Genomic DNA, 72,089 nt, shown 5'->3' with positions numbered 1-72,089 from the left:
AGATTTTCTTGGCAAGGCTAGTGCAAAGGGTGTGGGGAAGGATGTCCCAGTGTGTTTATGTACTGACAAGAGACAGATTCTCTGCAGGGTTGCAGAGGTTGGCTGTCACGTATGTGAAAACAAATGGCAACTATTTGAACTTATCAGTGCAAGTATCTCCAAGCGTTAATGGAGAGTATATAAAGTTGATGCATAACCTCTGTGCAGCCTTGTCACATCCAGAATTCACTTCCTGCAGTAGTGATGATTGCTGTCTATACCCCTTATCACTCATGGAAGGAACACAGTCCCTTCTACTGCACACATTTGGTTTGAGGTGACAAAGACGGTGAGAGCTTCAGTATGTTACAGCTAAGAAAAGTTAGCATTCCTAAAACAGCAGCAGCAACAAAATAATGAAATGACAAGGCTTCAGGATTTGGGATGAATAATAGGGTTATGAGTTTGAGGGAAGCAGGCTGTATGCCAAGACCTTTCTAATTCCTGGATCTAGCAAGAGTTATCTTCCTGATGAGGTGATTGTTTGGGTGATGGGCCATTAAGGGGAACAAAGGAAGCGGATCTCTGTGAGATGGCAAATGGGTGTTTCCGCCCTTGCTCAACTTGCTGCTAGTTAGAAAAATACAAAGGAGAGAGTTGAGAGTCAGTGATGTGAGCTAGAAGTAAAGCAGCAAGCTGGAGAGAGTCAGAGCAATTTTTGAGAGCAATGTTTGATTTCTCTTTGAATCTACGTCAGCAGCCATGGGAGAAACAAGGCCCATTTGAGGTGTTGATAGTGTGAACTCCATCATAGACTCAGCTTGTATATATGTGTAAATAAACCATATATCATAAAGACACCTCAGTCTCCACTGTACCTCATTTCCAAAGAAAATATGAATCCTGGGTAGGCACCTGGAACCCCTGAAAACTTGTTCCACATGGGGATTGGGGTGATGTGTAACAACAGAATCATAGTATAATACAATTGGAAGGGACCTTGAGGGTCATCTACCCAAACCCCCTGAAATGCAAGGATCTCAACTAAAGCATCCATGGCAGGTGGCCATCCAACCTCTGCTTTAAAAGCTCTCATGATGTAGAGTCCACCACCTTCAAAGGAAGACTGTTGCACTGTCAAACAGCTCTTACCATTAGAAAGTTCTACGTAATGTTAAATCTTCTTCAGGTTAAACATGCCTGATTTTTCCAACTATTCCTCATAACTCATCCAGAGAACTGACCCTGGTCTGATACTCCATTCAGTTTAGTATCATCTGGAAATCCGAAGAACAGCCCCTCTATTACTTCATCCAAGTCATTTATAAAGATCTGAAACCACTCTGGGTCCAGGTCAGAAACAGTCAGCACCCCACATATCACTTCATCCTGGTCAACCACAGATGAACACTCTTCCGATATAGCCCATCAGTCACCTGCAGCACTATTACTGACTTGCCCATATTTTACCACTTTCCCAACAAGAATATCATGGGAGACAATGCACAAAAAGCCTCCCTCAAGTCAAGATATACCACATCCACATGTCACTACGTTCAGTGTCTGTGCCCAGAGATGAACTCCTAATTTCATTTCATTTTTTTTAAGAGCATTTCCATTCTACTTAACGTACTTTGATTCATCTCATCAAAGAGCAGTGGCAGCTTTTTTAAAAGGAAAAAACTCACTGTGGAAATGTCATAAAATATAGAATTCCTGTTTCGTGCCATAATTTTGTATGCATTCTTGGTGTCCATTTACACAACAACATCTTTTTTCATGATAGTTTATCCTATGGTTGTGAGAAAGCCCCTGGAGATATTTCTGTCTTCTCTTCTGAGGATCACTCTGTGGATAGGTGTCAGTTCCTTTCATTGTCAAATGTCCCTTTGGGGGATGAGGTTGTAGCACTCTTCTTCTTAACTCCATCCTTCCCCCAATTTAAGCAAACTTCCTTTCAACCTTCACTGCCTCCAGTACCAAAGTCAACAAGGACATGATTGCATTGCCTTAAGTCCAATAGCAAACAAACCCAGATCGGTGATGTTGTTGATGGACAATCAGAGAGGTGGGAGGCATAGATGGATCAGGAGGAAGCTAGCACGAGGATTCAGGGGGTATCAGAGCAGAACAAGGCAAAGGCAGCCAGAATCAGCTCTATCATTAGACAGAGTGAGGTAACCACCTCAGGCAGCTGATATTGAGGTAGTGATGGGCAAAAGTGGACCCCTGCTTTCTCATTCTGAAACCCCCAGCTGTTTTTCTCTGTTGGAATACAGAGCTGTGTATGTCATGCAGCCCCATCCTTGTGCCTCCAGAACTAGCCTGCTGCCCTCAGGTGTGGTAGAAGACACAATCTTTTTGCCGTGTTTTGAAGTGCAATTCTGTTGCCAGCCCATGAGGCTTCTGTTTGTGGAATCTTATCCTTTTGCCTCTCATGCATGTGAGTATGTACACACATAAAAACATCTGACTTTTGCATGCCTACTGTACTGTGAATCTATGAGAAGAGACAGATATATTACCCCACCCACTTTCCCCCTCTCGTCACAGCTTCTCTGTGTTGCTTCTGGTCCTACCCTCCACTGACACACACCCTCACAAGGTTGCTCATGAGCAAATGAGCTGACCTTGGGCTGCAATCATTCCAGAGGGAGAGAGAGAGGATATAATGCAGGTGAACATCAGGAAATAGAACACATAAAAGGTCCATCAGTTCCACCATCTACCATCCCACAGTTACCAGATGCCCCTGGGAAACTCATAAGTGACTTTTGAAGGCAATAGAGTTCTTCCTCTACCTTCTCCAATCAAGTGGTATCCAGAACTACCTCTGAACCTGGGTATCATAGAAGCAGCCAGCAACTTTCCCCCCATGAATTTGTCTAATCCCCCAAATGGTGCCATAAAGTATAGCTACATTATATAGCCTGTCTAATCCCCATTTTGAGACAACTAAGCCTTTCAACATCACAACGTTTTGCTGCAGTGGTTTCTTACAAAGGCTGAATTGGCAGGACCCAGGCCAGGCTTACGCCAGGCCCACATTGAGCTAAAAGCATCTCCCCCACAAAAAACAACAACAGTGTATTATGGCTGCTATGTGTTTGCAGACTCCCTGTATTGGGGTTGTTGTTTCTTTGCTGCACCAGGTAGCAAAATACAAAAACAGGGGCTTCACTGAGCACCTGGTCGGTGGCCATAAATGGATAGTGGGTTGAGTTTGGCTTGGTGGATCATATGTCATGCAGTCCTGAGCTAGACTGAAGCTGCTTCCTTAAGGGTGTAAAGCAGTACCCATAACAAATGAGTATCTGAACAGCAGGTATATTCAGCCTGTGTCGGCAGTGTCTGAAAATCATTACCGACAGATGGCTGTTCAGTGGCCTGTGTGGAAAGTGCTCTTTTGGTCTCGGTCCAGGGGCTGGTGAACAGGTATCTGCATTGCACTTGGCACTTCCTAGCACTTCTATTGACAGCCTCTGTGGAGAGGCCAAAGAATAAATGGCTTGCCGAGTAGAAACTGTCCTCTTAATGCACTAGGAAAGGGTTGAGGCATCTTGGCAGGTTGGAATGAGAATGTCTGTTCAGCTGCTTGCCTGAACTGTGTATTCATGAAACCTCAACAGCTTGGTCCTAATACCCACCAAACTATCAAGAGCAAAGACGTATTTCGTTCTTGCTGGAGTGGTAAACCTGCACAAGTAGCGCACTGCTCCGTATGACAGATACAGGTTCATATGATGGAATCGCCCAAGAGAATACTGGAGACTGCTGCATTAGGGTGAATGGCACACTTCCCCCAGACCCTTCCAGTGTCCCTATTTTTTAGGGACAGTCCCAGATTTACAAAAGCTATCCTGGTTTCTGATTTGATCCTGGAATGCCCTGCTTTTCCTTAGGATGTCCCTATTTCCACTGGACAAATGTTGGAAGGTATGGAGTTATGCAACCCCCCAAGCCAAGGAGACAAGTAACTATGCAAACTTTAGAATACATCTGAAGGCAGCCCTGCATAGGGAAGGTTTTTTTAATGTTTAATGTTTTTAATGTTTTACTGTGTTTTTATATATGTTGGAAGCCACCCAGAGTGGCTGGGGCAATCATCCCCTTAAATACTAAGATGATGATGATGATGATGGGGAGGAGGGGGAGGAGATGGGTGGAATAGGACATCTCTATTTTCATCGGAGAAATGTGGGAGGGTATGTTCCCCACCAACCTCAGCTTGCCTTCAGCCAGGCACTACCTGCTTTTCTTACTTACATGCAGTCCAGAGAATGCCACTGGCTGCCAACTTCCTCCTTAGTCTAAGTGTTGTCCTTGTAGAACTCAGCAGGGAGAAGGATGGGGACAAAACTAGAATTAGTGGGCTCCCGCTGTCATTGGCTGTTGTGCCATCTACTATTGGTCCCACCAGTCCCAATGGGCACCAGCCACCACTGAAAGAGAAGGCTAGGTTACGGCTCTTTCTGCAGGCATATGGTGTGACATCCAATTGCTCCAGCCCCTAGCGCAAGAGCCACTGTGACAAGCTCTCTTCTTAATGTCATGCAACAGCTAAACCGAGTAGCTGGCTTCGGTGAGCAGAAGCATTGCTCAGCGTTAACCTAACACCCACTGTTTTGCATTGTTAAGCTACATGTTATGTATACTGTATGTGGACGGTGATTAATGAATAACAGCAGTGATAATGTGATAAATCACGAAGCTCATATGTAATCATTCTAACCAAAAATCATTTAAAATTAATTAACATGGTGGCAGAATGGAAGGGAAGGTTGGGGACTTGGTGGGTCTACTGTCTCTCATGGAAGTTGCCTAATATTTGTGTTCTGCCTATTGAGAAAGAACGCCCCCCCCCCCCCCAAGTCTGAAGAAAATGTGTTGAAAACCACTTGCATGGAATAATGCAGATCTGCTAGAATTTAAGAGAGCTAGCAATACCACACACTACATGCAAAGATTACTGTCGGCTGAACTGTGAATGAGAGACAAGTTGTAAATGTTTCTTCCATGAAGCTAAATCACATTCCAGACCCTGTTGCCCTAAATACTGCTTTCCACATAGAGCATTGTGCTAAAACCTGCCTTCGGGAAATGCAGTGTTTCTTTCTTAAATGAGCCATCCTCTCACCAACAGCGGGGTTGCAGGTCAGAGGAGTATCAACGCAGAAGTACTATCCATAACGCTTCTCTCTCCCGTCTTCTCCTTCTGACATGAAGGGCACAAAATCAATGCGTCTGAGAATTGCACTAAGCCCACATTGCATTCACGGCGCAAGCCTGCACCTTCTAGATTAAGAAAATAATGTGTAGAGGTGGGGGTGGGGTTGAGAGAAAATTGGGAGGCTTATTACTATTTTTCACCCTCCTCCTAAGCACTTTGATGACTTGGGAAGGACCGGCTCTCCCTCTGCACAAAAGTATCTTTTGCTGGAGAAAGAGAAAGGAGATTGATTTTCTTTCTCAAAGCGAAATGGAGAAAAACACAAAGAAAGTGACTCTAATAAGTGCCTTCCTGGGTAATCTGAAGGCAATCAGGAGTGCCTGTTATTGTAACTATATGTTCAGGGTGAGATGCATTCTCCCGTTCCTTTGAGCATGTTTAAAATTAGGAGTGTAAAAGTCATCTGAAGTTGCATAGTACACCTACTAACCACTCCACAAGAATAAGCATTTGAGCTTCTTCATCTGGGGTTCAGAGGAATTACACATCACAAAATTAAAAATATGAGGTCCCCACCTCTATTCTGCCCCCACCCCAAAGGATGACTAGCAAAGCTTAAGCTGTTTTTTGTATTGTTCCATACAAAGTTGTATGAATTGATTTTTTATATATATTCACTGGTAGATATTATGATTATTTCTAATTGATTTTCCATTGACCACCATTGCTGTTTTTTCAGGGGAATGGCATACAAATAAACAGACGGTGATGTTGATTTTTATTTAAATTAAAAAAGGTAAAAGGTAAAGGACCCCTGGACGGTTAAGTCCAGTCAAAGGCGACTATGGGGTTGTGGGCGCTCATCTCATTTTCAGGCTGAGGGAACCAGCGTTTCTCCACAGACAGCTTTCCGGGTCATGTGGCCAGCATGATTTAACTGCTTCTGGCACAACAGGACACTGTGATAAAAACCAGAGTGCACAAAAACGCCGTTTACCTTCCTGCCGCAGCAGTACCCATTTATCTATTTGCATTGGCATACTTTTGAACTGCTAGATTGGCAGGGGCGGGGCAGGGTGATGGGAGCTCACCCCATCATGGGGATTCGAACCGTCGACCTTCTGATCAGCAAGCCCAAGAGCCTCAGTGGTATGGACCACAGCACCACCTGCGTCCCCTTTACCTTTATTTAAATATAAGCTGCCAACACATAAAATAAATCATGGCAGTGTACAAGAAAATCATTAAATATCATAAAATGTGGACCAAATGACCAAACGATGATGAACTTTACAAGGACTGGGTGCCTAAGTTCCATACACAGTTGCTAGGGGCCAAATCCCACCGACCTCAATATCTTGCAAGAAAATGTTTTTTGTCGGTCTGTTGTATTTAATTCCTATAACTATGGATGGCCTAATGAGAAATACTGTTGCTACCAGCTCAACAGCAATCAGGTGATTCAGGTGACCAGTAGAGGTCCACCTCACCTGGCACCATAAAGGCATAGACTTTGGCTCAGTTCCTTAGTGTGATCATTGTGGAGGCTCATACTGATAGCTTCTTCCTGTTACCTACCTCCATGCTTCCCAGTTGTTTCCAGGCAGATACCCCCGACACCCACTGGGAATGTCTCAGCGCATTAATGCCACCAGATTAAATGAGCCCAGATTTTCCACAGCAACACATTCCATCAGGAGCCCCTGCTATGATGAAAATAGCTTTTCATGCACTGCTGAATGAACAGCAAGGCATCAGCCAGTGTTTGAAACCAAGCTGGAGTGATTCCCCACCCGCACCCCCTTGGCTGCAGCTAAGATGCCTGTCTGGATGTTTGCTATCAATGTACTTTTTTGTTTCCTGAATCTCTAGTTTTTGGAATGAAGGGGGTGGGAAGGTTCTCAACCCCATTCCAAGAAAAGAACCCTACCCATTGAAGAATATCTCAATTTCAGTGCCCTGAAGGTCAAAAGAAGGGGGGCGCACCTGCTTTTTTGATTAAAACTCTCCAAATCTCCACATTGGTTGCCAACTTGTGCTTGAAGCACACACAGATTCCAATTTCTCCAAATTGCCTCCAAAATGCAACAGTACAGTGGAACCTCGGTTGTCGAACATAATCCATTCCAGCAGACCATTCGACTTCCGAAACGTTCAACAACCAAGGTGCAATGGGTGCTGTCAGGGAACTGACATCGGAGCTAGAGGCGGAGGGGAGGCGCTCAAGTGATGCTGGAGAAGGGCCCAGCAGGGAGAGAGGCAGCTCAGCAGATGGGGAAGCAAATCAGCGCAACACCAGAGATAAAGGGGGGCAGATGGGGGAATCGGCGAGAGGGCTCCAGGACTCTTCACCGGACACCAGCTGGGAGAGCACGGGTCCTCCGCTACCCACGCCCTCCCTGCGCAGAAGCCTTCTGCGCAGGGAGAGTAGGAGGAGACTTGGCGTCAAACAACTTTTATGTTGGAAAAGGTTTAAGAAACGCCCACTGACGGATTCTGCTAGCGACTGAGGCAGCCACAAAGTGAAGGGCTGTCCAGACAGAAAGGTTTAAAGAAGGCAACATAGCCAGGAGAGGCGGCAACTTACGCACGAGCAACCCATACTCATTACAGGTGCTCAGCAATTTCAATTGAGAAAATGGAGAAACGCTCCTTGGAAGCCGTTTGACTTCCGAGGCGCGTTCAAAAATGGAAGCATTTTCAGCGTTTGGGTTCAGAATAGTTCGGCCTCCAAGGCACTCAAAAACTGAGGTTCCACTGAATTTTTCATTAGGCCATCAATAGTTATAGGAATGAAACACATTTGCGTAGTTTTTGAACATTTTGAATTCATCTTCTGGCAGCTGCACTGATACATGGTTTATTTCTGTGGATCGTGGTAAGAAGTCCAGACTGGCACCCATCATTACACAAGTACCATCACCTGTCACTTCTAGATAAGTGTGAACAACCCTCCCTTGGAGATGCTTAATTCCTAATTGCTGGCTGGAGCCTTCAAAGCTTTATGACAGGGTGAGGTGGGGATCCTAGGATCACTTAAACAGGAAATGACACTTCTGCTTTTTAATTAAAGTTTCCACTTAAACCTTAGGGTATATACACATGGGTTGGTCATTCCTTAGGCAACTGAGAAACCTCCAGTCCAATTATTACATTTCGCTAATAAGGTGGATTTGAGAAATAAAAATCTTTGTGCTGTCTTGTCACTTCTTATTATTGCTAACAAACATTTACATTCAAGTGCCAAATTCATGACCTGCATTAAAAGTGCCTCGTCAGATGTTTTCAAATGAGGAGACAAAGATGAAGGAAATGAGTGGCTTGTTTGGCACACATGGACCAGTGCAAATTGGATTGTGCTTTTGTGTACATCACTGCTGTGCTCACAAGCATATATTGGTCTTTCTACAGTTGGTGGTGAGGTGATATACTTGCCAGACCGCTTTGATTGGGAAAGTACCAACCACAAACCCACATATCAGAAACAAAAAAAAGTACTACAAATATCTACTATGATCTTCCACCCACCATGAAAGAAGGATTCACTGGAAACAAAAGTGACCCTGTTCAAATAGCGAGTAAATACTGAAGGCTACAAGTTATCATGGGGGACACGGGTGGCACTGTGGGTTAAACCACAGAGCCTAGGACTTGCCAATCAGAAGGTCGGCGGTTTGAATCCCTGTGACAGGGTGAGCTCCCGTTGCTCAGTCCCTGCTCCTGCCAACCTAGCAGTTTGAAAGCACGTCAAAGTGCAAGTAGATAAAAAGGTACCGCTCCGGCAGGAAGGTAAACGGCATTTCCATGCGCTGCTCTGGTTCGCCAGAAGTGGCTTAGTCATGCTGGCCACATGACCCGGAAGCTGTACGCCGGCTCCCTCAGCCAATAAAGTGAGATGAGCGCTGCAACCCCAGAGTTGGCCACGACTGGACCTAATGGTCAGGGGTCCCTTTACCTTTACCTTTACATGTCATCATGGTTCTGCTCTATCTGTTGTATCAAAGGTGGCATGCCTCTGAATACCAATTGCCAAGGGGTAAAAGTTGGGAAAGTCCCAACTTTCACTCAGGTCTGGCTGGTGGGCTTCCATATGCATCTTGCTAGGCATTGTGAGAGCAGGATGCTGGACTAAATGGGCCTTTGGCCTTTTCCAGCGGATATCTTCTTATGTTCTTATTCACAAAGCATCCTCAAGATGATGACAAAAATAATCAGATGGAGTGATTAGCAGCAAATCACTCATTTGACTTCAGTGTTTTAGATGGAGCTGCAAGGCACTTTCTGTCCCATAGATCACACAAACAGCTCCAAATTGACTTGAGATCTCTTTTCAGCTGGAGAGATTGATTTAATAGTACTGTTGTCATGGAAGATAACACTAGAAGTATTAAATTACATTTCTATCCAATCACTTTTATTTGGTTTAGAAGTACACACAGATTTGTTACTTCATTTCGTCTTTCCAAATGGGAACATCATGTGTTCATCTTCACCTCTGTTCCCCCTTGCTTCCACCTGACTAAATAAATAAATAAATAAATAAATAAATGTGTGCGCATTTGTACAAACCACTGAGCTTGGGCTTGCCAATTGGAAGGTCGGCAGTTTAGATCCGCACAACAGTGGTGAGCTCCTATTGCTCTGTCCCAGCTTCTGCCAGCCTAGCAGTTTGAAAGCACACCAATGCAAATAAATAAACAGGTATTGCTGTGTTGGGAAAGTAAATGGCATTTCTGTGTGCTTTGGCTTTTGTTATGGTGTCCCATTGTGTCAGAAGCCACATGACCTGGAAGGCTTTCTGTGGGGGGGCCACAGGGTTCTGTCTTGGGTCCATTGTTGTTCAACGTCTTTATAGATGACTTGGATGAGGGAATTGAGGAGATGCTCATCCAATTTGCAGATGACACCAAACTGGGTTAGTTAATGCTGCAGAAGACAGAATCAAAATTCAAATTGATTGGAGAACTGGACCCCCAAACACATGTAAGAGGGGATGTGAGAATGGTAGCTAGAGGGATTACAGTTGGTAAAAAAAGTTGATAAAATCCCAAGACCTTAGATGGAGCACTCTGAATGCCATCCATTATACAGTGCCAAACTCTGGTTATGGATTTAATTCATTTCGAGGTGCCATGCGCATCCCCAAAAATCTGCAACTAGAGGCGCTGCTTCTGCACACACACACGGCGTGATAGAGAGCTTCTGCGCATGCGTGAGTGGCAAAACCCGGAAGTATACACTTCCGGGTTTGCAGCCTCCATAACTCGAAGAGTCCATAACCTAGAGGTTACGCAACACGAGGTACCACTGTATGTAGAACAGGAAATATAGGAAGATGCTTTAATCCTAAATCAGACCATTAGCACATCTAGTTTAATATTGTCTACTCTGTCTGACAGTGGATTTTCAGAGTTTCAGATGGGGGGTGCTCCCAAGTCTACAAGGAGATGTCAGGGATGAAACCTGGGACCTTATACATGCAAAGAAAGCACTCTGTCCCTGACCTCCGTCCTTTCCTCAAAGAATACAGAATACGAGGGACAGATACAGCTACACTACAGATTGTATACTTGGTTATTAATTTGTTTATTAATTTTGTGCACAGCCTTTTCTTCTGTGAGTTTCATCAGAGCACATGCCTGAAGGTGTTTATGCATCTGGTGCCCCCCCTTCCACTCATCATTTGTATATTAATCCGTGTGAAGTCTGAATATCAGATGACTCCTTGCTGTGAGCACTTTGCATAAATCAGAGTATCAAAACACAAGGAGCCAGGGAAAGGGGAGAGACGTGCAAGCAGAAAGAATCAGAAGTGGGAGAAGGAACAGACAGTCTGGTCCCTGATGCCTGCAAGTCTGTATCAAGAGACGCCCCCAGTTCTGAGTATGGAATGTGCTATACACAGTGATAGATGGTATCTGTATCTCTAGGCTGCTTTTCCACTCAGAAGCCTTCCAAGTGACTTATAGATTAGGAACAAACCATTCTTCCAACCATTTTGGAAGAATGATGTTGATGAAAGAAGCGTGATCACGAAACAAAATGCAATTTGCACACAAATGTTAGTAATGTTAACAATCTTTAAAAATGAAAACACCAGTTTGAGATACAAATAACTGGTTACTTTTATTTTAGTAGCAGTTTGACAACCTGTTGCCCCAAACTGGAAATCTTTAGAACATTTGCAAATGTCACAACACAAATAAGAATTTGGACCATAGCACTTTCGGGGGGGGGGGGGGGCTGACCAAGGAATGGATAAGACAAGGAAAAGTGTTTGATAAGGGGAGTCACTTTCTTATGTTCCATTTGAAAAACAAATGAAAACAATTTACTGTATATAAAAAGAACAAATAATGCAAAATACAACAAAATATATCTACAAAATTGACAGTAGATTTTTTTTTTGAAAATGTATGCCCTAACCAGACCAGGATCCACAACATTTGGAGGGTCCTGCCTTGCCCATCACAGGCCAGCAATGTTTCAGAAGGACTTGCTCTTCTTCATCATATAACTAACAGTGTTCTTGCTTCTACAAGTGCAGCAACCAGATTTCTTTTTGAAAATGTGAATGTAAGGGAACTCTCCATCCAACAAAAGCTCATGGGATGATGACTATCTGTTCAAAGGAGGGGGGATCATCAACTGAGGCCCTCCATAGTGTCATGCCTCTTCAGGAGGTCCAAAGGGTGGCAAAACAAGTATGGACCTTTGGTGTAGTGGTGGCTCCCTGTCTGTGGAGCCTCTCTCTGGGGCGACTTGCCTGGCACGATCATTACTTAGCTTCAGGCGCCACTCAAAAAAATTCCTCTTTGGCCAACCCATCTTTTCTTCATAATCTGAGACCTCAAGTGGGTGGAATGTTTTAATCCTGCCTTTCAAAAATTTGTTGTTTAGTCGTTTAGTCGTGTCCGACTCTTTGTGACCCCATGGACCAGAGCACGCCAGGCACTCTTTCAAAAATAGGGTTGCCTTTTAGATTGTGCTTTTTTTAATGCCAGTTTCAAAGTATGTGCATGTTGCAAATCACTATGAGTTACCTGGGCAAAAAAAAAAGTGAGTAATAAATTAATAAGTATTGTAGGAAATTGTGGGCAGGTGATCTGTGGGATTGTTTTGCTCTTCAGGATTGAACATCTGATGGACAACTTTAAGGCCATTTTGATTTGCCTTCTTAAGGTTCTTTATTTTTAATAATAATAATAATTTATTATTTATACCCCGCCCATCTGGCTGAGTTTCCCCAGCCACTCTGGGTGGCTCCCAATCGAGTGTTAAAAACAATACAGCATTAAATATTAAAAACTTCCCTAAACAGGGCTACCTTCAGATGTATTTTAAAGATAAGATAGCTACTTATTTCCTTCACATCTGAAGGGAGGGTGTTCCACAGGGCGGGCGCCACTACCGAGAAGGCCCTCTGTCTGGTTCCCTGTAACCTCACTTCTTGCAATGAGGGAGGTCAGACCTGGAGTAAATACCCTTCTAAGTAGACGCTCTCCTCTGGAAAGTAGGACACATGGGAACCCTACTGCTCAGTTACCCTACAGGTATTGGGTGTTAGGATATTTCCGTTCCACCTTAAAAGGGAGCAGGATGTTTGTGTCACAGCCTGCGTATTTCCTGTTCACAGGATGTTTCTGTTGTGTCTATGCTTTCGTTTCTCTCTCTCTGTCTCTGAGACACTGAAGCTGGCAGTCATGTTTTCTTTGTTCTGACCAGCGCTGAATAAACTTGTAAATAATGCTCTCCTGAGTACATCTTTCGCTGTGCATTATCTGCTGATAGAGTGTGCATCAGCTCTGGAATGTGGCAAGCTATCTCTGGAGCTTGTGTCGCTAATTGCTGATACTGCATGTCTACGGGAGATCGATGGACGTCCGGAGGCCGGCTTGGGGGTCATGATGGACTTTGTCTCCCTGGCAGTATCCCAACATTGGGTGGGTAGGAAGGATATGAAAGAAAAGTCATTATGCATACAAACAAATTGAATAAAACTCAGGTGGAGCTGCTAGAATATCTTCCAACACCCCCCCCCCAAAAAAAAAACCCAACACACATAACCAAGTTAAAACAGCAATAATTAAAAGACATCCACTTAGCCAGCTGGAGGCATTATTAGAACAGGTTCCCATTTGGAACTGAAAACGTCAATTAAAGAACCAGAAGATTCCCAGGGTACGTCCAGACTTTTTCTATTTTGGGTGGGATTCAATCACAGATTAAGGTCGCACAACTAAAGTGGATCTGGTGCTCTTGCACAATACCCCCCTCCCAATTGACTATTTTGATGAAAGTAATAGGAAACTGCATTGGGAAGAGTGGGATAACAATTGCAACACTGTATAACCTTCCTAGAAGCAAATCAAAAGGAATGTTCATTAAATAGTCTACATCCCTCAACCTCCCTGCAACTTGGAGCAAATAAACTACGATGCTCAAAAAACAGGTCATTTGGAACTGACCCCGGATGAGGTCGTGTTCCAGAGAGCAAGTTCCACCAAAGACACCTCATTCTTGACTTCGTTGCACTGCCTACTGGTTGCTTCCAAGCCAAATGAAGCTACCGCCTCTTCCAGCTCCACAAACAGCTCTAGCCTGGGCAAGGGTAGAAGATGAAAACCAGCCCTGAAAATCCTCATGATATAAAACAAGGGTCAGGAATGGGGCATTGTCATGCCGACTGCACATCTTCCCCTGCAATTCACAAATGCACACAACAAGAATATCTGGGAATGTTGTTTGAAATGTATGTCAGAACTAATATTAGGCCACATTCATTAATGGGTTTGGCTTCATTTGTCATCACTCTATTCTTCTCATGGCAGTGATTTATAATGGACTGTCATGGTTCCAAATTGTGGATGTATTAATTCAAGCTTGTTACAATGTATGCAGTTATAAGGACAGTGGACAGTGGATGGGTATGAAGGCTAAATGGAATCAAGCCAATTTAAAACAAAACCATCCCACTTACTTTGCTCCCTGCCTCTGACCCTCCCCACTATAGTGGGACTGAAACTATCCTCTAGAGTTTTTAACTAAGGATCCTTTCCTCTAAATTAGCGGTTCTCAACCTGTGGGTCTCCAGATGTTGTTGGACTACAACTCCCATCACCTGGCCTTGCTTGAGAAAGGCTGCTCTAGAGAGAAGTAGTCTATGGGCAGAGTCTTAAAAGCCACAGCTCAGTGGTAGAGCATCTGCCTTTCATTCAGAGCATCCCAAGTTCAAATCTCCAGATAGGACTTGGAGAGACTCGTGCCTGAAATCCTGGAGAACTGCTGCCAGTCAGCCTAGACAATACTGAGAAAGATGGACCAATGGTCTGACTCGGGTCACATTCACACCATACACTTAAATCACTATGATACCACTTTAAATAGTCTTGGCTCCCAACCAAAGAATTCTGGGAGCTGTACTTTGGTAAGGGCTCTGAGGTTTGTTAGGAGGCCCCTATTCCATGCCAAGAGCTGTAATTCCCAGAGCTCACTGTGAAAAGGGATTGGTTGTTAAACCACTTTTGGAACTGCCACTCTGTGAAAGGAATAGGAACTTCCTAACAACTCTCAGCATCATCAACAAACCACGGCACCAAGAATTCTTTGGGGGGCAGCACGACTGTTCAGAGTGTTAACATAGTGCTTTAAATGCAAGGTGTGAATGTGGCTTCAGTCTGAGGCCGCTAAGGTCTCAGTGATCTGCTCTCAATCCTTGTTGGAGCAAGTTGTGTACTTAGAGATATCCATGGTGCTGAAACGTCTGACCTGCCTTGCCCTGTGGGTTCCAGCATCAGACCTGAATGTGACATTATTAGTTTGTGTTGCAGTGCAGAGTTATGGCTTAATGCGCTGATCTCCAGCTGTAGGAATTGCTCAGTTTCTTGACTTTTCCTCTGGGGGAATTTTAAACTTCCCATTACTCATTGACTTTCACTGCATTTAATGGTGTTTTCCCCATTGAATAAATAACAATACAGCTCACCTGTGGAATGTCATAAGGACTTCCTTGCTGCTTTCACCACAGAAAAGAAAATAATGGCTGATGAGAACCTCTGAATGTCAATTACTTTTGCTTAGTAGGTAGGAGTCATGTTAAAAAAAAAATGCAACCCATGAGATTTCCTATTCTTCTTTAACCGAAACCTTGCTTATTGCATTCTAACAATGTTGCCTCAAGTCCCCTAATCAGACCTGTGCTAGGATGGCAACCTGTCTCTAGGCAAGATAAGCAATTTAATTTTGGTGGAAGGGGGGGGGGGGAAATTGACAATTCATAATGGAAAAAAAGCTGCCTCAGCTTGATTTTCTTCCACTACACTTAATGTAATACTCTTTTGGAATCATCTGTGCAATTAGTTTATTTTCTCTTCCACCTGAGAAATGAATAATATTGGTAATATTTTTCCCCTTATTACCATTATTTTCCCTAAAGAAACTATACTATTCTGTGGCATAGGCAGGGAATTCTTGCAGTCATTCATTTACTTGCTTGGGGAGTAAGGAAGAACATCTACAAGCAATAGGAGTTTGAGTTTCCCTGGATTTGTCTCTTTTTTACTTTATTTATTCTCTTCCATTTCCACCCTGCTGCTTCCAAAGAGCTAAAGGCAGGAGGGTGATTTAGCAGGACATGAGAATTAGGCAAAGCAAACAAGGTTGGAGACTTCTTCTTCTTCTTTTGCGATCACTCATAGACAAGTAACATTGTCTTCCATAAACACGGTTTTAACAATGAGTCTGTAAGTGGCTGTGGAGGCCAGTTCTGGATCCACAAGTCCTTCCACAGTGGGGACATTGGTTTCTGGGCAGGAGTTGATCACGGTGTGGATTTGGCAAGCATGCCTTCCTCTTAGCACATTTCTCCCTTGCGTTCTGAGTTTGAGTGTCTTCAACGCCCATGACACCTTTGGTAAAGGCTGTTCTCCAACTGGAGCACTCACAGGCCAGTGTGAGACAATATGCCTCTGAATGGAAACCACAGGAGGGAAGAATGCTCTTGCCCTCTGGTCCTGCTTGTGGGCATCTGTTTAGTCACTGTGAGAACAGGATGCTGGACTAGACAGGTCTTTGGCCTGATCTAGCAACTAGGCTCTTCTGGTGCTCTTCTGTAGCAACTGGATGTGCAGGATGGTGGACAGTCAAACCAGTTAGGGTTGCAATCCTTAGCATAATTAAGCAACAGTAGCTGTCCAGAATCCTATTCCAATGCTTCAATGGGGGTTCTAAATGGACCATTGTCCTGATCAAGAGGCTCCTCTTACATTATTATGTTACAAATGTGTGTCTGTGTCATCTCTCTCTCTCTCTCTCTCTCATACACACACACACAGAGAGAGAGAGAGAGAGAGAGAACTTAATATCTTTAGATTAGTAAATTACATTGCTCAGGAACCTGGTTTGATATATCTTTCTCATTTTTTATGATGCTTTCTTCCCAGTATAGCCCTCTGCACCTCCTGCAAAAAAGCTGCAAAACTCCATGAGAATTTGGATTGCTCCACCCAGGCCCCAACAGTGCTTGCACCTGCAGGTTTTGCTCACAGCAATAGTGCACCATGGTTTCTGTCTTTTTAAAAGCCAGGTAAATAAGTCATTCCCTCTCCTCTGTGTCTTTCACCAGTGGTCACACTACACACCTTAATATCCTGAACCCCAGTGCACTCTGTGGTAAGTCCCAATACTACATGCAGTGAGCAGCATAGTCTAAACAGAAAGTTCTATTGACCAAAGCCCCAAGGACAAGGCTAGAGAGGAGTCAGACAGTCCAATGGTCAAATGCAAGTTCTGACCCAATGCAATGAGAAAGGTTCAAAGTCAAACTGTGAGGTCAGTTTCTCATCTCTGAAGAATAGCCGGGGTTGAAATCCTTGGGTCAGTCCCAAAATCACAGTCTAGTGGAATCTCCAAAACAGTTCCATCAAAAGCAGACACTCTTTCTCCCAATCTTATTTGATGCACCCGAGTTTGCGCCAGATGATTAACTGTGTCTCTCCACTTAATGAAGCATATGATAGTCACCTGCCCTGAGCTTAATCAAGCTGAGTGACCACAAACCTCCTCCCAGACCTAACAAGTCCCCTGATCTTCACCTGATCAACTAATAAGTTGGGCTATGTTCTGTCACCTGCCTCAGTCTCCTAAAATGTACTTCCCACTGTTCCCAATGCGTCCGAGCCCATCCTGTTCATGGAGAAGGAGGCACCTCTGGTTTTGATGATGTGTCCCTTTCCCCTTACTCCTGTGAACTGCTGGCTGCCCCTTTGATGTCCTCTGACATCCATTGAACACCTCCTAAGTCCCCAACCTCCCCTTCTCCCTCTTCAGCTTGTCATAGTGTATACCAGTTGTGGCTACACCCCTTGCCAGGATCTTCTTTCTCAGTGTCCTGCCAGTTCATGAAACGAATGCTGAAACTATCACAAGACAATGATCTTATGTGAAAGGGTTGAAATTTGGCACAAATGCAGGTGAATGTTGATGGTCTGATATGAACACATTGTAAGATGACCAGTATCATGAAATCACAGTATACCTGAAGGAGCATCTCCACCCCCATCGTTCAGCCCGGACACTAGGGTCCAGCACTGAGGGCCTTCTGGTGGTTCTCTCACTGAGGGAAGTGAGAGAACAAGGCAGAGGGCCTTTTCAGTAGTTGCTCCTGTCCTGTGGAATGCCTTCCCATCAGATGTCAAGGAAATAAACAACTATCTGACTTTTAGAAGACATCTGAAGGCAGCGCTGTTTAGGGAAGTTTTAAATGTTTGAAGTTTTATTCTCCTTTTAGTGTTCTGTTGGGAGCTGCCCAGAGTGGCTGGGCAAACCCAGCCAGATGGGCGGGGTATAAAAATTATTATTATTATTATTATTACATTATACTTGTCCATAGAATCAAAGCACACCAGAAGCAGATTCCATAAAAAAATAGCATTTCCAAATGGCCACCACAACATTAAATTAAGATTCAGACGTGTTGAAGCCATAATACCCCCCCCCCCCATAAAATCAATTTTCTCCAGCCAAATTTTGTAAAGACTAAACAAAACCACCCTACACAGGTAGCCTAATAGTGATGAAACCAAATAGAAACCTTTCTCTTTCTCTGTTTCTTTTGCCAGTGCGAAAGGTTAGCCATTATTTATGTATATATTCCTCTGAAACTTGTGGGCTTATTTTTTATTTACTTGCCCAAGGATCTCTAACCCAAGTCAAGCTTTAATCAGCACATGTCATGGCACCAGCACGAAAGGCGAGATTAAGGTGTGTTGCTTGTTAGTATCACTCTTCACAGTGTTGCTGTGCTCTGTAGCCCCCAGGCATGATACCTTGAGCCGTGATTTCACAAGATAAGTCTGATGGGTCTTGCAGCAGACTTTGAAGGGGGAAACTCAGAAGTGTAAGCCCAGGTTGCAGAGGGGGTGGTGGGAGAAACCATCCTGGGAAATTATGATGTGGTCGTCTGAGGCAAAGTAACTGTTGAGTACAGTTTCGTGAATCACAGGATAGTGAATTAAAGGATGGGTGGGGTGGAATACAAAGCAGTATAAAAGTAGTGGATGCCTTGAGTTGATACAGAGTGTGAGCTATTCCCTCTTCCACCCCCACATTTTGGTGTCTCCCTTTCCCCCTCCCTTGCTAGCGCTAAGCTATGTCTACATTTATTTTGGGCACAGGATGCAATGCCCAGTTAGTATTATTGATTACATTTCTGTGCCCCTTCCTGTTCAAATGAATCCCAAAGCGATTTACATACAATGAAAGGACAACACTGGCAGAATGATAGAACATCATAACTACTGTGCAGGTTCAGTAAATTAGCAAATCATCAATTAAAAAAAAAAAAACAGCAGTTAAGAAAACTTGCTGAACATTGTTACATTCCCCTACACACTCCTACTAGCTCAGTAATCATTCATTCTACTCCAGGGTTTCCCCCACTTGGGTCTCCAGCTGTTTTGGGACTACAGTTCCCATCATTCCTGACCACTCGTTCTGCTAGCAAGGGATGCTGGGAGTTGCAGTCCACAAACAGCTGGAGACTCAAGTTGGAGAAATCCTGTTCAACTCCATTCAACTCAAATCCCATCTTTTATCTGGAGATGTCTTTTTATGGGTAGTATCTAAGGATTTTAATGTAAGTCATCTTTGGTGGCTTTTGTGAAGAAAGTAACTAATAATGAGAATAAGAATAATTCATAAAAAGTAACACCCAGCACAAAAGAGGACCTTGATCCATTAATACTATCAATGAGACGTCCATTTGTACATCCCATTTGGGATGGTAGCATCCACCTACGTTTTTCTGTTCCACATTATTTTTGCACATGTTCATTCATGAGCCTGTTCCATCTAGTTTCTGTATTAAACTCTCTGTTCTTGATGCTTTTCAAAAAAATATACACTCAAATCCACATGCATCTATTTAAACAGACATTTTTCAAAATAGTTTTCTCTCAAAATTACATATTTCTAAACATATTGGGCGGAGTTCCACACTGTGCTCTTCTAATTGTTCCATCTGCACAACTATTGTTATGTGTTTGCCAGATGGAATCATCCACCCTCTCCTCCCTCTGTTTGCTGTTCTGGCAGTTCTCCTGACCCCCCAAAATCATTTTTGGGGCTGCATGGAAGGAGAGGGGGGAAGCCCCACTGCAGAAGCAGAAGTCTTAGCGTAAGGCTTCCACTGATGGGATTGGTTCAGTGAGTCCCACTCACACAAATGTGTTCAACTATAGTTTACTTAGAGTAGACCTTTTGAAATTAATGAACTGAGTCATGTTTATTAATTTCAGTGGGACTCCTATGAGTAAAGCCTAGTTGAATACAGTGGTACCTCAGGTTACATATGCTTCAGGTTACATACGCTTCTGGATACAGACTCTGCTAACCCGGAAATAGTGCTTCAGGTTAAGAACTTTGCTTCAGGATAAGAACAGAAATCGTGCTCCGGCGGTGCAGCAGCAGCACGAGGCCCCCTAGCTAAAGTGGTGTTTCAGGTTAAGAACAGTTTCAGGTTAAGAACGGACCTCCGGAACGAATTAAGTACTTAACCCGAGGTACCACTGTACCTCTCAAAATACACATTTTAAATACATTTTTGATATGTAATTTTGAGCCCTGAACTACAACCTCAGTTCTGATCCTCACAGTCATCTAAGTGGTGCAGATCAGGTCAGTTCATGCTAGAAATTGCAATGATCAAATTTGTCAAGCAGCCCTTTCTAACGAAGTCACATCACCAGAGTGGCAGGTCAGAACTTCCTTGACGCCATATTGTCTGTTGCATTCTTCTGCCTCCATTTGTCTTTGATTGCCCTTGCTGGTCGCTCTACTTCTGTATTGGCAAATAAGGAAGCCCTCTCTTGGCTGCCTTGACAATGGAATGAAGAGCAGCGAAGTTGTGAGAGACATGTGGTCACTAAGCAATTAGGCAGAGAATATGGCCCAGTTGCCTTGGCAATGGTAATATGCTTCTATAGCACCACATGGTCTTATGAGGAGGTGTGTATCCTGGAGATATAATAAATCCTTGTGTAAAATTTTTTTCCCAAGGTCCCTATGAGTGTCCCAGGGTGTCTCTTTACTTCAGATACCATCTGGTGGGTCCTTGCGTCCGATATATTGAGTACTCCTTTAGTCACAGAACCCTCTCTTTATTTTCTATAGTATAGTTGCCCCCACTGAATCCAGCTGCCTTTTCTCCTACCTCTCCTGGCTCACCAATGGGGTTAAGAGTCCCAGATCCTTCTCTAGCCTTTTCCCATATCTGCAGTCTTCACCTCCTTTGAGGTATGAACATTTTTCTCATCTTCTCCGTTTCCTTCTCTTAGCCTGCTTTGTGTGCCTTTTCTCTGCTTCCCTTGGCACATCCAAGTTCCCACTCACTCCACCTAGGACCCGCCTCTGATGCACCCACAACTCCAATATTGTTGTTCTTCATTACCTGACCTTCACCCTAAGGTCCCAGGGTGGGTTTAAACATTGAAACCTGTCAGGGAACTGCCATCGGAAGGAAGGGAAGTGAAAGGGCTCACACAGGTTGGGAGAGACTCAGCAGCTGAAGAGGGAACCAGTAGGGGGAGAGGAGCTGAGCTGAGGGAAAGGGAGCTGGAGGGATGGCTCAGAGACACTTCCAGCGAAAACAGTGGGGAGGTTTCAGGACCTCCTGTAGGGACACCCACTCCTCGCCGGAAACTGTCACGCAGAGAGTCCAGAAGACGTGTTTCCGTTAAGGAGCTTTTATGTTGGAAGCGATTCCGAAAGCAACCACTGTCGGAATCTGCCAGCGACTGACGGAGCCATGTTTAAGGGGGCTCCGTTACAGACAGAGGTTTGCAAACTTGACCAAACTCTGAGGGACTAGGATTTTACACACAAGCAGCTCATCGTCCCATCACAGCATTCCGACAGTCTTCGTGAGCAGCTTGTGCAGGAGAAGGCATCATGAGCAACCCAGCCGGAACCGGAGAAGCAGGAGCTGGAGCGGGTCCAAGCCTGGAAGAAAGGTACCGGGTGTTGGAGGTCCAGCTAGCGCTGCAGACGGCGAGGCTTGAGGAGAGGAGGGCTCAGGATGCAGACAAAAAGGGGAAAGACACCCAGCTCGTCAGAAAGGTACCAGGATTGGTGCAGAAGTTTGGGGGGGAGCCCAAAGACTATCATGGCTTTCGGACAGAGATGCAATATGCCCTCAATCTGCAGTTTGATGAATTCCCTGACGAGGAATCACGAGTGGCTTTCGTGATTGGGCATCTTGAAAAGGGGGCGAGAGACTGGGTTAGACCCCTGATGGCAGCGAATAGTGACGTCCTAAAGGACACGATGAAGTTCTTTCGCGCCATGGATCTGATGTTTTTCAGCGATATTGAACAGGGAGTGGTCCGCAGACAGTTAATGGCTTGCAAACAGGGGAGCCGATCTGTCCGTGAGTACTGGACTGAGTTCACCATGTTGATCCATAAATTGGGGTGGGATCTATCGGCGGAACCCATTCAAATGCTCTTTGAAGAAGGGCTTTCTTCGGCTGTGAAAGACGAACTTTCCCGGGCGCCCAGGGCGGAGTCTATGGACCAGCTGACCAAATCAGCGCTGACCATAGGAGCGCGCCAGGAGGCGAGAGCATTGGAGAGGCGGGAAGGGAAGGGGGAACGTTGGAAGGAGTTCCGCATTCCAGACATTCCAGAGCCAACTTTCCCGCCGGCAGAGCCGATGGAAATCGGAACAGCGCGCGCGCGCGCAGTTTCAAAGCCCAGTGAGGGGGGAAAGAAGGAGGGAAAAGGCGCCCGGAAATGCTATCTCTGCCAACAGCCAGGTCACTTTGCCAGAGTCTGCCCCCAGAGGAAGGAATGGCAAGGGATGGTAGGAGCTGTGGAGGGAAGAGAGGAAGAAATACCGAAGCAAGTAAAAGCCAACGCCTGGCTGCCACCGTCGGGGCACAGCAGCCAGGCCAAAGAGCAGTGAAAGTGCCCACGCCAGAACCTCCTAAACCCGCCCTAGTGATAGAAGTGGCGCTAGAGCTGCCAAACGGACACCCTCTAAAGATAAAGGCGCTGTTGGACTCAGGCAGCTCCTGCAATTTCATGAGCAAAGAGTTTGCAGCTGAACACCAGATACAGACGATCCCTTTAAGCAACCCCCTGCAGGTGACCACGATCGATGGCAGGGAGCTGTTGGGAGGAGAAGTCAGCTTGCAGACCGTCCCAATGATAATGAAGGTGGCAAGGCACACCGAACTGATAGCGTTTAATGTGGCCACCTTGGGAGGAGCTCCCATTATATTGGGGATGAGCTGGCTAGCGTTACATGATCCGCTGGTGGGCTGGCATCAGAGAGTGGTTTCTTTTGGTTCAGCACATTGCTTAGAACACTGCAAAGAGGGAAAGGGTTTGGCAGGGTCCCAAGCCACCCTAGCAGGGACTGAAGTAACGGAGAACGTGAAGGTACCACGACAATACGCAGATCTCCGCGACGTCTTCAGCGAAAGGGAAGCTGACCAACTACCCCCGCATAGACCCTTTGACTGTCAAATCAATTTACTCCCTGGGGCACAGCTCCCTGTAGGCAAGCTGTACGCCATGTCAGACAGAGAGATGCAGGAGCTAAGAGAGTTCATTGACAAGAACCTGAAGAGAGGGTTCATCAGAGAGTCCAGGGCGGTGGGGGGCAGCCCAGTGTTTTTTGTGGATAAAAAAAACACGAACAAGCCGAGGCTTGTGTGTGACTTCAGGGCCTTAAATGCAGTGTCAGAACCAGTGGCTTTCCCTATGCCCAGGATTGACGACATTTTGACAAGGGTCAGGAAGGGAAAGATTTTTACTAAACTGGACCTAAGGGGGGCGTACAACCTGATACGAATAAGGAAGGGGGATGAATGGAAAACCACCATGTTCACCCCTTTGGGGGCATTTGAATATTTAGTTATGCCCTTCGGCCTACAAGGAGGCTCCGCGTGCTTTCAATCGTTTATGAACCATGTCCTGGGGCCTTTGCTTTACAAGAATTGTGTGGCCTTCTTAGACGACGTGTTGGTGTATTCTGAGAATGAGGAGCAGCATGTGAGAGACGTCAGAGAAGTGTTGAGCAGGCTGCAAGCCAACCAGCTGTGGGTGAAACTGGAGAAGTGTCAGTTTCATACCAAGGAGGTGGAATTCCTGGGGTATCGCCTGTCAGACAAGGGATTGGCCATGGATCCCGGCAAGGTCCAGGCGGTGCTGGAATGGAAAACACCCAAAACAAGGAAGGATGTGCAGAGGTTCCTAGGATTTGGGAACTTCTATCGTAAGTTCATCCGAAACTTTGCCCACCTGACGGCGCCCATTACGGACTGTCTCAGCAGTAAGAAGAAGTTCGTTTGGACTGAGGAGGCGGAGCGAGCATTTGAGGAACTAAAAAGGGCCTTCGCCTCGGAACAACAACTCCTGCATGTGGATTTACAAAAACCGATGAGAGTGGAAACTGACGCATCAGACAGAGCTATTGGGGCGGTGCTTCTGCAGCCAGGGAAGGAGGAGTCAGAGTGGAGACCGTGTGCCTTTTTTTCGCGAAAGCTGAACAAATCCGAGAGGAACTACACGGTGTATGACCGAGAACTACTAGCCATTCATGAGGCGTTCCGGAGATGGAGGCACCTGCTAATTGGCGCACAACATAAGGTGCAAGTGTGCACTGACCACAAGAACCTAGAGTATTGGAGGACGGCACGAGTGCTCAACCAACGGCAAGTGAGATGGGCCCAGGAGTTCTCCAAATTTAACTTTGAGATTTGTTACGTGCCAGGCCCAGAGAACATTAGGGCGGACGCTCTCTCACGCAAACCTGAATATTTGGAGGGGGAGGGAGCACCCGAAGAGAGACATGTCATTCCAGAGGACCGCTGGGTGTGTGGGGCGGCACTGGTGGGACAAAGAGAACTGGTAGAGGAAACAGAGAATGATGAATACGCCCAGAATAAGCTCAGAGGTCTTAGGGGTGAGGGAGAGGAACCAGGGGGTTTCGAGGAAAGAAATGGAGCTTTGTATTACAAAGGGGCACTGTATATCCCTGAAGGAGACTTAAGGGGGAGGGTACTCAAGCAGTTGCACGACAGCCCCACGGCGGGGCATTTTGGACAACACAAAACCATGTGGTTGGTCACCAGGGAATTTTGGTGGCCTAAGGTGAGGGAAGATGTACGGGAGTATGTAAGAGGGTGCGAGCAATGCCAGCGAGCCAAAGGGGAGAGGCGGGCACCGGCGGGGCTATTAGAACCCTTACCAACCCCAGAACGACCTTGGGAGGCAGTGTCGATAGATTTTATGACTGATCTGCCGAAGTCCAAGGGGAAAACAGCCATCATGGTGGTGGTAGACCTACTAACAAAGATGTGCCACTTTGTAGCCTGCTCGCATGCAGTCACGGCGGAAGAGACAGCGAAGTTATTTGTAGAACACATTTTTAGGTTGCACGGAATGCCATTGAGGGTGGTCTCAGACCGAGGAAAACAATTTACTTCCAGGTTCTGGAGGAAGCTCATGAGCTTACTGCAGGTGGAGGTCAACTTTTCGACTGCCCGGCACCCTGAAACCAACGGGCAGGCGGAAAGAGCAAACGGGGTCCTCCAGCAATACCTGAGGTGTTATGTCAATGACAGAGAGAATGACTGGGTAGAAAAGTTGGCGCTGGCGGAATTTGCCTACAACAATGCCGAGAATGTGTCCACAGGGATGAGCCCCTTCTTGGCTAATTATGGGTGTCATCCCAGGGCTTTCCCAGGGGGAGAAGGGGAGAGATGGGGTGTCCCGGCAGCCGAGCATTTTGTAGAAGAAATGGAAGCAATCCATCGTCAGCTCCAACTCAACTTAGAAAGGGCGAAGGAAGAATACAAGAGGCAGGCAGACAAGAACCGAAGGGAAGGTGAAACCATAAGGGTGGGAGATAGGGTGTGGCTGTCAACCCAAGGGTTGCCGTTCAAAGGAGGTTGTAAGAAATTAAGACCCAGGAGATTGGGTCCCTTTGAGGTCATTCAACAGGTCAACCCAGTGGCTTTCAGGCTCCGGTTACCCAACCACATGAAACTGCACCCAGTATTTCACAGGTCGTTACTGTCACCGTATGAGGGGGGACGAGAAGGGATGGCCACTCGGGGACCGGTCATAGAAGAAAGGGAATGCAGCAGCCATGTGGCAGAAATCCTCGACGCCAGATGGAAGGGGGATCAGGTGGAGTATTTGGTAGCGTGGGAAGGAGAACCGGAGTCAGAAAACACTTGGGTAATGGCAGAAGATATCAATGACGAGGTATTGATAGAAACGTTCCATCAAAGGTTCCCAAGGAAACCTCAGCCTGTGGAGAGGTTCCGGAGGGAATACTTTGGGACCACCGATGAGGAGGAGGAGTTGGAAGGATTCTCGGAATCGGAAGGGGAAGGGGAGATGGACTCTGAGGAGGAGGAGTACTTCGAGACCAGGAACCGCAACAGGTGGAGAGAAGTGTTCGGGACATCGGAAGATGAAGGAAGTTCATTCCGGGGTTTTGCCTCCTCACCGCCCGTAGAGGAGGGGGCGAGAGGGGATGAAGGGGGCCCTGGAGGGGAGGTGGATGTCAGGGAACTGCCATCGGAAGGAAGGGAAGTGAAAGGGCTCACACAGGTTGGGAGAGACTCAGCAGCTGAAGAGGGAACCAGTAGGGGGAGAGGAGCTGAGCTGAGGGAAAGGGAGCTGGAGGGATGGCTCAGAGACACTTCCAGCGAAAACAGTGGGGAGGTTTCAGGACCTCCTGTAGGGACACCCACTCCTCGCCGGAAACTGTCACGCAGAGAGTCCAGAAGACGTGTTTCCGTTAAGGAGCTTTTATGTTGGAAGCGATTCCGAAAGCAACCACTGTCGGAATCTGCCAGCGACTGACGGAGCCATGTTTAAGGGGGCTCCGTTACAGACAGAGGTTTGCAAACTTGACCAAACTCTGAGGGACTAGGATTTTACACACAAGCAGCTCATCGTCCCATCACAAAACCCAATATCAAAAACAGTTTAAAACAACTTGCAACACAAAAATAAGGTGAGTCCTAAAAATATATACCTCAAGGGTCAGAAGTCAGGGCAAAGAGTTGAATCTTCAGTATCCTCCAGAAATTGTATAATACCAATGCACTGTGAGGAGGGAGCTCCACAACATACGGGCAACCCAGAGAATGCTCTTCTTCCTCAAGCTTCTGAAGGTGAAGGAACTACCAAGAGGCCCCCTTTGCCAATATCAGCACCCAAGAGGGTCAGTGAGGCAGGAGACGGTCTTTCGGATATTTGGGGGCTGAGTTGTTTAGGGCTTTAAACCCTAACACGAGTACTTTTGATTGGTCCCAGAAACTAACTATCAACCAGTGCAGCTGTTTTAAAGCAAGGTTTTACAGTGGTACCTCAGGTTAAGTACTTAATTCATTCCGGAGGTCTGTTCTTAACCTGAAACTGTTCTTAACCTGAAGCACCACTTTAGCTAATGGGGCCTCCTGCTGCCGCTGCTGCTGCACGATTTCTGTTCTCATCCTGAAGCAAAATTCTTAACCCGAGGTAATATTTCTGGGTTAGCAGAGTCTGTAACCTGAAGCGTATGTAACCTGAAGCGTATGTAACCCAAGGTACCACTGCATATGACTTTGAAATGGAATCTCAGACAGCAATCTGGTTGCTGCATTTTGGACCAACTGAAGTTTCTGATTCGTCTTCAAGGGCAGCTCCACATAGAGTGCATTGCAATAATCCAGTCTGGATAGAGTGCAGTGGCCAAGACATCTCTGTCCAAAAGGAGTTGCAGCTGGTGAACCAGCCAGAGCTCAAAGAAGACACTCCTAGCCACAAAGACTCCTAGGAGCTTCTGGGAACACACAGAGGGATCTGTCTTTGCACCACTGCTCCACTTCCAGCCTGCCCACCCCACCTTCTGCACCCACAAAACCTTCTGCACCCTCATGATAATCCTCTTGGACAGGAATCCTGATGACAATTTAAGAATAAATCAAATCCCTTTTTGGCAAGTCACTGTGAATTCAAAGCCCTTGCAGGATCCCAGGCCCTCCACAAGGTACCAGTGAGACAGTTTCCCATTATCTCTTACTAAGAACCCACTTATCACGAAACTGGCAGTCCCGTGTGACTCATCGGTGAATTTGGCCCACGGTTTTCCTCTACCGATGCCTTCCTCCTCTTCATCAAATCCCACTTTATTTGATCCCTGCCAGGAAATTGCCTTTGTGCGTTGCAACGGAGCACAATGCACTTTACATCATTAGCTTTTCTATTTGTTCATGTTCAATTGCTTTAGCCGTGGCTTCGGCAGGATTAATGTAAAGATGATGAAAAAAGGAGGGGAAAAATACATACCAACCTGAGGAATGCAGAGTTAGTCTGTTAGCTCTGCCTCGTTGGAACTTCCTGGGCTGGAACTTACTGATCCAGAGGCAGGCAGGCAGCAAAAACATTTCCTTTTAATGACATGACTAGGCTGCTAACAGCTATGTAAACCTCCCTCCCTCATTTTTTGCCTCTGCCCCCTCCAGTTGCATTGCCTGCTTTAACTTCCACAACACATATGGACATAGGAAGCTGCCTTATACTGAGACAGACCATAAAGCCATCTCATTCAATATTGCCTACTCTGACTGGCAGTGCCTCTCCAGAGTTTCAGATAGGGGGAATTCTCAGTCCTGCCTGAGGATTAAACCTGGGGCCTTCTGTGTGCAAGGTGGATCCTCCACCTATCCATGTCCCTTCTCTCCCTCTGCTTCCTGCAATTTCATGTGCTCTCCTCACTATTTCTCTTTTCTTCCTGCTCTTTCAAATTCAAATTGAGGTGGAATCCTGACAAGACAGAAGTACTGTTTTTGGGGGACAGGGGGCGGGTGGGTGTGGGGGATTCCCTGGTCCTGAATGGGGTAACTGTGCCCCTGAAGGACCAGGTGCACAGCCTGGGAGTCATTTTGGACTCACAGCTGTCCATGGAGGCGCAGGTCAATTCTGTGTCCAGGGCAGCTATTTACCAGCTCCATCTGGTACGCAGGCTGAGACCCTACCTGCCCACAGACTGTCTCGCCAGAGTGGTGCATACTCTAGTTATCTCCCGCTTGGACTACTGCAATGCGCTCTATGTGGGGCTACCTTTGAAGGTGACCCGGAAACTGCAATTAATCCAGAATGCGGCAGCTAGACTGGTGACTGGGAGTGGCCACCGGGACTACATAACACCGGTCCTGAGAGATCTGCATTGGCTCCCAGTACGTTTCCGAGCACAATTCAAAGTGCTGGTGCTGACCTTGAAAGCCCTAAACGGCCTCGGTCCTGTATACCTGAAGGAGCGTCTCCACCCCTATCATTCAGCCCGGACACTGAGATCCAGCGCTGAGGGCCTTCTGGCGGTTCCCTCATTGCGAGAAGTGAGGTTACAGGGAACCAGACAAAGGGCCTTCTTGGTAATGGCGCCCGCCCTGTGGAACACCCTCCCTTCAGATGTGAAGGAAATAAGCAGCTATCCTATCTTTACAAGACATCTGAAGGCAGCCCTGTTTAGGGAAGTTTTTAATATTTAATGCTGTGTTGTTTTTAACACTCGATTGGGAGCCGCCCAGAGTTGCTGGGGAAACTCAGCCAGATGGGCGGGGTATAAAAAATAAATTTTATTATTATTATTATTATTATTATTATTATTATTATTATTATTATCTGTCACTAAGCCAGGAGACCCCTGGTAAGTGCACCTGTACCCCTTTGTGGCAATTCATCTGAGGCTGCAGAAGGGGCAGCGCTGCTACCACATGAAGTGTTTGCAAAACTTTCAATGACATCACAGAAATTCAGCCAATGGCCAGGGAGTGTACTCACGCACAAAAGCAGAAATACGGCTGATGTCATTTTGCTCCTCTTTTAGTGCAGATGAATTTTTTCAAGCATTAAAAAGATCTTCTGAGAGTAAGCACGAGCTGTCCTTCTCTCTTTTCTCTGAAGATGCGGTGGCTGCATTTGTTTACTCCCCCACCCCCAGCCTGCTACATGGCAATTTAGTGCGTTCTTTCTTCAGCGCTGGTTGGAGGAAGCTTGTTTGGATTCTGGAAACGTAGATACAATCTCCTTGGAGACCCCATGATGTTCTTCTTCATTCCTTACTGAAGGACTTTCATTTCTAATGAAGTCACCAGGGGTAGGAGCACAGCCACTGCATGGAGAACTGCAGAGGGGAACAAATTCAGAGAGAAATAAAGCCATCCCAATTGCAAGTATGACATCAGCACATGGTGACATTATTTAAAGAGAAATCATAGTGATCACTTTATATATTTCCTTCCTCCTATTTATAAACCTGCCCTCCAGTTTACTGATCCCAGGATGAGGAACCAGAAAATGTGGGTCTGCATTAATAAGGCCAGCACCACATAAAATACGTTTAAAACACTGAAAACCACACAACATGACTCTCAGAATAATTCATTGCACAGTAAGGGATACTGATAGACTGAGAGAGTCTGGCTCTGAGAGCTTTCTTTCTCCCAAAGCCTGAATGCAGCAGAACATTTTAAACTAGTGTCAAAAACTCAGTAGGGTCAGCGCCAGATGCACTTCCTGGGAGGGTCTGGGACCTTGCCACGCAAAGATATGTGCCATGCAGAAAGTCCTAGGTCCCTTCATTTGCTTGCTGCACCCAAGTGTGTTGGAAGACACTGTTCCATCACCTGTGTCAAAGCAAGATTGAACATCCAACCCAGTCAGCTTTTTGTAATGGAAGACATGGTCTTCTCCTTCACCACAGGCAGCAAAATGTCCTAAGCCAACCCCACCTTTCATCATCAGGACAATATTAAAAAGTAAGGTGTATCAAAGAGCAGAGATTCTAAAACGCGAAACTTTGGAGGTGAGCTGGCGTTCATTAAATCCAATTCTGAAGATTCTGCAGCAATTGGGGTACGGAAGCTGTTCTAAAGTGAAATGTAAGTGTTTTACAAAAGGTATTAGTGGATTATATGACTTGGCAGAGGTAAGACACTTCAGTCATTAGGGTTAATTTCTGATCCTGGTGTTATCATTGTGTCTTCTTTTTATTAAGGACAGCACTTGACAATGAGTGAGGAAAAGCTGACTGCATCAATTTAAGGCCTTAAAGAATGATTCATAAGAAAGGAATTTAAATGTTCATTTGCATGGGGGTCATTTTCAAGAAAGAAAGAAAGAACTTAAGTTAGTAAGAGATTCAGTTAAGGTGCAGGAAATGTGATTTCCGTGCTTCAAGAATTAGTTCAGTGGTTGGGAACTAATAACCCGCAAGCCCAGTTGAGCCCATCAGGCCAAAGGGGTCATTTTGGCTCAGCCACACCCACCTGCTCTGCAGGCCTAGTGCTTATAGTTCTGCATAAAGGGCTGGATTAAATAGGAACCTAGGAAAGTGCCTTAGACTGAGTCAGAACATTGGTACATTTGCTAGTAATGTCTACAGTGACTGACAGCAGTTCTCCAAGGCTTCAGGCAGGAGACCGTGTTGCGGCACTACCTGGAGATGCTGGGGATTGAACCTGGGACCTTCTGCATGCAAAACAGATGTTCTACCACTGAACCACAACCCTTCCAATTTGGGGGGAAAGTTCCACATAGCACAGCTGTGAGCTATGAGATGATGAATTTCCAGCCTTTCTCTGTTAGAAATTAAGGCCAGCAGCATTTATGCTTCTTCAAGATTGAGGGAAAGCAAAACTTGGCAATCAGAAAAATCAGCAAAACTTTACAAACACTGCTGCCTTTCCTACCTTGTCAATACTGCTTTGGGAAGTCAAGGTGATGTAATCAGGTGCCTGTATCGGGCTTGCTAATACAATTGCAAAAAAAGTCATTGGATTGGAAGATGTATTGGAAACCGCATTTGTCCCTGGTAAGCGCTTGAATTTGTTTTCCTGCAATTTGATTCCCCTCCATCCCCCACACACCTGTATTTATTACAGTCTAGTTTTTAACACTGCTTGGGAGAGAGCAGGGAAAGGAAACATAATAACTTCAATCAAAAATACAAGGAGAGTCGGCCCAGATCTGAAATGATCAGGGTACAATCTCCAAATACTAGGTTCTGTTTGATACGGCCATGGTTGATAAATCTTCTATGGGGTCCTTGCTATTGACATATAACCATCTTGACTGTGACTTCTGGAAGAGCTCCACTCTGTTAGTATCTTCAGCTCACAGGCAGAGGTACCTGGCCTCCCCCGAGGCAATTGAGCGAGATACTGTGTTTACCGTCCGTCTGCGACCCCGGCAGGCTAGGTAAACAAACCCGGCGATTCTTCTCATTAGTCGTGAGATAGAACACACCCTCTGCTTCTCTCTCCCTCCCTGCATTCTCCCAGGGAGGAGAAATGAGACAGACAGGAGTCCTTTCTACATGTTTTATTCCTGTCACTCAACAGTACATAGAAATGTGACTGTTCCCTTCAGACTCCATCAGAAGAGTCTCAACTCCTCCCCTGTACTTCCAGTACAGGTCAGATGACACTCTGAGCTAACATCCGGTGCTCAGTACAGAGAATAGGCTCCACCTTTTCCCCAACAGTACATCTGCAAAACATAACATCCTGTTTTGCATTCCAGCCATCTAGAGCTGGCTTTTGCCTTGGTGCTTTTTCCCAACATCCTCCCCCAAAAGCATCAATTGGCAAAACATGATCCAGAGAAGAGAACAAACAGTTGTTATACATATAACAGTCCCCTGTTGTTTCAGTTCCACCCTTGGAACTCCCCACCACTGGTTCTACCAGTGTACCTCTCTGGTTGTCTGGCTTCCAAGGAATGAGTGCTTCTGCATTACCTTGGCTAGCTACGCTCTGTTGTGTCTTTGTCTCTGACTTAGACACTGCTTCAACCTGCTTTGAGTTGTTAACAATAGCAACACATGCAACAGCTAAGTTAGCAAACTCTTTTGAGTACCTCTTTGGTGGTACACCCTTTGTAACTCTCTCAGACCTGCGTATGAGGTGCTGATCCTCTGTGCTCACTGGTTCAACCTTTGGACTCTGTTGAGAACCAGTAGCAATCAGTGGTTCTTCCTTCACCTGTGAAGGTCTATCCATTGTGTGAGATTTCCTCTCAATGACTGTTACAACTGAACTCTCTGAGCTCTCACTGTCATCATCATCAGTACCACTGTAATCTGTGACATCAGAAAAATCATCATCATCATCTGAATCGTTTCCTGTGGGAAATGTGTGTTCTACAACCCGCTCTTGCTCTGGAGCACTCTCTAGGAACTTTGTGAGAATCACCTGACCAGATTCAGACAAAATTACTCTGTAGAGACCTTTTTCATAACCCACAAAAATGCCTCTGGCATTCTTTACTCCACCTGGAGCTTCTGTTCTCACATGAGACCCAAAAACCTTGAAATAGGCAACAGAAGGTTTTCTATTGAACAGCTTCTCAAAAGGAGAACATCCCAACTCTGTTGAGACCTTTCTCAGCCACACATGAAGATAGGACGCTAGCGATTCGGCCCAATATTCATGTGGCAAATGTGAACTCAGCAATTGCGCATTCATCCCCTTTTGCAATTCTTTGTTCACTCTTACACAGACCCCCCTGTTCCACGCTTCTGGCGAAACAGCAACTTTGTGGTCTATCCCTTTTCCATCCAGGAACTTCTGAAACTTCTGTAACAGAAAAACTTGTTTGTCATCTGTGAAAAGACAATCAATGTTAGCATCATGCATATTTTTAACCTTGTCACAAAACCCCTGAAACTTTTCTAAAGTTTCTTGCGGTTTCTCCATCAAATAAACCCAAGAATAATTAGTGAAACAATCCACACACAAAAGGTAATATCGTGCACTGCCCCTAGATGGTTCTAGAGGACCAATCACATCAGTATACACCCGCTGAAATGCTCTGTCGACCTTCTTGGTCACCTTCCTGGCGCTCACACTGGTCACACCTGCAAGAGAGATTTCGTTAGAATCAGAAGAATTACATTTCATGTAATCAGTTTGATCAAAAGTCAACAAATACAGTCCATCTTTCTCTTTGGCAGTAAGAAACAGTTCTCCATCTTTGTAGATCTTGCAGCTTTTAGCATCATAGGTCAGTTTCAGTCCTTTCTTTGCAATCTGCGACACACTCAGCAGATTAAATCTCAGTTCTGGAACCAGGTAAACATCACTTATAGTCAAGTTCAGACTCTCAAGATACACAGTCCCAATTCCAGTCGCTTCCAACTCTTGACCGTTGGCCTGTTTCACAGTGAAGCTTTGCTTCTTCAACGTCGTAAACAGTTGTCTGTGCGGGCACATATGAACCGTTGCGCCCGTGTCAATTATGAACGAGTTCCCAACATCTGGCGTGGTTCCTTTCGCCATCATAGCCTTTGCAGGTTTCACCTGGCACTTGGAATAGCTTTTGCCTGACGCCTCAGGCTTCGTAGAGCTGCTCTTTGCTCTTCTTGACTGGCGCGGCTTCTTACAGTTTCGCTGTAGATGCCCAGTCTGTCCACAATTGTAGCATCGGACAGCACTCAATGCTACTCCATGCTTCCCAGTAGCATCATCAGTGGGGGAATTAGAACTCCGTTCCTTCCTCCCCCTGTCAGCAACACCCATTGCACCTTGTTCAGGAACACCAACAGTTCCAACAGCCACAGTTCCTGCACTCTCCCCTCTGGGGTCAAAGCTCTCCTCAGCTTTCGATGAGCTCTTAGGAACTTGGCCAGCATCATCTTGGCTCACCCCTTCTGGGGTAGTTATCCATCCAGACCCTGATGAATAACTGTCTCTGGTCAGGGGAGATGAGTTAGGCAAGTCTCCCCCCTTCTTGGCATCCATTTTGAATCCAAGCCTCTCTCACTTTCAAACAAGCTGTAAAATCCAACAGTTGTTTTTTTCTTTCTCACGCAGGCAAACTGCAAGTTGTTTACGCTCTTTTGCACCTGGCAGCTAAACTCTGGCTGCTATGGAAAGTCCCTTCCAAGGGCACGTAAACTTGTAGCCAAAACACTCTCTGGTTTTGTTTCGCTTTCCCAGGCTCACACTCACAGTCCAGCCCCTTTGCCAGTAACTTTCCAACTTTCCGTTACTTAGCAACAATGCATTCCAATAGGACAGTGTATCAACCACAAGAATTTGTGGAATGCAGGCTTCAGCCTTTAAGCTGCAGGCCTCTTCCTCCCGGAGCTTTTGTTTCCGTTGAAACGCAGCTCCGTGAACCAGTGAATTAATCAAACTGCGTTCACACTTCTAGCCCGAAATGCAGCATACCTTGAACTTTGTTGCTCTGGAAAACACCTCTTCTTTCCACCAGCTGTCTGTTGAGCCTCTGGCTTCTTTCAGACGCCTCTCTTCCTCCTTGGAGCAGAGGAGGACAATCCACCAGCCTCTCATGCAGATGTCCGATGAATCGCAACCATCCTCTGCTACCATATGTTAGTATCTTCAGCTCACAGGCAGAGGTACCTGGCCTCCCCCGAGGCAATTGAGCGAGATACTGTGTTTACCGTCCGTCTGCGACCCCGGCAGGCTAGGTAAACAAACCCGGCGATTCTTCTCATTAGTCGTGAGATAGAACACACCCTCTGCTTCTCTGCTTCTCTCTCCCTCCCTGCATTCTCCCAGGGAGGAGAAATGAGACAGACAGGAGTCCTTTCTACATGTTTTATTCCTGTCACTCAACAGTACATAGAAATGTGACTGTTCCCTTCAGACTCCATCAGAAGAGTCTCAACTCCTCCCCTGTACTTCCAGTACAGGTCAGATGACACTCTGAGCTAACATCCGGTGCTCAGTACAGAGAATAGGCTCCACCTTTTCCCCAACAGTACATCTGCAAAACATAACATCCTGTTTTGCATTCCAGCCATCTGGAGCTGGCTTTTGCCTTGGTGCTTTTTCCCAACACACTCCCCTGCACTCATGCCACACCTGCAGGAGTCACAATGTCCCTTCTAGACCATCAAAACAGCCACAGGGGAAAACTCAATTAAAATAATATAACATGAAGCCTCTGAAAGATAGAGAGCCTTTTCCCACCCACGAGGCGCACTCCATTCTGGGCAACCTTCTGAGGGCAACATGCCACATGGTGGGTGAGGCCAGAGACAAGACTGGAAGGAGAAACAAATGCAACTGTCACCTTTGTACAGTTGGTTACTTCCCACAGGACTCTCTCTCTCACACACACCTCTCCACCCAGACAAGAGAGTAGAACGACACATTCCAGCCTGGTAAAAACACCTGGCGTCCAAACAAGGGCCAGAGAAGGGATATGGCCTAAGCAGAGTTCCTGTGGGCTGCATTGAGCCACTGAGCCTACAGGTCTCTACCAGTGGTCTAAAGCACTCTTTACTTTTTCTTGAACACCCACAAGCTCATCCTTCTATGTCTTCTCATAATGCTCAGTGTTGTTCTTCTCGCTTGACACATTTCTCCTATTAGGAGGGGACTTACTCATGATATGTACAGTTCTTGCCTCTTTCATAGTGTTGTCTCATACACCTCTCAGGAACCAGAGTAAGCCAGAGTCATAGGCAACCGCCTGGGGTCAGGTTGATAATGTAGATCTGAAAGTTCCACAGGCAGAGCTGTTCCAAATGCCCCAGTAGTGGAACTTTGGGTGGTTCCATGGGGCAAGGAACCCCTTCCAAAGGTAATGGGGGGTAAGCAATGCCCAGGGAAGTTTGTGCAGACTTTCAGGGTTCAACAGTGGCTTCCTCCTCCCTTTCAGAGGGACTATTGCCTTTGTAGTGTAGTGGTTAAGAGTGGTAGACTCATAATCTGGTGAACTGGGTTCACATCTCCACTCCTCCACATGCAGCTGCTGGGTGACCTTGGGCTAGTCACACTTCTTTGAAGTCTCTCAGCCCCACTCACCTCACAGAGTGTTTGTTGTGGGGGAGGAAAAGAAAGGTGAATGTTACCCTCTTTGAGACTCCTTCAGGTAGTGATAAAGCGGGATATCAAATCCAAACTTCTACTTCTTCTTCTTCTTCTTCTTCTTCTTCTTCTTCTTCTTCTTCTTCCAGATGTGGACCCTGCCAGTGTTACTGAACTGCAACTCCCATCAACCCTGGTTATTATTCTTTTCAGTAGTTCAGCAACATCTGGAGGGCCAAAGATTCCTTCCTTTTAAGGAAGACTCCCCCCCCCTTTCCAAAAGAAGAAAATGGTTAAAAAGCTCTTTACAACATTGTAAGTTTATTAAGAAGCCCTCTGAATGTTAAATGTCTCACCACCACCACCACCTATTTCAAGTATTTCCTCTTCCCACCTTTGTTGGAAAGGAGGAGATATTTGCCCAGCCCTAATAAGGCAGTTTATTCTCAGGGCTGCTTGGCTGGAGAGGATTGTTTCCATCATTCTCCTGGCTGAAAAGCAATTATTTGAAGGTGACTGGAGCAGAGAGGTTTCTCGTTCTTTGTTTGGCTTCCAGGATGCCACAGGTAATATTCCCTGCTTCAAACCTGTAGAATGTTGTCACTGGAGACGCAAACATGGAACAAATAAACTTTACTTAATACTGTGCCACTCTTATGACAGCCGAACTCAAGATAACTGTTGTACTAGGTTTCTGCAGGAGCAGCCAGCAGGAGGCGGTGCGGCATACCTGTGAGCGGGAAGGGAAGTTGGGAGCAGCTCTGGCACCATGGCAGAGCCAACTACCGCAGCCTCATTGCCGCTCTGCTCTGACTGCTCACCATCCCAGTACATGGCAGCAACTTTGCTATTGGGAAGCTTAGCTCCATGTTGCCATGCCTTCTTGCCAGCCTCTCATGGGTTTCAGTTCTCTGTAGTTGCTACCCAGAACTTCCTTTCATTCATAGACTGAGAGAACAAATTGGTTCCTGCTATTATTGTACCATACACCAGCCCCAAATGTTGGTGCCTGGCAGTTTCAACTAAGCAGGCTTGGGAAAATGCAATACTTTCCTTTCAATTTCTCTCTAGGGTGGGGCAGCTGTTAACGATAACAACAACAATTTATTATTTATAACCCACCTATCTGGCTGGGCTTCCCCAGCCTCTCTGGACGGCTCCCAACCAAATATTAAAAACACAATACAGCATTAAATATTTAAAACCTCCCTAAATAGGGCTGCCTTCAGATGTCTTCTAAAAGTAAGATAGTTGCTTACTTCCTTGACATCTGATGGGAGGGTGTTCCACAGGGTGGGTGCCACTACCGAGAAGGCCCTTTGCCTGGTTCCCTGTAACCTCACTTCTCGCAGTGAGGGAACTGCCAGGAGGCCCATGGAGCTGGACCTCAGTGTCTGGGCTGAACAATGGGGGTGGAGATGCTCCTTCAGGTATACAGGACCGAGGCCATTTAGGGCTTTAAAGGTCAGCACCAACACTTTGAATTGTGCTCAGAAATGTACTGGGAGCCAATGTAGGGCTTTCAAGGCCGGTGTTATGTGGTCTCAGCAGCCGCTCCCAGTCACCTGTCTAGCTGCCGCATTCTGGATTAATTGCAGTTTTCGAGTCACCTTCAAAGGTAGCCCCACATAAGCACATTGCAAGTAGTCCAAAGGATGCTCATTTCCTCTGGGCAGCCCTGTTCCAAGGGTGCATTCAGAAGGTGTGAGTAATGCAAATTCCTCTACTATCTCTCCCCTTAGATTGGGAACATAAGAAGAGCCTGCTGGTCAGTGCAGTGGCCCATTTAACCCAGCATCCTATTTTATAGGAAGTCTTCAGTCAGGACCTGAGCACATCTGCATTCTCCCCTCCTGCAGCTTCCAGCAACTCCTATCCAGAAGCATACTTTCTCTGAGTGTGGATAAAGATCACAGCCATCATGAGCAGTAACTGTTGGTAGCCTTATGCTCTATGAATTTGTCCAATTTTCTTTTAAGGCTCTCCAAGTTGGTGGCCATCTGTGTGTCCTGTGGGAAGGAGTTCTGGAGTTTAATTATGAACTGCGAAAATTTAAAAATAAAATAAAATAAAATGCCAAGTCAGGCAGCAAGTGTATTCATGAACACTAAAAATAGTAGCATTCTCGTTCATCTCATTTGCAGTATGCTTTCTTTGCAATGATAGTCTGCTTTCCCTTGAAATTTGCATATGCAGAGATCCGTGAAAGGCTGGATGAAAGGCCGGCAAAGAGCTCTGTCAAGTGGGCCTGCACCGCCCGGAGGGAAGAAAAGCAAGGTTGCCTTTTTGATGAGACAGGTGTGCCGATTAGGATCAGGGGGTGACAAGCTGGGCTCCCTTGGCATTTGCTTTGGCTTCAAGGAGAATGCTGTAGGACACATCACACTCGCTCCATTAGGAAAGCTACTCACTGAACCTATATAGGAATCTGTATTATACCGAGAAAGACCAATGGTCCATTGGTTGCATGCCACTGGAAGGAGCAGATTCACCATTTGGGGGTGCTCCTCGATTCAACACTGTCACTGGAGGCTCAAGGGGCCCCAGTGACTAGGAGAACCTTCTTTAAGTCTGTCTGGTTTGCCAGCTATGGAGGCATGTGTCTCCTGATGCTGCAGGTAGTTTAGCCATCTGTTAGATTCCTCCGTGCTGGAAGACCACCACTTGCCTCTTTGACCCGTGTCAGTCTTGGCTGATTAGAGCATGTCCAGATGAGGTGCAGGCCCCCCTGGGTGAGATCATCAACATTCCCAGGGGAGTTGAAGGAGACAGTGGTGCATCCGCTCTTAAAGAAAACATCATTAGATCCTTTAGATCTATCCAATTACTGCCCGGTTTCGAATCTTCCATATCTGGGCAAGGTAACTGAGAGAGTGGTTAAGGAACAGCTTGGTAGGTTTCTGGATGAAGTATGGGCCTTGGATCCATTTCAGTCCAGTTTTCACCCTGGTTATGGGACCGAGACGACTCTGGTCACCCTTACAGACGATCTCCGTAGACAGCTGGATCAAGGCGGGTTGGGACTGCTGATTCTTTTAGATTTGTCAGCAGCCTTCTACATGGTCGACCACAAACTTTTGGACCACCGTCTTGCTGACGTGGGGATTCAGGGCACAGTCCGACAATGGCTGCCTTCCTTTATCTCAGGTCGGGGACAGAGGGTGGTGCTAGGGAGGGAGTTGTCATCGTGGCACTCCTTGGTGTGTGGAGTGCCGCAGGGCACAACCCTTTCCCCAATGCTTTTCAATATCTTTATGTGCCCCCTTGCCCAGATTGTCTGGAACTTTGGAATGGGTTGTCACCAATATGCTGATGACATCCAGCTTTATCTGCTTATGAACAGCCACCCTGACTCGGCCCAGGACACACTGCTCAGATGCTTGGAAGCTGTGGCTGGATGGCTGCGTGGGAGCCGGTTGAAGTTAAATCCTTCAAAGACAGAGGTCCTCTGGCTGGGTCGGGATGACATGGGGTTGGGAGGCCAACTCCCATCTCTTGCGGGGGCTCAACTAGTGCCAATGCTTTCTGTCAAGAGTTTGGGTGTAACCTTCGATGCCTCCCTCTCTATGGAGCCGCAGGTTGCAGCTGCAGCAAAGGCGGCATTTTTCCATCTCCGCCGTATTAAGCAGTTGGTCGCTTACCTTTCTTGCCCTGATCTGGCCACTGTGATCCATGCGATGGTCACCTCTAGGCTTGATTATTGTAACTCGCTCTATGCGGGGCTGCCCTTGAAGATGACCCAGAAACTCCAGCAAGTGCAGAATGCCACGGCGAGGCTCCTTATGGGGTCCTTGCCATGGGATCACATTCTTCCAGTGCTTTACCAGCTGCACTGGCTCCCAGTGGAGTACAAGGTCAGGTTTAAGGTGCTGGTTTTGACCTTTAAAGCTCTATGCGGCCTAGGACCCTCATACCTACAGGACCGCCTCTCCTGGTATGCCCCGCGGAGGACCTTACGGTCCATAAATAACAACACTTTGGAGGTCCGGGGCCTCAAGGTGGTTAGATTGGTCTTAACCAGGGCCAAGGCCTTTTCAGCACTGGCCCCAACCTGGTGGAATGCTCTGTCATGAGAGACCAGGGCCCTGTGGGATTTGACATCTTTCCGAAGGGCCTGCAAGACAGAGCTGTTCCACCAGGCCTTTGGTCTGGACTCAGTCTGACACCCCCCCCCCACTTTCTTCTTTTTTTGATGGAACCCCTTATATGGGATCCTGCATATAAATTTTCTTTCGGCCCTTTTGCTGGCCCATGTAGGACCAGCATGGATAGCTGGCCCTGGTGAATATTTGATGTTTCCTCCCCTTAAGTCTTGATTTATGGCCCGCCAGTAAAATGAGGCTGCATTTTAAGCTGTATTTTAATCAATTAGGTTTTTTTAAAACAACAAGAACTGTATTTTCTATTTAGTGTTAGCCGCCCTGAGTCTTGGCTGGGGAGGTGAGGGTATAAATAAAAATCTATCATCTATCTATCTATCTATCTATCTATCTATCTATCTATCTATCTTGATTAGCAGACATAGAGAGCCTTATTCTCCATCTTAATGTGCTGCTCTGCTGCAAGGCAGCCATGTTCAGGGCTCAGGCCAAATACTGACAGTTAACAGAGCTCTGATGTTGCAACAGCAACAGTCAAACTTAGGCTGAGCCCTATATAGGAAGAGCAGCTGTATCCCATTTGCCTTTTTGGTTAAAAGGAGGCTCCAGGAGACTCCAGGAGACTCCAGTCTTATGGGGGCTTCTGCATGGTGCTTCTGCCTTCTGCAGAAGAAGGAAAAGCAATATGCTCAGCACAGAGGGGCACCAGCAACTCTCTTTCTGATCCAGAGTCCTTGGCCTCAACCCTGGAAGAAGAGGCACCAGATTCCAGGGCAATGAGAGTTAACAATGGAATTCAGAAAGTGGAATTGCCCCAGGCACTGCAGAAATTACATGGGTTGAATCAAACTGTTGATGGATGGGCTTTTGATCCAATGAACTCAAAAGGAGGATAATGTGCAATTATAAGAAAGGGAACAATTTGATAAAGGAGATTCCAGCTAAACACCAGGAAGAACTTTCTGACAGTAAGAGCTGTTCGAGAGTGGAGCAGACTCCCACAGCAGGTGGTGGACACTCCTTCCTTGGAGATAGAGTAGAGGTTGGGTGGCCATTTGCAATGGAAGCTTTAGTTGAGATTTTTGCATTGCAGGGGGTTGGACTAGATGGCCTTTGAGTCCCCTCCAACTCTATGCACATATCCCCTGCAATACTTTGTGGGAAATGCAACTTAGATGTGGCTGAAAGGAAATGCTGTTCAAATAAATGTGAAGTGCAAGGATGTCACACTTCCAAAGTAAATTTCCTTTTTTAATTGAATAGGTCACTGACCAGTGACAGCTTCCCTTCTGATAATGTGAAGAATTACAGCTTTCTGCTCTTAAGAACTCTTAAGGCCATGCAGGTTAAAATCTCCTTTTACACATCTACCTAATTGCTCAAATGTTTAAATGCTACAACATACCCTGCACACTTGAGTTAGCATATTAGGGTTTTGCTTTAGTTTTTTGTGTGGGGTTTTTTTTTTGGTAGGCTGAATAGCTGATAATCTTTTGGGCCTTTTTCTTTTTCTTTTTGTTCTGAGAAATGTCGTTTGAGATGTGTCAAATCTGCCGCTGTTAAAACCTCGGTAATTCAGTTCCTTTGGCCAGCTACAACATATCGATCCCCACCTCCATTGATTCTGGCACCATGCTGGAAATGGAACGGTTGTGAATGTGTCCAAATGAAAGAACAACAACAAGGCATATAAATAGGGAAGAAAATAAGCTGACTTTTTTCTTTCTTTCTTTCTTCTTAGGAGTGAATAATAGCACCTAGGCACACGGCTGCCAACATGATTTCCTGGGCATGGGACAAGGTTTCTATTCAGCCACCCACTCCCTTGTACAGTAATTGCATGACCCAGATTCCAGATCCCTTGGTTTCTGGCCCCTAAACCTGAGCCAAGACCAACTAATGCACAAGAAGCTGCCTTATGCTGGCAATGGCTTTTCCTTATGTGGCAGGCAATTGACCTGCCTAGCTCACGGTGTACTCTGGGAAAGCACACTGCCAAAAGAGACAGGGGACGAAAAGGACACCGGTTAACATAAAATATGTATATACTGATTCATATGCATAGGTGCACATTTAGAAATAAATGCTACAATTTAAAGAGAAAGTTTGTTTGATTCATGGATTGATTGATTGATTGATTGATCGATTGATTGCCCTTCATCCAAAGATCTTAGGGTGGGTCAGAGCATAAAAATGAAAAATAAAAACACAAAATACATAGGAAAAAATAAGAACAAGAACAAAACAAATCAATAGCCCCACCACCACATTTAAAAGGACATTGAATGTTAATCAGGCAAAGGCCTGGCTGAAAATGAACATTTTCACATCACACTTAAAGTATATAATGAAGGTGCCTGGCGAACCACCCTGGGGAGAGTATACCACAAATGGGGAGCCACTGCAGAAAAGGCCCATTCTCATGTTGCCACCCTCTGAACCTCTCATGGAGAAGGCACAAAAAGAAGGGCTTCCGATGGTGATCACAGTCTGGGTCAATTCCTATGAGGAGAGGTGGTCCTTGAGGTATTGCAGTCCTGAGCCATTTAAGGCTTTCTAGGTCAAAGCCAGCACTTTGAATTGGGCAGTTAGGCCAAGAACAGTGTAATATGCTCAAAACTTGCCTCAGTGAGCAACCTGGTCACTGAATTCTGCAAAGTCTGTGACCAGGTGACCTCTTTGCCTTCTCAGTCTGCTTTCCAGGTGTTCAGTGTTGATGGATGATGCCCGTCTTCCTTCCAATACTTATTTATTTTTAAATTCAACTATCCTCATATCCACAGCGTACATTCAAACCACACTTACATCACTTTAAACAGTCATGCCCCACAATAATCATAGGAACTGCAGTTTGCTAAGTGTGTTGAGGGTTGTTAAGAGAGGCCTCATAGATCTATGGCTCCCTCAACATGATGATTTATGGGTTCGTCCACATTTTTGCTTGTCCCACATCTAGAAAGCATGGGTCCAAGCAGTTTTCCCCTTGCCCCACTTCTTTCCCAGGGAAAACCCTCTCTTTAGTGCTAAATCCGACAAAACATCAATCCAGAGAACACTCAAATTACCATTAGCTCTGATTGAGCGCTAAAGAGAGGTTTTCCCCGTAGTGGGAGGCTGGAAAGCAGATGAGCAAGAGGAAGAGACAGCGAGTCTGCAGGATTTCAGTCAGAAGCCTTTCCCTAGCCCTACCTGGAGATGCCAGGGATTCAATATGCACCTTTTGCATGCAAAGCACACACTCTTCCATTGAACCCATAACTCTGCTAGTGAAGGAGAAATCTGTTCATTTCAGTTTTTCATTTCCCCAATCAAGTTCCAGGTTGGTTCGCATCCGTCTGCCTCGGGAGACAATGGAGGCGTGCACCTTTGGAAGTGAGGCCAATAAATGTTTATGTGAGTCAAAACTGTGTAGAAAAATGGGTTCACTGGGAGAAATTTGCACTAAAATGCTAATGAATTTTCATGAGGATTTTTTTTAAAAAACGTTACAATAAATCACAAATTGCCGTGTAAATATGTTGAACTGAAATTAATATTTGATAAGTGAGGAACCGAGAGATATGAGAACTGATAAATTCATCCTTCCCTACATGCAACCATGATTCCAGTATTCTAGAAAGCAGAATGAACACAAATGAAGACTAATCTAAGAAGCGCTATATTGATTTGGGGTTATTATGCCTAGTATTATTAGTAGATTAAGAAAATAATTCCTTTTATACATCCTCCCTGAAGTGCAAGTTAACATAATGATTTTAGACCAGAAATAATTTGAATGCTGGCTAGATCTTACTCATTTCCACTGAGAGTTGAGTTAACATCCTCTCAATCCTCTTAGTGCTTTTTTCTCAGGTTAGCTGTAACAAGAAACCACATATAACTGATTTTACTGTTCACAGCTTGATGAAGAAATAGCATACTGGTAGGTATGCAATGACAGAGAAATGTGAAGGCAGCACAATAAAAAATTTCTTGACAATGCTGAGCTTAGTTATGGAATCATAGAATTGTATAACTGGAAGGGACCCAAAGGGTAGTCTCATCCAATTCCCTCCAAGACAGGAATCACAACTAAAGTTATGAGTTCCCAGTTCCTTATTGGCTTAAAAGTTTGGAAGACTAAAGGAAGAAGGAAAGATCACATATTCTTGAACTCCAAATAACCTTTAAGATTTCTCATATCATATATCTCTATGCCTGGTGGACTCCCTGGTTCGAGGTAAGCAATAATGTTCTTCAGTCAGAATTATCCTGCTTGTGAAATTCTCATAAATGCATGATGGCATCGTAAGACTATAAAAAACAAGAAATGCAAGTGCTCTCCTTGAAATATGCTTTGGGCCACCACAATTCATACATCCACAGATATAAGAGAATGTCCTCTACATTGGATTTTGCCCAGCCTAGAGATTCCTTCACAAGGTACTGCCAAGTGCATCTATGTATTCCAACAATATCTAAGATATGTAGAGAAAATAAGGACTTGGGGGCATCTACCCCCAAATGCTATTTGGACAACAGTATTCCGGTATTTTCTGAAACTGGTGCCACTTGTGGCCACATATGGAAACTGATCCAAAAATCCCAATTCAGCCCTTCACAAACTATAGATTTATTCCACACAGCTAGCCAATGGAGATTGTTTATCTGTAGCACCACTAGGCCACCGAATATGTTAGAAGGGAGGGATAGCACCTGCTCTTGGGAGAGGCTACTCTTCTTCATGACCAGCTCATTCAGTAGCTGCATGAATAAAGGGGATGGAGCATATCCAATGTTCTCTGCCCGCTAGCACAAGATCCCTTGTGCTAGCAGATGTCAGAGTTTAAAGGTTGCTTGACAAACAACCCCAATGCATGAGTTGTGCTAGTGTAAGATTGTCTTGCAACAGCTGGTTCTTGTCGTGCAACAACAGGTTACACCACAATATTCAATAAAGTACTTGGGTTTCCCCTTATGCAACAGTGTTCTACCAGCACAACAAATATGCTGCTAAGTGACTTTAATGACTTTCTTCTTCTTTGGCGATCACTCATAGCTGAGTAAGATTGTCTTCCATGAACACAGTCTTAACAGTGAGTCCGTAAGTGACTGTGGAGGCCAATTCTGGATCCACACGTCCTTCCACAGTAGGGACATAGGTTTCTGGGTGGGAGTTGATCATGGTGTGGATTTGCCAAGCGTGCCTTCCTCTTAGCACGTTTCTCCCTTTCATCCTGAGTTTGAGTGTCTTCAAAGTCCATGACACCTTTGGAAAAGGCTGTTCTCCAATTGGAGCGCTCGCAGGGCAGTGTTTCTCAGTTGTTGTTGTTTATACTACATTTTGTTTAGATTTACCTCGAGACAGTCTTTAAACCTTTTTTGTTGTCCGCCAGCATTACACTTTTCATTTTTAAGTTTGGAATAGAATAGTTGCTTTGGAAGACTATAATCAGGCATCCAAACAACATGACCAGTCCAATGAAGTTGATGTTGAAGAATCATTGCTTTGACACTGGTGTTCTTTGCTTCTTCCAGTACACTGGCATTAGTTTGCCTGTCTTCCCAAGTGATGTGTAAAAAATTTCAGACACTGCTGATGGAATCTTTTAAGGAGTTGGAGATGGCATTTATAAGTCCAACTGAATGGTGTAATGCTGGAAAGTGTCGATCACTTCTCCTACCTGGACTTTAATGTAGCACTACAATGGATATAGCACAAACATCTGGCATAGGTTGTCCACACATCCTCTTTTTGCCCTGGTCTGGCAACTTTTTGGTCCTTCTAATAACCTTTGAAACTTTACCTAAGTGTTAGAAATGTGTCCATTCTACCTTCCCTCTTTTAGAACTGAAACAGTCCTGACAAACTTTCATTGGAAAAATGGGGGGGGGGGGTGATATCTTGGACAACTAGTGCTTCCTCCTTAACACTCTTTTTTAAAAAAAAAGTAGCCCTGCAATTTCAGATGCTTTGTGAATAAAACCAAATGGAGGTGAAATTAATAATCATGCAATTTGCTCAATAATGGACAGATGTACCGGGTGCATTATGACATCAATTCCCAACTTGAACTGATTAGAAAAGACCTTGCCAATTTCAGACGATTCGCTCCTTGACAAAATGGAGGTGACAGCCATGCATCTGAAATGCAATTAGAAGAAACAGCGGCTTCTGTAATAATATTATTTTCCATTAAAAAATTGCATTCCAATTACGAAAAGCCAAGAACTTTTGTTCTAACACACTTATTTAAAAGAAGTGAAATCCAGTCAAGTTTGAAGTGTTCGACACATCAATCTGAAATGGAGTTGGAGTGTTGCAGAAGGCACAGCTGGCGGCAAGCAAATCACAACTGTGTCCCTCATGCTTCTGAGACTATTGCCTAAAAATGTTACATTAATCAGATATTAGCGATGAGCGAAGATGGCATCCCCAGATTTTCCAGCTCTGTTAGCTTATGGTACAAGGCGGGTATTTTGTTGAATATCTTCTGGAGAGGGGGCAGAGATATTTGAGACTGAAATATTTATGAGTCAGAACTTTTTTATTCCAGAATCTTCTCTTCTGATAAATTTCATGTTCACTTAATGGTGAATGAAAGAGCATGGTTAGTTCATAACGGCAGATGAAACATGGAATTGACTAAGGCATTGATGAGGGAACTTTCTCACCTAAAGGGTCAGATGAAGAAGTGAGGGTCATTTTTTATTGGTGGGAGGAACTGTGCACTGGCCAATCACCTAGTGTCATTGTGACATCAGGTGAACACTTCAAAGGAACTTGGTGTAAGTGCCAGTCAGATGATTGGCATAGTCAGTGAGCTCTGCTTGCTAAGGAATAGTCAATAGTACACTTTGATATCTCCATTGTCCCTCTGAATCTTTACCTGTCCTACTCCTGATGTCTCATGATGTCAGCTGTGGGGCAGGTAGGTGTGGTTTGAAATAGCCATGCAGGCAAAATTAGGACCCTTGCTGGAACTAACCAGGCCTACATGGCAGGGGTTGCACACTGGAAGGAGACAAGTCAGTTGCTTTCTTCAATAATATTCGAATATGTGGAGCTGGATCCACAAATTATCCACCCCGTTCATGGGTTTGGAGCAGTGGTCATGTTGAAATTATCCAACAGTTTTCAAAGAGTCCAAAGAACAAAATTATTATTTGAGAAATACCAGTGCAGCTGTAGACTTAACTGGAGACTCACTTCTACTCCTGGCTTGCTTAATCCAACAGCAGAAGACTAGGGCACTGATCCAAAGGGCATACCACAGTATATTATGCTTTCATGGAAGGAAGCTCACTGTAATTGTGAAGATTTCCTCTTGCTAGCATCATCTCCCTTCTGTGCTGTGGTCCCAGCCAACTAGGGACCAAGTAGCATAACCACCTCAAAGCAACTGTCCTCTAGATGATGTCAGACATCACCCCCAGGCAGCATACAAATGGTTGGGGATGAAGGCAGTTACAGCCCAAAAGAATTGGAAAGTACCATCTCGGGAAGATTGGTGTGATTAATGGAGTGATATTATTATGACACTATAGGATTGTTTTTAGGGGAGGAACCCACAAGGTCAGGAGAGAGTCTGAACAGTAACAGGACAGAAGCATGCCTTTTGACAGCCAGTATGTGGTACAGTGGAACCTCGGTTTTCAAGCGTCTCGGAAGCTGAATGATTCAGAACCTGAACAATGAAAACCCGGAAGCGAATGCTTCCGTTTTCAAATGCACCTCAGAAGTTGAGCGGCTTCCAAGGTGCATTCCTCCATTTTCTGAATGGAATTTGCCGACTGCCCATTGCACCTCGGTTGTTGAAAGTTTCGGAAGTCGAATGGTCTTCTGGGATGGATTACGTTTGACAACCGAGGTACCGCTGTAGTGGTTTGAGTGTTGGGATAGAGCCTGGAAAACCAGAGTTCAAATCCCTGCTCAGCCATGATTTAAATTGTTGAAAGTAAATGTAAGTTTCATATCAAATGGGAAGTCAAAATTTGTCCATATTGAGGGCTATGAGAGAGAGAAAACTGAAGTTCATTTGTCCTTTTTCATTCCAGCACAAAGAGCAAAAACCAGCTCATTTTGTCAAGCATCAAATGGAGATCATCCATGCTCTGCTTTGCTAATAAATTTAATAAACACATACCAAACTGATTCAAAAGTGTTCTTCTTTTATGCCTCCCTCTTTGTGCAGTCATCCCACAAAAATCTCTGTTTGGTTTATGTTCCTTGGGCTATGTTTGACTTAGAAGGTCACAGGATGGGCTGACTTGATGGAAGACAGTGCAACAAATTAAAATGAATGATGGGCGCTTTTGTTTCATTCATTAAATTAAGGAAATAAAATGGACCCCCTTGCTCTTAATGGAGTGAGACCTGCCTTATTGCTCCATGACAAAGTTTTGATTTCAAGCAAGAGGAGGTTTTGTAGCAGTTGCAGCTTTTAACACCCCACAAATCTGTCTTTCATAAGGACTGCACACCTCTCAAAAGTGTCAGAAATGCTGGCAACTTTTTCTTTGTGGCTTTAATTACATCCCTGTTGTCCAGAAGAAAAAGTGTTTCCGCTGCATGTAATGAAAGAAGAGAATTGTTTTGATGTGTGATTTGTATCTGTGTCCTCTGCAGCTTAGATTTATATGTGAATATGACACATGGGAAACTTAGCGGGTCACACCTGTCTCTCTGGGGAATGTGACTAATTCTATGTGTTGTTTGCAAGATTGCAGATACTAGGGAAGAAATAAAGGTGCTATTTACACTGTGCCAAGCCCAGACTGGAGCCATGGCTAACAGAACCTAGGTAGGTGGGATAAAAGATGCTTTTTGGGGGGTTTAGGATCCCTGAAACCAATTGAATGAGCTGAGGGTTTAGGCAAAAATTTGGAGGTGGAAAGGTGATGATGGTGGTGATTATTTTATTTATACCCTGCCCATCTGGCTGGGTTTCGTCAGCCACTCTGGGTGCCTTACAGCATATATAAAACATAGTAAAATATCAATCATTTAAAACTTTCTGATACAGCACTGCCTTCAGATGTCTTCTAAAAGTTATGTAGTTCTTTATCTCTTTGACATCTGAAGGGAGGGTGTTCCACAGGACGGGCGCCATTACCGAGAAAGTCCTCTGCCTGGTTCCCTGTAACTTGGCTTCTCACAGTGAGGGAACCAGCAGAAGACCCTCGGAGAAGGACCTCAGTGTCTGGGCTGAAAGATGGGGTTGGGAGATGCTCCTTCAGGTATACCAGGCCGAAACTGTTGAGGGCTTTAAAGGTCAGCACCAACACTTTGAATTGTGCTCGGAAATGTACTGGGAGCCAGGGAAGATCCTTTTGTTATATAGTTCCAGTGGCCACTCCTAGTCACCAGTCTAGCTGCCACATTCTGGATTAGTTGTAGCTTCCAGGTCATCTTCAAAGGTAGCCCCATGTAGAGTGCATTGCTGTAGTCCAAGCGGAAGATAACCAGAGCATGCACCACTCTGAGGGCAGGTATGTCAGGAGTGCTCTGATGGTGTTTCCTGCTTGGCAGGAGGTTGGACTTGATGGCCCTTGTGGTCTCTTCCAACTCTATGATTCTATGATTCTAGGGTCTCAGCCTGAGTACCAGATGGAGCTGGTAGACAGCTGCCCTGGACACAGAATTGACCTGTGCCTCTATGGGTAGCTGTGAGTCCAAGATGAACTGTAGCTGAGCTGATGGACCTTGATCCTCCCCAAATTTCCAATTTCATCTCCATAAATTGACCTCAGGGACCCTGATCTGGTGAACAAACTCATGACACTGGGAGCTGTCCAGCATTCTGATCTGCCTTCCCATGCATATTGCTATTACTTCCACCAAACCCCAGAAAAAAGGATAGTCAGGAAATTCCAGGTGCCCAGCCAATCCACATTGCCCTTCAGTTTCTGGAGTAGGGTTTGAGGTCTGAGGGCAGGGAGCCCTAAGTAGCCCACTCACTCCCCAAGCACAAGATAGCTATGTGCCCTAAAGTGCTCAGAGACAGTGAAACTTCCTGTGAGTCACTGGTGAATCATAGACTCGTAGAATTGAAAGAAACCCCAAGGTTCATATGATGTGAGCTTATAATGTTCATCACAACCTCAAAGCCATTTCTGAAAGGCTTTGCAATCCAAAGGCTTCCTTTGTTCAGGGTAATAAAAGCCCAAACTACCTTAAAATTGATAATCTGGAATGAAAATAATCCTCTTGTGTGCAACTTGTTCTCCATTTGCATTCTTATATTTTTCCTTTTCATCTCATATTCATCCACTTTAATGAGCTTAATTAACTACGATGTCTAATCCTACAGCATACATTACACAAATCAAAGTGGCAGAGGAAGTCTTTTCATGCCATTCCAAGATAATACTTTGGTCTCTTTTCCCCCAAGTGGTTTGGAGTTCAGGGGCAACTTTGGTATCCTTTCGAAGATCGGAGCAATGCAGAGACTTAAAGGCACCTTTCTGACAAATCTATTTCTTTGTACCTTTGGGGGAGTTGGCAGCGAATACTGAAAGAACCCACTCCTTCTCTTCTTGCTGCTCACTTTCTTATTTAGGGAACTACTTTTGACCTCTGTCAAATGAGCAGCCACAAACTCCCCCTTTAGGCAATGTTTTGTACCCACCTCTCTCTCTGCCCTGACTGAGAATCTCAGCCCTATTCCAATGATGAACCCCCAGGGATATGCACTGAGAATTATGAAAGGAAAGAGTGAGGGGACAAAAATCAGGGTAAATGACATAGCCTGGGCATGGGGTGCAGTGAGAAGTAAAGAGAAGGTGAAACTATCATACAAAGGGGCCATTGTGGAGACAGCACTGTTGAACCCAGGAACTTCTTGTGGGCTTCCCATAGGTATCTGCCTGGTCACAGTGAGAACAGATTGCTGGCCTAGATGGGCCTTTGGTCTGATCCAGTGGGGCTCTTAAGTTCTTACAAAAGTGCTCAAGAAGGCAAGTGACCATATTTTTGAGTGTGTACATAAGAATCACCACATCTTGGAAACACTTCTACCATCTGATGCACCTACTGTGGGCTGTACCATTTCAGACAGCAGGGAGGGGATCTCATTGCTCATATGATGACCTTAAATTCTGACACACATTACAAGGAAATCTGGATATCTAGCAACACTGGCCTTACCTGAGTCATGTGTTGCTGGGCTCTGCCATTTCGCTTTGCAGGTAGGGAATTTAGAGTTTTAGTGCTCTTCTCACCATCACATGAACTATTGTTCCTTGTCCACACCAAAGTAGCATTTTAATGGCACATAATTAAGTCTTTTTCCTGAGCAGAATCATTATAAATAAGGAGAGTTTTATGTGAGGGGAGCATGTGTACTTTTGAGTCCTCCCCTTCAGCCTGAAATGGTTCAGTTTACTTTCTGATGGAAGCAAGAAGGCTCATTCTAAACTTAAGTTTGTGAGAAAGAGAGGATTCTTGTAAAGACAGTAACATAATCAGGACTGGATGGGGAGTTAGTGGGAAGGTGATTGCAGGACAGGCACCACTTCCAACAAACCCTTCTCCCCCCATTGGAAGTGGTGGAGCAAGATAAAATCTGTTAGGAGCCAATTCAGTGCTATGTAAGAGTCTCCTGCTGTTTTGAAGAGAGGAGCAAATTTCTAAGAAATCAAGAGAGGGAATCCATGCCTCTTTACTGGCTTTCTGTCCAGCACTTTCTTTCCCTGCCTAGCTGAACAAGGCCTTATTTAATTTATTATTTCCATTTATGAGTTTTCTAATATCAACTTTTCTCCTGGCAACATACAAGAAGAGTCTATTAGCAAAATTCCACACAGCATAGATACAACATCTCAACAGTAAATTCAACCTAGCAGCAATTCGGGGCGGGAGGGTCTCAGCAAAAAACACACCCAAATATTAAATTTGGCATAAAACAAACACAAACTAGCCACTGGCAACCAATTCAATTACCAGAACAAATAGTCTCAAACCCCCACCCTGACAAAACCAGCAATTGCCCAGCAATTGCCATCAACATTCAGAAACTTAAATGAATGATATTAAATAATGATTAAAGGAGGACTGCTGTGCTGTCCCCCAATTCCTTTTTTTTTTTTAAAAAAAAAAATCTTCCCCTGCAAAAGAGGCTTCCATTCTTCTGCCTTGTTCTCAGGTTGCATTGGAATGTCTTCAGAATTTTAGCGGGTGCAGGTTTTGAGCTTACCTTAAGGTTGAGAAGTGGCCAAAAGATTCTGTGGGGATTGGGAAGGGCAGCAGTGAGGACTGGGTTTGTGTGAGTGCACTGGTGGAATGCCTGATTGTCTCTGCAGGTGCACCTATGAAGTCCTGAACTCATCACAACCCTGCCTCACCCCTGCCCCATTGCAGTAAGTGACAGTGATACCACTGTTAGGAGGGTAGGTGAATGTGTGTGTGTGGGGGGGGGGGTTCTCATTGATCTTCTGATTCCTGTAATGACCTCTTGTGTTGCTTGCTAACGTACCAAGAGAAGGGAGATGGTGACATCAAACCTTATGGAGATACTTTCAAGTATGAGCAGTGTGCCCCCAGGGTTATCGTCTAATAATGAGATAAGTAACTTCAAAACTTGAGATTAGAGATGTTTCTTTTCATCCCACATGTGCCATCGATTGCATATTTGAAAACTGTCAAATTGCCCATGGCCTAATAATCTCCTCTTCAGGCTAAATATATACCTGACTCTTTCAGCTTTCTCTCCTGTAACTCTCTTTGCAGACCTTTTATCCCCTCTCAGCTCTCCTCTGAATCCCTTTTCTCATTCCCCTTAATCTGAAATAAAAATTAATGAATGGAATATTGCCCTGGTGAGCTGTGAGGGGAATATCTGACTGTGACTTCAGCTAGCCAGGGAACGTATTAAAAATAAAAAGAGTGGTGAGCACTTTATACATTTGTCAATTGAGTTACGGTCTTGATCTCCTCTCCCTGTGACCTTCAAGCTTTCAAGCAGAAAGCAGAGTGAGAGTGAAGAAATATTCCAGGTCACCTCCCCATTTGTCCACAGGCCTTGTTTGAACACTGCCAGGCAGTCCTCTTTGGTCCCACTGGGTCTCTGCTGTGTCTCTGATGCTTAACCATTCCTATAAATAAATTACCCTCAACCTTATTTTTACTTCTCAAACATGTACTAGATATTGGAGAGACGGAACTGTGTTGCTTGTGTGATGCTGCGTTCCCCAAAGTGACATACATTCCATGATGATGTGTGCAATTCTCCAGGAAATAATATTTAGGGGAAAGTTTTCAGGAGTGCAACCATCCTTTTTCCTGTATAATGTCCTGAGGACTGTTCTCCCCAGGGGCATTTGCAACAAGGTTTTGGATACATATTTGGTAGTCACAGTCGACACATAGAATGGCTAATCTCAAGAAGATGGGGTTTTTTAAAAGCATCCCTCAGACAATGTCATAACTGTTAAGTTTTCAAAGGAACCTCTGCTCCATCTAGCTCAATCTGCCTCCATCCCTCTACCTCCACCCCCCACCTCCTGATCTTTGGCACCAACTAGATGATGATGAGCTGCACTTATGGGTACTAAAGGTGCTGTGGATGTAATCTCAGAGTTTCTGTCTATAATCTTTGAGAATTCTTGGAGAACAGGCATGGTCCCTGTAGACTGGATGCAGGCGAATGATGTCCCCATCTGCAAAAAGGAAGAGGAAGAAGACCCAGGTAACTTCTGACCTGTCAACGTGATGTGGACACCAGGAAAGGTCCTAGAACAGATAATTGAGGAGTCTGTGAGTTTCTGAAAAACAAGTCATGCCAGACAAATCTCATTTCTTTTGGGGGGGATAGCAGTACAAGTCTGGTGAATCAGGGGAACGTTGTAGATATAGTGTATCTTGACTTCAGTAAGGCTTTTGACAAAGTTCCTCATGATAATCTTCCAGAGAAGCTGCTACTATAAGTGTGGGCTGGACGAGGTAACTGTTAGATAGATTTGCAGCTGGTTGATTAGCCAAACACAAAAAGTGCTCACAAATGGTTAATCATCATCCTGGACAAAGGACAAGTATGGTGCTGCAGGGTTTTGTCCTGGGTGAAATGTTGTTCATGTCTTTAGAAATGATTTGGATGAAGGAATTGAGGAGTTGCTCATCAAATTTGTAGATGTCACCAAAGTGGGAGGGGTGGCTATTGCTGCAGAAGACAGAATTGGGATTCAATATGACCTCAACAGATTGGAGAACTGGGTGCAAGTTAACAAAATGAATTTTCAATAGAGACAAATGCCATGTCCTACACTTAGGCAGGAAAAAGCAACTGCACCAATATAAGATGGGGGACATCTGGTTTTCCAGTAACACATGTGAAAAGAGGCTCAGGATCTTTGTAGTCCACAAGCTGAACATGAGTCAACAGGGTGATGCAGCAGCAAAAAAATGAATGCTATCCATTAAAACAGGCATGGGGTTCCTTTCAGCACCATGGGCTAGATCCTGATCAGGACTGGCCTCAGATGTCAGATTTGATCCTCATCTATTAATCACCATAACATCATGTGGTGTGGCACTTTGAAGTCCCCAGATCAAGCCTTCAAAGTATCTTACTTTTGCCTGCTGAAAGAAAAGGAGGGAAGGAAGGAAAGAAGATGTGTGACAATGGACAGAATTCCTTGAAGTTCATGGGATACCTCTTCTCCCTTTTGCCATTCTACTCTCAAAATCATCCCGTCATGTCCCAAATTTCACAGCATGCAGAAGATGGAGGCATTCAATCTCAGCCCTATTTGTAACATCAAATATTCCGCTTACGCATAAGAAGTAGGGAATCATGGACATTTGCAGCATCTCAACTTGAATCCTCTTAACGTGGCTCATCCACTTCTAATCTAATTACCTTACTTCTTCTGAAGAGCAGATAATGTATCCTCTGCCTTGTCGTATCAATTCCAAAAACTCTGTTTCTCAAACCATGTTGCTGCATTGAAACGTTGCTGCTTCAAGAGTTCTAATTATGAGCTATGCGGTACTTTGGATATGTGTGCTGGTCCCGGGGGGAAGGTTACCGTTGGCGTAGTCAAAGTCCGGTCCTGGGTCACTAGCCTGGAAACAGTTCACAAGGAGCAGGGCGAGGTCCGAAGCAGGAAGCCGGGCGGGGACAGGAACACTGGAGGGTCAGGTCTGGGTCCAGGCAGGAACAGGTAGTCAACAATGGCGTTGCTCCCGCAACCTGGGACCGGGCTGACTGGCCTTTATCTTCTCTGAGGCCAGGGGCGGTTCCGGCCCCCAGGAGACCCGCCTCTCCTGGCCTTAAGGCGAGCACTCCTCCTGGGAGAAACCAGTTCCCTTCGCCTCTCTGCCCTGAGCCTCTGCAGTTCAGGAGAGGCCAAAGGGTTACTGGGCCCAGGGGGAGACTCACCTGTAGGCACTGAGTCCTCAACCACCTCTGGAGCCAGAGTGGATTCACCTGGTGCCTGCTCCTGAGGATCCGGCACAGGTGCAGGCGCCTCAGAATCAAGGCCCTGCCCCAGTTCAGCCGGCCCTGGAGGCGGGGACTCCTGTGCAGGCTGGGATTCCTCCGGTTCACCCTCTGAATCGGATTCCCAGGCCATCACACCATGCCAGCCAGGTTTTACCTATTGCTGTCATATCCAGCTTCTGTTCAGTCGAGGCTGCAGGTGGTTTGTACCTAGTAAGAGAGTGATGGTGAACTTGTGGCCTGTGAACGCTCCAGTTAGAGAACAGCCTTTACCAAAGGTGTCATGGGCTTTGAACACACTCAAACTCAGGATGCAAGGGAGAAACGTGCTAGGAGGAAGGCACGCTTGGCAAATCCACACCTTGATCAGCTCCCATCCAGAAACCAATGTCCCCACTGTGGAAGGACGTGTGGATCCAGAATTGGCCTCCACAGTCACTTACCGACTCCTTGTTAAAACCGTGTTTATGGAAGACAATCTTACTCGACTACAAGTGATCGCCAAAGAAGAAGAAGAAGATAATTCCCATCAACCCAAAACAGTGGCCATTCTGGCTGGGTCAGATGGGAGTTGGAGTCCAATACCATGGGGGGGGGCACGGATTACTCAGTAGGAGCAGATCTCCTAGTTGTTCACACTGGTGAGAGAGCTTGATTTGGAAGCATAATCTGATTCAATCTAGTCAATTGGTACCAAGGTGGCTTACTGCACTGTCATGGTCAGCCTTTCTACTTTCCATCCTGAACATATTCTGTGGACTATATAAAGACTTATGGCAGAGACCTGCTTGCTATCTTACACTGTGGCTCAGACTTAGGTTGCACTTACTATTCCTTATGCTGCCTCGACACTAGATGTCTCCAACTTCTTCAAGCCAGTGGGTGCATTTGGAATTTTGATGAAGTGCTCTGGGCATCAGTGATGCTTTACGGCAGGGGTCGGCAATGTGCAGCCCATGGGCCGGATGTGGCCCACAAAGACTGTTTTACTGGCCCACAAGCCACCCCTGAACCAAGCCGCCCGCTCTGCGAATCCGCCACGTGCTGCGCTAAACCAGCACAGCACAGTGCAGAGACTCACTGAGCCAAGCTGCAAATTGCATCTGCACATGTGCAGATACTGGAAATTGGTTCTGCACATGCCCAGATGCCACAGGCGTTTGGGTGTCTGGGCATGTGCAGAAGCGATTTCTGGAGTTGCGCTGTGCCGGTCCGGCCCACGGACAATCTCCCATTGCCGGTAAGCCTTGCTGACCCCTGCTGTATGGGCATGGCTATAAAACAAAGCGGCTGCTATGGTCTGTGACAAAACACTTTTACACACCATGGAAGCCACTACTAAAAGTGTAGAAAAATCGACAAGCCACACAAAGGTGCAGATATGCACCTCTTTCAAGCACCTATATTTGCCACTGCTGCACTCACTCACAGAGAGAAGCTCTTGGCACCATTCCCCTGTTCTGAGCAGACGGGTGGTGGGTATCCTATGGCAACAGAAACTGATCACGAAGTGCAGATTGTCTCTCAGGTATTGTGGATGTTTTAGGGGATATTTTCTGAGAGCTTTCACAGGCACCATAGATGGTCTGGTGGGCATAGCCAACTTCACACGATCTGGATCTATCACGGGGCAATATGGACGCTTGAATTGATTCCCAGTCTTTGAGTCTAAGAAGGATCATGCTGACCAAAGTAAAAAAAAAAAATTCATCGCTATGCCTAATCTCAGTTCTGCATTGACTTTGCTTGTGAGAGAAAAGATGCAAGGAGGGTGATGGATGGAGCTGGGAAGGGACCACTCTGAATATAAATGAGGGGGTGAAATCAATCAGGTGGTGCAGGATAAGTTGGTGGTCTCAGAACATCACTGTTGGTCCTCTACTGCATACAGTGATTTGTGGTAGTTATCTTCATCCAGGCAGAGGGTGTTACTTTGTTAAGCTTGGTTAGCTCAGTAATTGACAAATTCCCAGGCTAAAAACAAACTCTTCTCATTTGTCTTCCCGTGCATTTTATTGATATTTCCTTTCATTCCATTCATTTACTCTCCCTTGGCATAGCAAGGTGCCTGTCTGGTTCATAATAAAACGTTTGTTTATTATAATACCTTAATTTTACCTCATTTGCTGGCGCCTCTGAAAAGCACCAGCCTCTTAATAGCTTATTTACAGAAAGTGAGCTCACAATCTCACCTTACTTTTTCTAATTATAATTATTATTCCTCTAAAGGCCAAGCTATAAGTTGCTTCTTGATAAAAATGGCTTCCTCCTGATTTTTTAATGATTGATTCCGTGCTTACAGAACATGCTAGAAATAAATAAATAAATAAATAAATAAATAAATAAATGGACAAGATGATCATTGGGTCTGGAAATCAATCCCTATGAGGAACAGTAGAAAAAATTGGATATGGTTAGCCTGGAGAAGACTGCTTGCCATCTACAGGCATAGAAGATGGAGAAAGCTTGATTTCTGCTGCTCCAGAGGGTAGGACTTGAGCCAATGGATTCAAATTGCAAGAAAGGAGATTCCAACTAAACATTTGGAAGAACTTTCTGACTGTAAGTGCTATTCAACAGCGGAATGAGCTACCTCAGAAGGTGGTGGACTCTTTTTCACTGGAGGCTTTTAAACCGAGGTTAGATGGTCATCTGTCAGGAATTATTTAGCTGTGATTCCTGCACTGTGGGGGGGTTGGACTACATGAGCCTTGGAGATTCTTTGCAAATCTATAATTCTAAGATTCTGTGATTGTATGAAATGTGGCAGCCCTAGGCAGCAGATTCTGATGAAGAAATGGCTAACTCTGTTTTCACCATGATCGGTCTGAGAGCTCCATAGGGGGAGTTATCATAAAGACACAAACTAAAAGACTTTTGCATCATTGAACTAAGCAGATAAGCCTATGGAAGTCTTCTCAGAAGCAAGCTCCTTCTGTTCAATGTGACATAAACCTCATCTGCATTATATTTTAAAGCAGCACTGTACCACTTTCAACAGTCATGGCTCCCTCAAAAGGCTTATGGGAACTGTATTTTGTTAATTAGCAGTGCTAAGGGTGGCTGAAGACAGGAGTGCCTGGCGTGCTCTGGTCCATGGGGTCACGAAGAGTCGGACACGACTAAACGACTAAACAACAACAAGGGTGGTTAGGAGACCTATACCCACCGACCTACAATTCCCAGAATTCTCTGGAAGGAGGGATTTCTTCTGAGAATTGAAGCTCTCTGAGAGGAATAGGGGTCTCCTAATAATTCTAAACCCTTTCCTTGTTCCTAGGTATTACTGGTTTGGGTGGTGGTGGAATATTTCAATTCTTTTAGGTGGGTGTCAAGAGAAAATGGTTCCTGTGGCACCATCAGCATACAAGTAACATTACACATCAGAGGAGAACTCACACAAAAAGGATACTTGTTTTCTGAGAGTTCTCTGGGGATTGGAAACCTGTTAATATTAAGGATAATTGAAGAATGGAATTGTTGCCAATTCCTATATGAAATGTTCTGACATGCACCTCTCCATCTAATATTTGGATGGGTACTTGGAGATCCCAGTTGTTAAAGTCTCAAGACAGGAACTTTCCCAGTGGTGGTTCCACATTTGTGGAATGGGCTCCCTGGTGAGGTATGCCTCCCTCCTTCCTTCCCTCCCTCATCATTAGCATTTAGGAAGAACTGAAAAACATTCCTGTTCATCCAGGCATTTGAGGCCTGAAAGATGCTGTTCATGGTAACCTTAAAATTACTAGCTATGTTGCAAAGAGTCTTATACTGCAAGGATGGAAGGATAAACACCCACCATCTACTGCATTCTGCACATCTTGGTGTCCTTTCTACCTTTGAACATACAGCTTACAATCATCAATTTTCTTTGGATATCCGCTTGGACATCTGGATTGCCTACATTAATTTAAATGTTTAAGTCAAGATTGATGGAATATTTTTATTGTTCATGCTATCTTCTGGTGTTCCACATTTTCCTTAAAAACAACAACCCACCAAATTAATTTCTTAAAAAAACAACAACTATGCTGTGAGGTCATGTGATTGTTTTTAGATGTTCATAATGTATTTAAACATCTTTACATATTTTGTTTACAATTGTGCTCTTTTACTGCTTTGTTGTTTGTCAATCAGGGCTCCTTTGGGAGAGATCAAAATGTTAACAACAGCAACAACAGCCAACAGATTTCAGACTACTTCAGATATTGCGTTGCAGTTCTCAGCAGTTTGAATATATCAAAAATAGATATTTAAACATGGAAAGGAAATGAACATATGAATATGTATTTTAGAGGATTTTTTTAAAAAAAATTGCAGGTAAATTGAAGAATAGATCAGTAATGAGTAAATAAATGAGTAAATAAAACTGGATTTCCCTATCCATAATACTGAGCTGCTTCATAATTGTACTAAGGAAAGTTGCCCATCACATATACTTTTTAAAGATTACTATTATATGGTTTCCAAGTTGAAATACTTTTGTTTGGAATAGTGTTTTAGTGTCTGTGATCACTGACAACTGCTAAGGTGACAGGGGGAAATTGCCAGATGCTAACAATGTTACATCTTTACCTACAGTTATATCTGCATTATAAACTGATAGGTCCATTTGTTAAAATGCCACTCTTTAGAAACATATTTCTGCAACCACAGCTTCAGTGCAAATCCCTGTAGTGAAATCAGAGTGAATTCTGTAGGGAAAGTGATCTCCTCTGGGGAGACAAAAGTTATGCTGCCAGAACAGTATCACCTACCACACTGTGGGAGAAGACAAGCAATTTGAAATATAGCGCCCATTAGCAAGGCAGGTTTAAAGCTTTCTTAGATCTAAATGAATGTTCCAATTGATGCTTTGAAAGCCTGGACTGCTTCTTGAAGGACCTGGCTTGGTTGTAAAACACGTGGGCCCCTCACTTATTCCTGTGTGAAATCTGGAAATTGTGGGTTTTGGAAATCAACAGGGAATAAATGATGCTGTCTTTCTGACTCATAGAAAAGCAGATTGGGAGGGCAAAATAAACTCTGCTGCAGCAACATCCCTGAACAATGGACGTTCACAAAGTATCAGAGAATTAGGATAAGATTCAGGGAGTGCAAAAACCTTAAGGGAAGTTCAGGGAAGTTTTTAATGTATGACATTTAGATGTATTTTTAATCTTTGTTGGAAGCTGCCCAGAGTGGCTGGGGAAACCCAGCCAGATGGGCGGGGTACAAATAATAAATTATTATTATTATTATTATTATTAACTCATAATGAACAGATTGATCATTTGGATCAGTGATCCTGGAACCCAGTTGCATTTCAGACCTGTGTTCTGGCTGGCTTCTTTGCTGTAGATTGTCTCATTTCATACTCATTTTATCTAAGACATTTCTATGCTGCTTAATTATTTGCATTTCTAAATAAATAAGAAATCCACAGAAAATGGGGCCATAGAATCATAGAATTGTACACTTGGAAGGAACTCCAAAGGTCATCCAGTCCCTGCGAAAGCATCCATGGCAGATAGCTTCCCAACGTCTGCTTAAAAACCTCTAAGGGAGGAGAGTCCACAACCTCCTGAGGGAAACAGTTCTACTGTTGAACAGCTCTTACCATCAGAATTTTCCCCCCATATGTTTAGTCATTTTCCTTTCTTGTAACTTAATGCCATTGATTTGAGTCCCACCCTCCAGAGCAAGGGAAAACAAGCTTGTTCTCCCTTTCATGTGACAGTCCTTAAGATATTTGAAGATGGTTATCATATCTCCTCTCAGTCTCCTCTTTTCCAGGCTAAACATACCCAGGAAAAGGTAAAGGTAAGGGTACCCCTGACCGTTAGGTCCAGTCACGGACGACTCTGGGGTTGCGGCACTCATCTCACTCTATAGGCCGAGGGAGCTGCCATTTGTCAGCAGACAGCTTCTGGGTCATGTGGCCAGCATGACTAAGCCGCTTCTGGTGAAACCAGAGCAGCGCACGGAAATGCTGTTTGCCTTCCCACCAGAGTGGTACCTATTTATCTACTTGCACTTTGACATGCTTTCGAACTGCTAGGTGGACAGGAGCTGGGACCGAGCCACAGGAGCTCACCCCACCACGGAGATTCAAACCGCTGACCTTCTGATTGGCAAGCCCTAGGCTCTGTGGCTTAGACCATAGTGCCACCCGCGTCCCCAAACATACCCAGTAAACATACCCAATAAAATTTTTAATTATTGAAAGTAATCATAAAATGGAATGGCACCTTAAAATCATTGCTGGAATCAGAAAATCTTTTTCATGCACTTGAAGTTTGGTCTAAAATCATCTGGGAGGGAACTCCATAGACTTCTGCCCATTCTACTGAATGCCTGGCCTCTATCAGTTATGAACTGTGCATCTAAGCCATAGGGGACCATCAGCAGAGACTCCCCCAAATTGCTCAGTAACTGGGCCAAGATATAAGGGCTCAGGCAGTCCTTAAAATATCCTGATGCTATGACTGCCATGAAGGAGGCTACTTCAAAGGCCTATAAATGAAAACCCATTTTTTTCTGCACTCTACCACAGCTGGAAACTGAACATTGAGGTTCAGGGGAATAGTTTGCCTAGAACAGAGGTGGAGAGTGCTGCTGAGTGATTTATTTGACTTATTTCAAGGAAACAGGCAGAGTTGCAGGGCTTAAGCAGGTCCTTTACTTACGACCAGCTGTGACATGTTACAAACTGAAGCCAGCAAAAAGGGCGTAGGGTGTGTGAAACTGAATTCACAACTCAGGAAAGCCACCTGGTCCCTGCTCCCAGGTCCATCAACCCCATAGTGGCTTTCTTCTTCTTAAAACTGTGGGAAATGTTTAAAGGATGTTGCCTATTCCAAGAGAGAGCTTGCAGCCTTCCAGAATGGACTCCAACTCCCATCAGCTCCACTCAGCATGGGCAATGGGAGTTTGGATGTGAATTGTAGTCCAACAGGTACAATGTATATGTGGTCAAACCTGGAGCACCACAAGTTTCTCACCCCTGCATGACAACAAAGCAGGCAGATTATATAGGGTCTTGAATAATACCCATTACAGCATCAACGTTCCACCAAAGCTGAAGAGTGCAAAGCAATATGGTGTGCAAATAGGTTACTGTGTGCAAATTTAAGTTGAATGTTTCTTATATTTGTCATGTCAATGAGCTTTAAAATGACTCCTGGAGAGTGCAGTTCCTCAGGTGTGGAGCTTCCTCTGCCAGGACTTTTATTAGGTCAAATCAGGATGTGTCTGGGATGACTTGACTAGGTTACTGATCATGTAGAGAAAGGAATTTGCATGTCTCAGAGGTCTCACACTGGTATGCAACACCTAGCTAGTGAGAGTCACTCATTAATCAATCTACATCAAGGTCAGCAGCTTCAAAGTATAGCTTTTGTCCTTGGCTTCTCAAGTCTCTGCTTGAAATGCTACTTATTACAAGGAATATGGAGATTTCTGTAGTCAGTGTGCTTAAGGGCATTCTTAAAATGACAGTGAGGCTGAGCTCCTTAGGAACATCATGCTCAAGGTTTGATGAGCTCTAAGTCTGAGCTTATGGCAATAACAATATCTTGGCTCATGTCCTTAGAAATTGTATCTGAGTGGTAAGAACATCCAAATTTGCATTAGGCAGGGGGATTACTCTAGTACCTATGGATTTGCAATTTACAAAGTTCTTTCACTTCCTCCTTGCCTTCGGGAACAGCTTCTCCAGACTCTCTGGTAAAATGTCTTGGGTATGTATTGCAGTATTGTGGACGATCATAGTTATTTTGAGAAGGTTTATGTAGTATGCAACAGTATAGAAATCATGTGATACTGGGTCTTTAAATGGTTGATTTTGTTCTCTTTAACAAAGTATTAGTTTCTCAGAAATAGTTACATGCTGAGATGGTCCCATGTGGGAATTGTGGTTGTTAAGATTTGCTGAACAGGCACTTTGGCTGAAGTGTTGCTTGGGGTTTTTGGGGGGTTGTGTTTGTTGGTGGTTTTTCTGTATCTTTATTTAAAATCTTGTGATACATTTGGAAATTGTTCAGTTTGGTTGCATAGTTTTAAATGTTTCATTTATTATAATCTTGTAGTTATGCATTTTTAAAATGCCATAAGCCACCTTGAGAATGGCTTAAACTGGTGAAATTCAGAAGTTTCTTTGCAGGCATTTAAAATTTGGCTAGGTGATCCCTATTCCCTTGCACAGCTTTAATTCTCAGAGTCTCCTGGGAAGAAGAAATGATTATTAAACCACTCTGAGAATTGTGGTTCTGCATTCACCTCAAACGGAACTGTTTCCATTCTGCTGCAGTTCATCTTCCACAAAACGTTAGGTTATTCATCTCACTGTCTTCTGAAGTTATGCAAGATAAGTATTTGAGATAATTAAGTATGTATATTATTATTATTATTATTATTATTATTATTTTGTTAAATTTGTATACCGCCCTTCATCAAAAAATCAGAGGGCAGTTCACAGCATAAAAATTCAAACACTTCATCAATTACAGTGGTACCTCGGGTTAAGAACTTAATTCGTTCCGGAGGTCCGTACTTAACCTGAAACTGTTCTTAACCTGAAGCACCACTTTAGCTAATGGGGCCTCCTGCTGCTGCCGCGCCGCCGGAGCCCAATTTCTGTTCTCATCCTGAAGCAAAGTTCTTAACCTGAAGCACTATTTCTGGGTTAGCGGAGTCTGTAACCTGAAGCGTATGTAACCTGAAGCGTATGTAACCTGAGGTACCACTGTACAATCTCATTATGTTATTCTACTGCATTCCTTTGAAACATGATGCAAATGGGAAAAAATTGTAATCAATTCCATATCTTTCACAGATGGAAAACAACCACAGCAAATACCATTCATATTTGCTAGATTGACTTCCATTCTGGACAGGGAATGGATAAGTGAACACCAGAATTGCTGCCCCTGTTTCTCTTTTTGCTGGAGTTTTTTGACATTCCTATCAAAGATACACATCTGCAGGGCTGGATTTATGTTTGATGAGGCCCTAAGCTACTAAAGGTAATGGGGCCCTTTATATGTCCAGCTGTCCTTTGTCAACAACAAATTGCCGCTGTTTTTTGTGTTGAAATATGCTATATGATAATTTATGGACCTAAAAGCCCCCCATCCAAACAATGACTATCATCAGTGCAGGTAAGAAAAAAAATTAATTTTAAATTTCATCATCTACAGTACTGTTTATTTATTTTATAGTACAGTACATTGATTATTGCTTTCATTTTATGGATCAATAGTTTCGTTAGATAGTAAAATTCATGTTAAATTGCTGTTTTAGGGGTTGTTTTTAAAAGTCTGGAACAGATTAATCCGTTTTGCATTACTTTCTATGGGAAAGCACACCTTGGTTTTGGAACACTTTGGTTTTGGAACAGACCTCTGGAATGGATTAAGTTTGAGAACCAAGGTACCACTGTATATAGAAATGAGCAAACCAGTGATATTTTAGGGAGCAGACTAGCAGGCAGGGCCCATTACTTACATCATAGGAGCCTACACAACACAAAACACCGTTGCTGTATGTAGGTTTTAGTTTATTTGTTTTTTATCATCCAGTTTTATTCCCCTTTAATTTTTTTGGGGGGGGGGCAAGAGAGTGGGGCCCTAAGCTATAGCTTGTTTAGCTTATACATAAATCCAGCACAGTACACCTGCCTTCTCTAAAGAGTTAACTTGATTCTAAGTGTGTGTGTGTGTGTGTGTGTGTGTGCACGCGTGCGCACGCACCCCGCTTGAAATGCAGGCACTACGGCAGAGCTACACTTTCCCTTTTTTTAAAAAAAAGTGTTCCATATTAAGGATGACTGTAGAACCTAGTGACCTTTAAATGGGATGTGAAAATTGAGTGTAATTGAGTGGCGTGTCTGTTAATTATGTAAAGGGATTAAGAAGTGAAGAGGAAAAAGCCAATGTTGACCCGGTCTCCGATTCAGAGGGCAGCCTGCCAATTTCCAAAACCATTGTTTGCTTTGTGACCTCTGCTGAAGGGTTTCAAAGTTCGCCTTCAGATATATGGACAAATCAAAGGGATGAGAGACAGAGGTGAAGGTCAAGGAAAAATAATTGCTCCAATAAGGCACAGAAGTGGCCAATGGTTTTATGCAAAAAAAAGGGGGGGTTAGCAATGGTGGTGCAGGGAGGGAAACAGATAAGAGAAAGATGAAATGCTGGACTGCACTGGCAAAGAAGCATATCCTTTTTCCTGTCCTGAATCTCCCAACTTTCAATTCTACTGGGTGGCCCTGAGTTTTAGTATTTTGAGAGAGGGAGGAAGGGGAAAAAAGCCTATTCCATTGTCTCCAAACCATGTATAATTTTATGCACCAAAAAGCACCCCCTCCTTGCACGGCAGTGGGGAGGAAGGTGGAGCTGTCTTTGCCTGCAGTATAAAATCTTATCCCCATACACATCTCAGGAGTGAACGCAGAAGGCATTTCACGAACATAGATTTAACACAGTCATGGTAGGGGTGTCCTGCATTTCATGCCGGCGTGTTATGTGCAAACCCCTCCTTTCCAAATCAATGTGTGTACAAAAGACACGAGAGCATTTCATTGAAAGGATTGCAAGCCTCTCCCTACAGGATAGTTAAGAAGTACAGCGCCACAAAACTCTAATGAACAATATAGAGAGTGGATCTGTCTTTTCTTATCATCTGCAATCACCAAAGGATGGTGAGTGGGTTTACCCCCCTCTCTTTCCTCTGTCTCTGAGGCCCAGAAGTCATATTTCAAGACACGAGTTTCTTTTATCTTTAAGCTTCCAAGTAGATACATTTGATTTATAAATTCATTCAGAAAATATTTTCCATCAGCCCATGCTTCAGTGCCTCTACATGTTATTTGTTCAGTAGGAACAAATAGCTCTCCTAGACCGAGATTCAATAATTCTCCATGTGGAACATATAAATATAAGCAAGGACCCACGTAAATTCCTGGATGGTTTTTTTGCTTTTGCTTTTTGCTGCGACTGCTGCTGTAAAAATATCCAGTCGATTGCACCAATGGTGCAGCTTGCCTAGCACCCTGATTCCAACAGGGATCAGCCAGATGCCTTTCAGAGACTCATGACAAGACATGTGTCCAGCATCTAGTATTTAGAGGTACACTGCCACTCATTATGGGGGCTCCATTTAGCCGTTATGGGTCAGATTTATAGCTATTTCCCCAATATAACAATTCTCCAAGGACTTGCATAAATCTTTTTCTACAAGACGCCTAGGATGGGGTGAACACCTTGTGATTACAAATCCAATACCTTAATTATGTGCAATTATGTAAATATGCATAATTATGTGCAACTATATAATAATGCATAAGTAGTGTATTCATGATGGCTGCATTCCCATGTTTGCTTGTTTATGAGTAAATCCCATTGAATGCAGTGGGACTTACTTCTGAGTAGATGTGTGCAGATGGTGCTTTCTTCTGGCAATATGCAGCAGTAGACAGTACTGCCACCTTTTTTTCAGGGGAAAGAGGCAGGAAGGATCTCGGACTCTGTCAGAGCATCGCGACTCCTTCCCCAAGCCCAGGAGGCATTTGTACAGAATTTGGCCCAGCACTATGAAATTCTCCTAATGTTCCATCTGAGAAGGAACCTCCTATATACATGTTGAGCTTTGAAATTTCAGTGGCAGCTCTGTGGGTTTGCTTCCATGGAAAGAGCAGCTTTATGTGTGCACAGAGCTCCTTCTGCATGGAACTGAACAGGCCAGTCTGCATGGGATGGAGATGTGTGTGTTAGAATTCCTGCTCCATGATTGCAGTCATGGGATTTTTGTCTATCACATGATGGTATATAGAATCATAGAATCATAGAGCTGGAAGAGACCACAAGGGCCATCGAGTCCAACCCCCTGCCAAGCACAGGTGGTAACTCTAGGGTTGCCATACACTCACAGGTGGTAACTCTAGGGTTGCCATATTTCAAAAAGTATGTTTTGACTCCACAGAGTGCGAAGTGACAGAGACAGGATGTTTGTGTTACTGTGTTCCGTGAAGTGGGACTATTGTCCTTTGTTCTTTTTCTCTTTGCTGTCTGATGCTAGAGAGAGAGGGAGCCATGTTGCAGTGCTCTGTGTGTTTTTATATGTAAATAAAAGTAGATTAGCCAAAATGCTGAGTTGCTGAGGTCTGTCACGCAAGTTGTGCAAACTCTGCGGATCCCTAAGTGTGCCGGTGTCTGTTGGCATCGGTCGCTGGAATGTTCGGGCTGAATAAAGCTTTTGAAGCTCCCGAACGATCGACCAGGAGGGAGAGAACATGCCAGTCGGGCATGTGTCTCTGCCAGGGTCCTACTTGAGTGTAGGATGAACTCCTGACAGTGTGTGCATCAGAGGAGTTCTGGACATAGGAAGCTGCCTGATATTGAGTCAGACAATTGATCCATCTCGCTCAGCATAATCTACACTCACAGGTGGTAACTCTAGGGTTGCCATATTTCAAAAAGTAAAAATCAGGACACCCCAAAAGTTGTTGAGGAAATCTGCCCTAGGTAGCCCTAGGTAGCTCTGTAGTACTTCAGAAAGGAGAGATTCTCAGCCTTTCAGCCTTAGCCAGAGGTGTTGGAGTTTCAATCTGGGATGTTCTGCATGCAAAGCAGATATGCTACCACTGAGCTATAACCCTTCCCTAAACATAGAAAACTGCCCTATACTGAATCAGACCATCTAACTCAATACAGTGGTACCTCTGGTTACAGATGCTTCAGGTTACAGATGCTTCAGGTTACAGACTCTGCTAACCCAGAAATAGTAATAATAATAATAATAATAATAATAATAATTTATACCACGCCCTCCCCAGCCAAGGCCTGGCTCAGGGCAACTAACAACCAATAATAGAAACAAGTTGAATGAATACAACTTAAAAACAAGATTAAAATACAACATTAAAACATTAAAATGCAATACCTCGGGTTAAGAACTTTGCTTCAGGATGAGAACAGAAATCGTGTGGCGGCAGCAGGAGGCCCCATTAGCTAAAGTGGTACCTCAGGTTAAGAACAGTTTCAGGTTAAGAACGGACATCCAGAATGTATTAAGTTCTTAACCTGAGGTACCACTGTAGTATCTACAATGACTGCCCATAGTTCTCCAGGCTTCCATGCAGGAATCTCTCCCAGCTTTACATGGAAATGTTGGGGGATTGCACCTCAGACATAGTGGTGCAGCAATAAAACTGCTAACATATTTGCAAAGCTAAGCAGAGTCTGGTATGGTTTCAAATTGGATGGGGAACCACATGTTGACATTCCTGCATTGCGGGGGATTGGACTAAATGTCCCTTGGGGTCCCTTCCAATTCTATGGTTCTATGATTCTGTGAATCTCTGCTGGAAGACTTCATCATAGCTGGGACCTGTGTCACTAAATGCATGCAAAGCAGATGCTCTAGCAGTGAGCAAAAGTCTCTTCTCTTCATCTGCACTCCTCCCCTAATCTGTTTTTAATCTTAACTGGATGATCATATATTCTCTGTCCTTGTTTACGATTGAATGGAAGTCCATTAAATTCTTCTGGGGTGTGGGGAAACCAGACAAATGTCTCACTTTGCTTTCCTTGACAATACAGGGTCGCCTTGCTGCGAAATTTCTTCCCTACCTATTAGACATATCAAAATAGAAGTGCCATTCAAGCCCCATCTATAATTGTACAGAATGAGTATACAAACAGCATGTCAGGCGGATATAACAACACGTTTTAATGCATTTATATAGAAAGCACACCTGACCTTGTAAATTGTTCACATAAAAATGGTAAGATGCTACCCAGTGTTAATAGGATGTGTGTAGGATTTTATGCAATAGAGTTATTAGTAAGTTTGTTCTGCGGCCTGGAATCCACACATGCTTTCTTGATTTGTATTTTTGGCAAAGCACCAACAAAAGACAGAAATTTAATTAAAGACCTTCTCAGCACTGAACTAATAATAGCTGTAAATAACTGTGGGTGTGCGAATTCAAACTGAAGCTGGAGAATATCTATCATCTATCTATATCTATCTATATCTATCTATCTATCTATCTATCTATCTATCTATCTATCTATCTATCTATATCTAACTATCTATCTATCATCTATCTGTATCCAGTTATCTATTTCCACTGGGGGATGGATCTGTCTTTGCCCATCAAAACACAGGTGGTATATAGACATTGTTTCTTTTACATTGGGCTCAGAGGTCACAATCTGTCCATCAGTGGATGCAGCTGCAGGCATGAGAGAGGTTTTGCAATGAGCAAGGATGGGGAACCTGTGGCCCTCCATCTGCGCTTGCTCCCCATCTTGCACCAGGGATGATGGGAGCTGTAGTCCAGCCACATATGGAGGGCCACAAATTTACTCTCCCTGGCATAGGGGTGGATGCAACTGTCAGTTTCAGCTTTCGTACTTCTCAGTTGTCCAATCCTGAATTTGCTTCTCCCTATTTTTGCATATGTTTACCTTTTTTAAAAAAAAGACTGCATGAAGATTTGTGCATATTTTTGCATTTCTCCCAAAACTGTGGTACATGGACCACCAGTGGTCTGTGAGTCTCATTCAACTAGTCTGCAGGATATCTGTAAAAATACCCATTAAAAATCATACCACATCTAGCATCTTCTACAAGAGGCAGAAAAATCATTAAGTAGTCTGCTAAGACCCTTGGCAATTTTGAAGTGGACCATGGGGGAACTGTTCTAAGAGATACATTTTTGTACACAATAGTATATGCAGTTTCCTTCAGTAGAATGTATTATTGCCTGTTTTTTTCTCCAGTGTATGCATTTTTGTATGCACTTTTCACTAATACACACATTTGTGTATGCATTCTTGGATAGTGAACTGCATTGCAAAATTCAGAAAAGTGCACATTTAGAAGAAGAGCTGAATTTCATTTTGCATATTGGTTCCAGAAGTGTAAATTTGGAAGTCTGTATTAAAATGGGGACTAAACAAATTTCTCTCACATCCCTAAGATGGTGGACATAATCTCTACAATGGAACCTGCCATTCAGCCAAGTGCATGCATATTACAACACACAACCCAATACTTACAATGCAAACTTCCTTTCTTAGAGATACTGTATTTCTGAATAGCAGCTTCTGGAGGGCAAACAATTGGGGCAGGATCTGGTCATCACAGCTGACTTCCCAGTGCCATCTGGCATATCGTATCTGGAATGGTCTGCTCAGGTAGATGGGACCATGGTGTGATCCAGCCCTCCTCTTGTTGTATCCCTATTATATCTTGTTCTGATCTAGCTGTGCTCTTGCTTTGTGCACACAAACTATCTATCCAGAAATGAATAGAGATAGGTTTTACCCTCTTTCTCATTATACTAGAATCCGGGGGTCATCCAAGGCATCTGAAAGTTGGAAGATTCAGGTCAACCCATAGTTAAACTATTGAATTTGCTGCCATGGGATGTAGTGATGGCCAATTGATCATGAGTGGGATAATTCAGTCATTTTTTAAAATTTTTGGCCTCTATTAGGCATTTGCTTGGCCACTGTGAAATGCTGAACTAGTGATCTGGTCTGATTCAGCACAGATCTTTTGTGAATATGTCCATCCCCAAAGGCCTCAATAAGTTATTTATGTTTCAGAGTTGAGGTTCAACCAGAGAGGTTGAGGAAGGTTGAAGATGCAGCTGAATCCTATGACAACCTTATGCAGTACAGGTCGATTCACCCAGGGATGGGGGGGGGGGGGCTCCCATGATTATTTTTTTTAGTGTGTCCTTGTTAAGAAGACAGAAATATCAAGTGAGTTTGCAATATTTATCTGGAAAAATATGATGTTGAATTCGCTCTACGTTTAATTCACAGTTGCTCAAGGAACTGAAGTGTTGGGCTAATGTTGTGCAAGAGATGCTTGGAATGTGTGGGGTCACTAATTGCAGCATTCCTCACTAATTAAAGTTCCCATAGTTAGAGTGTGAAAATCTTGCACATTATCTTGTTAAATGCAGTATGACGGTGCAGTAGCAAACTAACACACACATAGATGCTGAAATAGAGGCTTGGGCATTTTTGATGAAATAGGAATTGAGGATGAACATTCCAACATGCAAGCTTTGAAAC

At 44.6% G+C, this 72,089-nt stretch overlaps 1 protein-coding gene across 1 annotated transcript; it reads right to left on the bottom strand.

Moving 5' to 3' along the window:
- Positions 1 to 30,452: 30,452 nt before the first annotated feature.
- On the bottom strand, positions 30,453 to 35,104 carry LOC308485981 (uncharacterized protein; the record flags this gene model as incomplete). Its single annotated transcript, XM_081022207.1, has 4 exons — positions 34,887 to 35,104; positions 32,201 to 33,571; positions 31,404 to 31,462; positions 30,453 to 30,581 (listed from the first exon to the last, which is right to left on the bottom strand). Exons 2-4 carry the CDS (start codon positions 33,408 to 33,410, stop codon positions 30,453 to 30,455), a joined length of 1,398 nt encoding a protein of 465 aa, XP_080878333.1. The 5' UTR covers positions 33,411 to 33,571; positions 34,887 to 35,104.
- Between the last annotated feature and the right edge of the window lie 36,985 nt (positions 35,105 to 72,089).

This window comes from Podarcis pityusensis (assembly GCF_964106645.2).
Source record: "Podarcis pityusensis genome assembly, chromosome: 9".
NCBI lineage: Eukaryota > Metazoa > Chordata > Lepidosauria > Squamata > Lacertidae > Podarcis > Podarcis pityusensis.
This window is presented reverse-complemented; position numbering and strand designations above follow the sequence as displayed.